Here is a 61,357-nt window from a genome sequence, read left to right as displayed (position 1 = left end):
TGAACTGTGTAATAAAAATGAAAAACTATTACAATAATAAAATATTAGTAAATTTCAAATGACAAGAAATAAAAATTAGATTAAGACATTTATCTTCTACAAAGTACAGACGATAATAATTTTAATCCAAATTTTATTTATTGTTTTCTTATATTTCCACCACCCCCAACACAAACACAGAAACAATCAAAGAAATACAGCAATTCAACATCATATTATACATTCATGTTATAACAATTGTAGAATAATCCTTAGTTTAACCATCATCAGTTCGTACATTAAATGTCACAGCTCCTTAGCATGAGCAATCACAATAACTAGAAACGGGGTAGGAGCATGTCATCCTGCCATGGAACCCTTCCAGCCGGTGAGTTGCACCACTCCATGATGAGGTTCCTCTGAGCCTTGGCTCTCCTGAAATCTCTATTGTTTCCTGGTACTCGGTCAGGTCTCGTGTCGTCAAGGTTCCTGCCTGCACGCCAGGCACCAGGCACCAGGGCTCCATTTGGACGCTCGAAATCCACCAGTCTGTTCTGCATCACCGGGTAACGTGTTCTCATCAGGTTGTGGAGGAGTACACACGCCTTGACCAGGAGCCTCACAGTGTCAGCTTCATGCATCATGGTAGTCAGGAGAATTTGAAATCGGTTGGCAAGGATGCCAAACGAATTCTCAACTACCCTTCTGGCTCGCGACAGTCTATAGCTGAATATCCTCTGCTTCCTGGTCATGTCCTTGTTACCATACGGCTTCATCATGTAGGTCCGGAGTGCGAAAGCATCATCTCCCACCAGAAAGTAAGGTATATCCTCAGTGTCACCTGGGAGAGGATCAGGCTGTGGGAACCCAATAATGTCATTGTTCTGGAGACCCTCTCTGAAATCACTTGCATTGTAGATGTGGGCATCAGACGAAGACCCCTTGTCGCTGACGTCTATCCAGAGGAACTTGTAGTCAGATGTGACGACTGCCAGGAGGATGACACTGAAGAAGCCCTTGTAGTTGAAGTAGTCGGACCCAGTGTTGGCAGGAGATTTACAGGCAATGTGCTTGCCGTCTATTGCACCAATGACATGCGGAAAGTTCCAACTGTTCATCCAATTGTCACTAATCTGACGCCACTCTGCAGCAGTCTGTGGTGGCGCGAGCAGCTCATCACGGAACTCCTCGACGATGGCCGCACACACTTCGCGCAACAACTGATGGTGTTGTGAGGGACCCTCCAGGCATACTGCATCTCACGGTACTTGGCGCCAGAAGCAAGGTGCCTCAGGGTGAGGGCAACCTTCAGGCCTGGATCAAGGGGTGCTCGCCACTTTGTGGTCTTCTTGGTAAGGGCTGGTGTCAGTCTCTGCACAATTTCATCAAACATGGCAGGTGGCATTCTCATGAAATTATGGAAGGCCCTTGGATCTTCATTACGGAGCTCCACCATGAGACGATCGTACAGCCCCAGCTCAGGTCTCCTGCCAATCCAGTCGCCGTCTGACGTCTGGAGCACAACTGACGAATGCTCGGCAAATCGCGGAGAAAGGCGTTTGTCCGTGCTTACACGCGGTACACACGCTAATGCACGTGATAACAACGTGGTACAGACGCGGAACAAACGTGTTATGACTGTGCTCCAACCGCGATTACCCGCTGATCCTACCGCGTGTAACCACGTCTTAACCGCGGCCGTAGCACGTCCCATCACGTCCCAGCACATTCGTTCCGCGTCTGTACCGCGTCTTTACCGCATGTGTACAACGTGTACCGCCCGTGATTACCCGCGGTCTAAAGTTTTGGGCAGCCCAAAACTTTTTCGCGCGGCCAACCGCGTGTGAATTTCTTACCGCGTGTAACGACGGGTGAAGTACGGCTGTATCGCGTCTCAATCGCGACCTCAAAGCGTCCAACAGCGTCTGCTTCACGGGCAGACAGTTTTGGCCGTGATTCGGCCGCGATATGCCCGTGGAGGACATGTGTGACCGGGCCTTTAGAAGGCCGGAGTTATTTTGTTACAATTGGCAGCTATGAATCTGAGCGAGTGGCCATGAGTTGTGGAGTCCCCCAGGGGTCAATTCTTGGACCTCTTCTGTTTAACTTGTATATGCTCCCTTTGGGTCAGATATTGCAGAACTTTAAAGGTCCCATGGCATGAAATTTTCACTTTTTAAGGTTCTTTAACATTAATATGAGTTCCTCTAGCCTGCATGCGGTCCCACAGTGGCTAAAAATGACGATAGACCTAAACCATGCACTGGAAATTATTCTCTGCCTTTGGAAATGTGACCATGCAGATGGCCTGATCGGGAAAGCCGCCTCTTATGACGTGGGCGCCGCTCATGACGTGGAGGTTGTTTCCACCCAGAGCCAATAAACTGCCTTTCCCCGCCCACAGCTCTTTGGCCAGCTCATTGCGCTGTATATCGATGTAAAAAATCTGTTTAGAGCTCCTGCATCAGAACCTCTAAAGAGCCAGTGGACAGATTTTGTTTTTTTCTGGGAAAGTGATGACAGAACTGAAGAGATTTGTGTGTGTGCCAAATATTTCACAGACGAATGTTTCCAGAACTTGGGCTAATACCGAGCCCAAGGGAGAGCCCAGACACCCTGCGGAGGAAACTCATTTCAGCCGCTTTTATTCGCGATCTCATTCTCTCGGTCACTACCCACAGCTCGTGACCATAGGTGAGGGTAGGAACATAGATTGACCGGTAAATCGAGAGCTTCGCCTTCTGGCTCAGCTGATTTTTCACTATGACGGGCCGGTGCAGAGACCACTGCAGACACCGCACCGATCCGCCTGTCAATCTCCTGCTCCATTCGTCTCTCACTTGGGGAAGGATCTCATTCATGAGTAAGTAATGTAACGCTCTATTATTGTGTTGCTTTCCTGTATGTACAGTATAGTTACATAGCTTGTTACCACAGGAAAGGGTTTGTATCGTTAGCAGCTAACGTTAGCTAACGGTTAGCTATGCAGCTAATAGCATCTGCAAGCTCTTATCTCTGCCAACTGGGCTGTTGGAGGTGTTTGCATGCCCATGAGATGGTTAGCTCGCTCATTTTAGACCAAAACCCCCTACTTCAAGCTTCCTGAAGAAGAATGAATCCGCAAATTCAGTGCATTTCATCAGGATAATGATTCATTCATCGTTCCAGAGTCAAAACGGTCAGTCTGTCTGTGTCGTTAGCTCTTCAGCTAATAGCTCGGTCACTGTAGCTAATGTAACAGTAAATAGCATGAGGTATGCAAGTGGACACCTCATTTACTGTAACGCGAGTGTTGTGTACTTATTTGTTATTTTGATAGCCGTCCTGCTGTTGGTGTTGACAGGAAATGACGGTATGCCGGGTTGCCGCCGTCCTGCAGTGCTTCTGTCTCGGCTTGTTTGGTGTCGCGGGGCAACAGATTTGTCACTCACAAAACAAGTTAAATTGTCGCTAGATTCAGCCAGATTGAGCCCGAAAGTCGCTAAGTCGCTAGATTATTTTTTTTTGTCGCCAGAGATGGCTAAAAGTCGCTAAATCTAGCGACAAAGTCGCTAAATTGGCAACACTGGTTTTACGGCATAGGGCTGCCGTGCCATCTACGTGCCATTGCGATTCCCAAAACATTTGCGCAAGGTACCACGGGCGTAAGTAAGGCCACACTAAACAGCTCATTCTGAGGATCCTAAGGAAAGCTCATTTTTGGGACTGGCTGTAATTCTGCACCAAAGCAGAATTTTGAGGATAAAAACTCAGATACAGTATTAAGGGACCACTAAAGCCTATAAAAATACATAAAAGCCTCCATTTATTTTCATGCCATAGGATCTTTAACATCAATTATCACAGTTGTGCAGATGATACACAACTTTATGTGTCTCTGTCACCGGACGACTGCAGCCTAGCAGATATACTGTGTCAGTAAACACCTGGATGAGAGAGAATTTTCTACAATTAAATGAAGACAAAACTGAGATCATTCTGTTTGGTAGCAAAGAGAAGAGGGTCAGCGTTGGTATATATCTGGAGGCTCGGGCCCTTACAATCACTGACCAAGTTCGTAACTTCGGAGTGTTGATAGAATCGGATCTGACTTTCAGCAGCCACATCAAAGCTGTCACCAAGGCAACTTTTTACCACCTCAGAAACATCAACAGAAGGCCTACAGAAAGGTGATTTTTTTGCACAAAACTGAAATAGCAGATCGATTCCTTATATACCATGGAATTTTTTTTATGATTTTAAAATAATTTTAGGCCCCTGGATAGTCCTGATTAGGCCCAATAAACTATCACCACATTTGACTCGAATTTGGCAAACCGGAAGTAGCAGACGACAGGTGCGTGACGTCGCGAGTGCCAGCTGCTGGAACAACCCCCAGTAGTTCTAGTAGTGAAGCCAGCAGTTTGCCAGACCTGGACAGCTTCTTCACGGCAAATTTCGATCTGAATATTGTTGATGACAATGAAGAAGACAATGAAGAGCCTGAAGAAGAAATCGAGGAGGGATTGGGGCTAGAACCATACAGGTTCGAGCCAGCTATTGCCAGTGACAGTGGGTCGGAGTCCAAGTCCGAGAGCAGTGGGGACGATGATGGTGATCATGGTGAATTGTGCAGCTATTTCCACCGCTGTATACACAGCTGGACTGTTTGGCACCAAAGCAGAAGGAACGAAAAAAGGTCACCGGTAATAAAACATAACAGTCCATTAGGCTGCAACAAAGAGACAGAATCCCATAACGCCCTCCTCTCCATAGATAACACCACTGTTGCTACATTTGCGGCACTGATACCGTCCGAACACAAGTATACTCCCACTCACTTTCGTGCTTGGAAGTTCCCCATGTGTGCCGCGGGATGCCGCTTGGAAATATAAAACGTTGGGTTCAGTGCAGTTTTTATTGCGAGTTTTATTGCGAGTTTTATTGTGGGTGCGTGTGTTTCCCTCAGCACCAGCAGCTCACACCACCAGGGACAAAGGAAGCAGAGAGACCTGCGGTCGGAACTTGTGTCTGTGTCTCCCTGTTCGCCTGCCTCCTCTCTGGTGAAATCAGCCGGAGCGCATCCCGCCGTGTTCAGCTCCCTGCGGTGCGGACACTCAGGGGGACACTCAGTCCGCTCTCCGCTAGGTGGATTCAGCAAAACCTTTCTGATCCCAGCGAGGAGTAAAGTTTTGTTTGCTCCTTGTCCTCCTGCCTCATCCTGTGAGCTGCATTTCGGTCCTCAGCTCCTCCCTATTACACAAAACCCTAACAACTCGAGTTGTATTTACTTCATTTGAAAGTAGTTAGGACCACATGATTGTTTTTTAAATTATGTCCTGAGTCATGAAATACTTAAGAGACTTTTTCCAGCAATGCGTGATCGGATTTCCATATCTTGCTCAACTCTGGGTATTGTGACATCAGTCGGTGAGTGCATCCTGTTTCCGCCTGTCGCTTATGGAATCTTTTTCAAATCTAGGCCGTTTGCCACTGCCAGCAAAATAAAGATTGTAGAAAACTGGTGCTTGCAAGGCTAAAATCAGTTTGTGATTGCTCTTTTTTCCTAAATATCTTTCATTTGTGAGAAGCAGTTGATCAACCAAAGATTTTGACAACAAAGTATATGCTATATTCTACATGTTTTTTTATGAATTTTTATGTTGTAGAGTTGTGAATTTATTTTATCAATGGAGAAATTGAGCAGCCTTGCTTTGTTGTCTACAGTAGTAGATCAACCCTCATCTTACTTTGAAGCTCCCAGCTCCCTGAAGTGACGTCGACGCAGCTTTAGCAGCAGAGAAGCTATCAGGCTTGTGTTGATAATAATAAACTCCTGGACTATTTTCAAACTTCCAAAAGCATCGTTTGGTGAGTACAGACCATATTTGTACTACTGTAGAAGTTTGGTGTCATGGCATGTGATTTTAGTGTGGTAATTTTGGAGATACGGACCAGGATCCATTAACCCTTGTACGAAGCTATTCGGGATAACTCAGTAACTCAGCTGATGTTCAGCCAATATCGAAAAAACTGCGGGTGGGCTACTTGGCTGGATATCACAGTTCAAATGACCCCAGGTTGAATCTACTCCGGAGTATCACTTTAAGGCACACGTTTTTCGAGATGCGATAACTTCCATTTGTCTCTTTGTGTGAGTTATACGTAGATACCACAAAGTTTGAAGTCTATTCATATACTTCCAATTGCACAATTTTGCAAAAACTCAATTTACATAATTTCCCTCTCTACCTGATAAAACGTTGGTTGGAAAATATAATGATGTCACTGTATTTACCAAGTACTGGTGCACTGCAAGAGCCCTGTAGCACCTGGCACTTACTCCTGGTTGGAGGAAGCAATGCAGTAACAAAACATACAGCTAAAGGATCCCTGAGAAAATTCAACAAAACCTGGGACCCTCTCCTTTCTTACACAATTTACCTCTAACCAACATTCAGCATTGGTAAAATAACCCTCTCTTAGGATTTGTGGGTTAAGTTATGTTCATGGCAATTTAGTTCATGGGTACTCTAGTTAATTATTTGGCCTTTGTTTCCCATGATAAGTTTATTGAAGTTCCATGATTATCATCACAGCGCTAGTTTTTGTTCTGTGATCTGGTTTAGTTATTCCTAATGTCTTAGTCTCTGCTCTGAGTTTTAGTGCTGTTTCTGTTTAATTCTGGTGTTTTCTTTGAGTTGATTCTGTTTTAGTCCTCCTTCCTGTTTGTTAGATTGTGTTTGTGTCCTGTTTAGTTTGTAGTCTTTGTTTACCACATCCTTAGTGTCGTAATGTGTTTAACCGTGGTTTTGCTGTTTGGTTACATTCTTGTGCTCAACCTTCAGTTTTTTGTTTAGACTTTCTTGAGTTTCTGAATTTCCTGCTTGGCAGCACCCTTGGTTTAGTTGTTTGATAAAATCTTTTTCATTCGTCATTTACTCCAGGCAGCCTGTCCACATTTTGGTCCACCGTGTCTTCAACCACGGATCCCAACACCCACTGCCAAACACAGGACACGCCGCGTCGTTAGTCCTGAGTAAAGCACTCTGCCATTGATGTGTTCTCCAAAAGTTGGGACACAAGCCCAAAGCATGATGAATCCACCACCATGTTCAATAGGTGGTGATTTGTTTGTGAACATACCTTTGCTCATTTCAGTCGTGTGTACAGGTGTGGATCAGTAAAACTCAACAACACCACCTGAAGGTCTTTTTGCTCTGGCGGGTGAGGATGAGAGTGTATGCCCGAGGAGGGGTGCTTAAGTGTGGGTACACAGGACCGGCTGGGGGGCCTGGAGCCTGGTTCTTTTTCAAAGTATAACAGGAATTGTGATTAGCTTTATGGCAAACATTTGAACAGTTCTCAGAGAAAGGATTTGTCAGTCCTTTGGCCCACGACTTCACCTCACCCTTCCTGTTGTCAGTTTCTCCATTATTGCATCACAGAGGAAATGTCTCCCAGACCCTCCTCCGACCGTCTTTCAGGAACCAAAAAAGTCATCCACGCCAAGAGGAGTAACTAAGGGACGGCTATGAAAAGATGGCAGTAAATATTGCTCCGTGTCAGGTGGACGGTGAAGTCAACACCAATGATAGCAACAGTGGCAAATGAGATGGATGAGATGGTTGAGATAACGTCTTTAGGGCTTTGTTGACCAATGAATAAAGAATAATGATACAGCAGTAATCATGTTTTTAATCTTTCAATGCCTTGTTTGCTGCATCTGACTACCTTATTTTAGATGAACTGATGGTGCAGAAACTTTTACTAGAATCAGGTTTTCAGGTGTTCGTTGACATTTAGACTGAGCAGCTGTTCAGCATAGCAGGAGAATCCATGATTTCACCATCGTACTGCAGTTTCTTATTATTTTCTTGCACAAAAAAACAATATATATGATAATAAGCACACGATGCTTTTGACAGTTTTTATCTTCACTGTCCTTTAGTTTCTGTGCCAGAAAGATGTCTTTTGGCATAGCTATATGTTCAGGTGGCCTTTTACTCACAGCGGTTTCTTTACTTTTGACATATGAGAGCCCTCAAATCTTCGACAAACTGTCACGTCTGTGGGTTTTTTGTCATGTTTTTAGTTCCTGTTTAGTTTTTAGTTTTGTCATGTTTTAATTTGATCTCATGCCTTAGTTTTTAGTTCAGGTCTAGTATTTAGTTTTGCCATGTTTCCCCATAGTTTCTGTTGCCCAGCCATCACCTTCACTCACTACACCTCAAGTCAAGTCAAGTCAAGTCAAGTCTGTACTTTTGTTTTCATACTAAAAGTCATGTTTTGTTTCTTCATAGTTATTAGTTTAGTAATCTCAGCTGCGCCTTGTGTTGACCTTTTTGGAATAAATCAAGTTTTATTTTTTGGATATCTGCATCTGTGCCCTTCTGCACGCCAGGCCACACCACCCACCGTGACACAAACATGATATTAAAACCTTAAACTAACACAAAATGAATGCCATATTACATTTGTAAAACTGCCAAGTTGTCTTTGGCTAAATAAATGAATAATTAAACATTTATGTTTTCCATTTATCTATCAATTAATTTTTTACTTACTTGATATATATATATATATATATATATTTTTACATATTTATTCTTTTATTTCCACACTTGGTTGATTATTTCTACATGTATTCATTAATTATGAATTAATTATTTGGGCTTATTTGGACACCTAATCTACACATATCTATTTTCCCACTTTTCGTCACCCTTTTTTCCCCTCTATTGTGTGGTAATAAGGTGGGTGTTATTGACCTTGATCTACAGAGTGATTCTCATCAACGAGAAACAGTGTCAACCGATCAGCTCTCAATAAATCCACAGGAAACCAGCTGGCTTTGACTTATTTTCTTGTGAGAGACAATGACTTCCTGTCAGAAGATTGCTGGTGAATTAAAATGTAAAAACACATATTTAATTATTTATTTCCTTATTTAATTATTTATTTTTTGATTATGGTAGTTTTGGTCCTTGATATATTTAGTGTGTTCTTTACTGATGAAAATGGCCATGAACTGATGCTGACTTAAACAGAAGCATGAATAAAGTTTCACCTCTAAAGCAAAGAGGATGGATTAGCTTTAATTATCTATTGCAATTTACCTTTGTTACCAAAGTGTTTAAATTGGTCCGAATAGTTTGGCTTTTTTGTCATTGGGTATAAATTACCATGCCTTATGTGGCTGTGAGTTTCTCTTTATTGTCCTATGGAGGTAAGTTGCTGATATAAAATGTCAGAGACCTGAACTAAACGATGAGACTTCTGTGCTCATTTTGAGCTCATACTCATATTGGCTTTGATCTAATTCAAATAGACTTTTCTGTGCTTGTTGTAGCCTGGTCATTTCTGTCTAATAGATTATATTGGTTCGTACACAGCCCTGCTGACAGAACTGCCTCTTTACTGTTTGTGTTTCTGCCCGTGTGATTGGATGTCTGAAAGGTAGTGACTAGGGGTGGGCGATATGGAAAAAATGTTGGATCACGATTTTTTTGCATAAAATCACAATTTCGAATTTTTATCACGATCTTCCATCCAAAAAAAAAGACCAATTGCAGTAAAGTCGACATGCTGAACCACAGAAGAGCTAAGGAGTAAAAGAAAGAATTTGGCAATCAACACATTGTAATTCAACTGTAACCCAATTCAAGATGAAAAATAATGATCTAATTGATGACATCTGACACAATGAGAGTGAAGCAACCGGAAATAGAAAAACGAACCACTGATGACGACTTGACTCCACCTCATGATGCCATTTAGCAACAGATGAGCAACGCTGCATGTTCATTTACTGCAGCCACAGTCACGCACTGCCATCACCAGAGCGACCTGAAGGAATACTTTTCAACTGTGTAATGTTTGTCACGGTCGCGGTGCATCCCTTTTCTCTTGCACCGTAGTTAGCTTACGAGCTAGCGGTTTCCTCATCCGACCCGAGAGTGCTGCTGTGGCCGTGAGTTTCTCCCGTGCGCCGCTATGGATGTGCTGTTGATGGTGCCACTGCTGCTGTTCCCATTCCTGATGTGGACCAGCAGCAGTGGGTTAGGGTAGAAGAAACCCCGAACCAATTCCAAATTACAGAGGTGGATTTCCTCTTCTTCACCAGCTCGTCGGCTTGGCTTTCAGTCATGGCTGTCCATGCGTTTTCTAAGTTTTTACAAACACAACATGCAGGCGTGTAAGAAAGTGTCACAACGCACAGTTCGCTATGATTGGTCGGTTAGGTGAAGGACGCCCTACGTCTGCCGCATCGGCGGGAACCAGCATAAAAAAAAAAAACATCATTGCGCTGATTGGCAAAGGCGATCTATACGGTTTCTCTAATTTGGTAGATCGCCTGCGATTCTCCACTCTTCCTTACCAGTCAAGATTTTATATCGTCAGATCGCGCACCCCTAGTAGCGACCGTGATAAGAGCAGGTTTTTTCTTTAAAGTTCTGAAATTTCCACAGCTCAGTCTTAATAGAAACTATAAATGTGGAACATTTGTCCACACATTCAATACCTAGTTACATAATTCAAGTTTAAAGACTGCTAGATTACTCAGTTTTGGGCAGTAGTTTTGTGTCGGGTGGTGTTGTGTCATGTGATGGGAGCTGCAACCAATAAGTCTGTGAAAATCTAAAGTTTTGGAAAAAGAAAGAATGAAGCAGAGATGAAAAATAAGGATAAACTGCATTTAATGGATGGTGTCCTATTCCCCTGAACACTCAGTCAGAATACTTGTTACTGACCCACGCATTGGCGTCGCACCTGTGGGGGATGGGGGTGTTTCGACACCCCCACTTTTACAGCAAGGTGATTTCACCCCCCCCATATTTTCCAATGGTAAACCCGTTTGCCCACCCTCGTAGTGCACCAACATACAAAATGGAGCGCACCACAGCCCCCTTACGCTGCAAGAAAAGGCATTGGTCAAACTGAACGGATATTCACCCAATCAGACTGTTGTCTGCGACCCAGCCGCCGGCCCGGGAAATTTGGTATTACGTCAGAGATTAACTTATTGTGAGACTTACGTGCCAGTCGGAGCCAGTGATGGGAAGTTTGGCTCTTTTCAGAAAGTCGGCTCTTTCGACTCCCGAACGGCCACCTCTGGAGGCCTCTGGAACCATTATTTGACACCTCAGGTGTCACTCCAGTTGATTGACAGACAAGTCTCTTTGAAAGATGCGCGACCCGAATGCGTCTTTCAACTGAGTGGCAGGGGTAGAGAGTGTCCTGTTGAACCTACTGTCGGAGTGAACCGCCTTTCGTGGAATACATAATTTTGAGTTAAGTTTTAATGTGATTTCCAAATGAGTCATTGTGCACATTTAGAGAAGAGATTTTGTTGCCAATTGTTACACTGTGCAGGTAGGCTAAAGTTATGAAAGGCTAACGTCATGTTAGCATGAAGCTATGTAGCACTATGAAGTGGTACCTTGAGTTACGAGTGTCCCGACATACAAGTTTTTTTTTAGTTAAGAGCTGCTGGTTATACGACACTGAAGCTGGCATCCGATTCACCAGCCTCCGATTTGCGAATTAAAGGGATGGGCATAAAGGGCCATTTCACTGCATTTTAATCGGCCAAAACAAGGTCCCGTATGGAAACCACAGTAGTTACACTGCTCAAATCTGGATAAAATTATTTAAAAAAAGGCTGTAGATTCATTAAAACCTCGTCTGGGATTTCTGAAACCTTATTTTGATTTGTGAAAATGCAGAACAGGGCCATCGTCATTTCCATTCATTTCAATGGTGAATATTGATTTGACGTATAAGCTTGTTTGTTATTATTAAGGTCTAAAAGCATAACTTTAGCCAAGCTACTTAAACTGACTAACCTACATGATCTAGTTTAATTCTATAGTAGCTAGGCTGGTAATTTTTTTTAAGGTAAGTTCAAGCACAAGAATGGAGACAAATAGTTTAACACAATATTGAGGTTTAACCAGGCTGTCTTATTTTGTGTAGGGACAGATAACAATGAAAAGAATGGGAAATATTGCAGAGTTCTTTGTAAAGAAGCACCAGTCAGACCCAGATCAGGCCCAGTCAGACCCCAGCCATGAAACCAGCAGCCCTGGCAGCTCCCAACCTGAAGCAAGTCAGTGTGGGCAGACACAGGAGCCAGGCTACCACCACCAGGTCAGAGTATTCAAAGGCAGCTAAATGCATCTCCACTTTATAGAAGTGTAGCCTCACTTTGCCCAGAGTGTTAATGTAAAGAGGGGGACGCGTATGTCCTGCTGGAGAGATATGCATGCATACCCCTCCACACACACCCCCGCAAGCCACGCATCGGAACTTAATGGGGAAACAAAGTGATCAGAAGCTTACTCTTTTGGCGATCTATGGTGGGATCAGGGCAATTATATCTTTTCGAGAGTTTTCAATCAAGCCATGAAGTGCAAAGTTTTTTTCAGGAACTTCGTAGCCTACAGTAAATCCATGGTGATAACTCTGTGATTAAATGTTACATTTTGTGATTAAAAAGGTGTAAATTATGATATCGTACCTCTATTGTGAGGCTTGACCTTTTTATATACAGTCTATGGGCTTGATGTGGTACTCATGTACCATATGTCTTTTTTAAGCCTATTCATACAAATATTTATTTGCCTTTTGTCTTTTTTTTCTTTTGTCCCAACACATTCTGATGGTGCCGCTCAAAAAGATAATTATCTGTAAATGCAAAAATCTATGCGCGGTCTGATAACCATCTCCGATGAATATTTATTTCTCTGCGCAATAATGCTGCACCTTCATCCACGGATCGTTGTCAAAAGGACATGTTCGTGAAAAAAGTTGCCTCCTACTTGTCAATGAGGGTTTTTAAGGGAGGACACGGATGCGGATTTTCCAAAAGTAAAATAGATTTATTTAACAAAAACAAAGTATCAAAAGGAAAGCGCGGCTGAGCCGGATAAAAAAAAACCTGAACTGTGGAAAAATTACAACAAAACAAAACACTTGGCATACTATGGAAAAAAACTTAACTTAACTTAGCTGTGGCGTGGCGTGCTGTGACGTGGCGTGGCATGGGTGACGAAAAAAGGTGCAAGGATCTCATAAGAACTGAAAGGAAACCTGGAAACTAAATACTGTGGAGGGTGATTAAAGATGGAGTGCAGCTGAAGGAAATGAGTGCAGGTGACGTGAATGAAACTAATCAAGACCTGAACCAAAAACATGATCTAAACTAAGAACTAAAGACCTTATCTAAAAACCAAACATGATCTAAAAAACACATGTCATGAGTCCATGGCATGACACTACTGTGCCTAATGGACTTCTAGAAGTAGAAGAACTCGCTCTGCTGACTGAATGAATGAGGAAATCAAATGGCGTGTGTGTCTGAAAGAGGGCGGAGACAGAGAGAAACTCAAGGTTTCTTGAATAAAACCTGGTCCCGACCAGGTTAGGTTCAGAGAGTCTGTTACTCCGGTAACTGACCGTGAGGTTAAGTTACCTCTCTTTGTGAAACAGGCTAGAGTTACCCCTCTTTCTCGGGGTTGAGTTACCTCCTTTTGTGAAACGGAAAACTCAGAGTTTCCCTCATTTCAGGGTTAACCTAGAGTTTTCACTAAACCTGCTACGTGAAACGGACCTCAGGATGCACAACTCGGTGTCAGACCGATCTGTTCTCATTTGTCAGGAAGGTAAACCTTTCACTTTCCAAACTCATCTCCTGTTTGCTAAGTGTTGATGAAAAAAGGTTTGGGCAGGGTCCCGTTTACCAATGGGAATCAAAATTAGTTTTACCAAAAAAAGCTCTCAGTTTCAACATTTGATTTAAGTTACAGCAAATAATTTGAAATTCCAAAGGAGGTTTCATTTGATACCAGATCAGTAAACACACTGGAACATAAGAATGATCCAGGAACTGACAAACTCTACTAAATATCTGAACATCAGATTTGATTTCAGGGCAACTTTTATGTATTTTATGCCAGGATTGATAGCGGTCTCTAATGACACCCTAAGTCGGAACATTGAACATTGCTGCAGGTTGCATCCTGAAACATGATTTTCTGATCTTACTGGTGGAGAAACAAATGTTTCCACCCAAATATTTACTTAAAATGAGTCAACTTTTCTTTGTTTGGAGGGCGGCAGGCCATGTTTCGCCCTGCTGTTTGAAGACAAACAAAGGATTTATGCATTTAGAGAGTCTGATAGGTCTGAAATGTGTGACATTAATGCATCTTAGAGTTGTGTGTGATTCCAGCTCTTTTCCTAGGATCATGAGAAACCCTCCTTTGAATTATGGAAAAACTCAAGCGTGAGAAAGGAAGAGTACAAGCAGGTGTAGATAAGCAGTTAATGTGGTCATTTTTCTCCCTAATTTGAACTGCTGGCTCTTGTAGGAGGGTACTTTAACTCTACAGCTGTTTGCCCACCCCTGTCACCAGTTCTGCATGAAACCCTCTTGTGGTATGTGTCTTTTTTTTGTGCAGAGTGATAATGAGTGGGGCCTGAAAGGGTGGTTTCCTGGGTTTGTTTTTCTTCTCCACCAGCTCAGCTTAAAGGTCACCGTCCTGCTTTTGAGTTCGGTTAATTATTTTCTCACCACACTTTTAAACATAGCCTCGTCCAAAATATTAAAGTATCACAGATAAATCTACTGGGCATAAGACCCCGCTCTTTGGAGAGCATCTCTTGGCCTGTACTTCCCTACCCCCTCCAGTGCACTGTCTCTTTCTGTACTTCCTGCTGTGCCTGCACTCTATCTCTACACAGTCACAGAGTCTGACCAGTGGTTTCTTTCTATGTAGCTTATTGTTAGCTTTGCTGTTAGCTGTAATGTTATCCTCATACGTAAGTCGCTTTGGATGAAAGTGTCTGCCAAATGCATAAACTTATACAAAAAAAACAAGAGGAAAGGGAACACCATAACTGCCTGAGTTAAAGGTTTAATTCATGAAAAAAAGTCATAGTCTGCTGAAAAGCAACCGTAATCATCCTGAGGACTCAACATCAGGGATAATTTTCCATTTTCCACTCTAACAAAATGTGGAAATCTAAGATTTACAAAAAATACTGAGTCCTCCACAGAGGATTGAATCTTACAAGATAGATACTTAACAAGCCATTATAAACTCTGCCGGTTCACAGATGATCGACACTTCCCGTGACTAGATAAGCAAGTGCATTATGTGTTTTTGGTAGGGCTGGGCGAGTTCACTCGTTATTATCGCGTTAACTCGTTAATTATTTAACGCCGATAAATATTTTGGGCAAGTCTACTCCTGTGTTATTTCAAAACATAAATTAAAATGTAGCAGCCAGAGATTATCAGCCTTTTAGTCAGCTGCTCTGTTTCCACACCTGTTCTCCACTTCTGCTCTCACTTCTGAATTTCTCTACAAACCCATTAAATTGGAATCTCCAGAGTCAGAATGCTCTGCTTCATGAAGCACAAATGAAATTTTGGAAAAAAATTCAACGTCTGCAAACCATTAGTCTCTTAATTAACAACCCAGACAATAATTGTTAAACTATTTGTCTTTTAATTATCAACGAGACCACATCCTGCATCCTGCTCCAACGTGGGGGACACACCCCACCCCACCCTCCTCAGGTATAAAGGATTTAGATTCCCTTTGTCCTGGCTCTTTTCTCACCATGACCGCTGAGTGGTGTGGACTGACCTCTTTTGCAGAAGAAAATGAACATGTGGCCGGCCGGCAGAAAAAGAAAGGTTTCCATTTCATTTCTCATCAGATGTAACAGGAAGTTAAGAAAAACTTCCACCACAGGTCTCACTGTGCTTTGTTAACAGAAAGTTCCACCACAGTATGTACACTTCCTGTTTTTTTTTTGTTTTTTTTTGCAGTGATGTGAGTTATGTTTTCTGTTTGCTCCAAAGAAAATACTTCCTTTGTGAAACTAGTATTACTATTAATGACTGAAGGCCAAAGGAATGCAGGAAGAGATATTGCCTTTAACGGCACAGCTGCAGGGTTGGCACCACCAGCTGTTTAAATGGACAAACCTTCTCTTGATATTCATCTCATGATAGTGGATGCTGACTCTTGGAAAATGCACATCATTCATGCTTCCACTACCTAGTTTGGAGTAAAAATGTACTTAAATTGCCTGCATCCTGAACAACATTAGCAGAAAAGCCCTCTTGCAATGTGTAGAGACTAAAGTGTATTTTGAAGTGCAAAAAGTTAGTTATGGAGCAAGGGCTTGGAACCACACTGCCCTAATCATTATTGGCAACAAGTTTTACGGCTGGTTCACTCCTCTTCAATCTGTGCGAGGCACGGCCTTCTACAGTGTAAAGTTGTACACAAAGTTCACAAAGTTGTTATATTGTATTGTTAGCTTTGCTGTTAGCTGTAATGTTATCCTCATACGTAAGTCGCTTTGGATGAAAGTGTCTGCTAAATGCATAAACTTATACAAAAAAAAAACAAGAGGAAAGGGAACACCATAACTGCCTGAGTTAAAGGTTTAATTCATGAAAAAAAAGTCATAGTCTGCTGAAAAGCAACCGTAATCATCCTGAGGACTCAACATCAGGGATAATTTTCCATTTTCTACTCTAACAAAATGTGGAAATCTAAGATTGTTACAAAAAATACTGAGTCCTCCACAGAGGATTGAATCTTACAAGATAAATACTTAACAAGCCATTATAAACTCTGCCGGTTCACAGATGATCGACACTTCCAGTGACTAGATAAGCAAGTGCATTATGTGTTTTTGGTAGGGCTGGGCGAGTTCACTCGTTATTATCGCGTTAACTCGTTAATTATTTAACGCCGATAAATATTTTATCACGCATTAACGCAGGTTTTATTATTTTTATTTATTTAAAAAATGAAAAAAGAAAAAAAAAACTGATTGTTTTTTTGGCAGGCAAAAACAGTGATTTCATGCAGCCAATTTTTAGATTTTGGGCAAGTCTACTCCTGTGTTATTTCAAAACATAAATTAAAATGTTTATTTCATCACATTTTGTTTAATCGCGGCAGTACGTTTCGCCCAAATTTACCGAAATGAATTCCCCTATCTAAATCTTTAAATGCGGTTTTCTTAAAATCATTTTTTTTGTATTATTCCAGTATCGATATCTCAGACTATGGAGCACCTAACACCAAACTTTCACTCATACACTTAGCAGTATTCTGAAGATATTTACAGAAGGATTTGTTGATAAATCATTCCTGGCCTGATTTATGTAAAATTATAATAAAAAAATATGGCAAGATTTTATGTTTTTTAGGCTATGGACAGTATATTTTTGATTTCCTAGAAAATGAAAGCAGATATCCTGAAATCCCTCTGTAATTATCTTTTCATTTTGTGTGTAAACAAAATGAAAAAAGAATTTTGCACCTGGCTTTATCCTATGTTCAGATCTATCTTCCGGAAATATATGTGGGCATATTTAATGAGAGAATGCCTAATTTCCATAATTAAACATACAAATTTCTAAAACTTGTAATACATTTTTTTTCATACTTGTATAAGTAATCAACTGAGGAAGCTTCATGGTGATATCTATTATTTAAAAATAGGGTAAGGCTATTTGCACCCCTGGTACAATTAGCACTGTATGCTGATTGTACCCTGGTGCAAATAGAAGTGAATGCTATTCGTACCCCGGTGCACTCAGCAATGTGTTCTATTGATACCCCGTCTGGTGCAATTAGAAGTGTATGCTATTTGTACCCCAGTGCAATTAGAAGTGTATGCTATTTATGCTAAAATAAACTGAAATGGCAGTTAAAGTTTTGTTTCATGGTTGCTTTGGTTATATAGCTAATAATGATAACGAAAAATGGGAGAGGTGATTTAGCATGAAATGATAGCTAGTTGAACCCCTGTCTCCCGTAAGGAGGATTATGTCGCTATCCATTAGGCCAGAGATGTCCTCAGCTAACAGTTAAGAAAGACATCTATATTTCAATTTAAAAAGATATTAGTGCATCAGAAAGTGAATTCTTCGCTTTCTGATGAAGAAAAAACGAATGCCCGCAATGGCCTTTGTGCTCACGAGCAAGGGGTTTTTGGTGGTAATTCACGGGGTGTGAAGAATCACAGATCTATAAAGAACCTTCTTTATAGATCAGTGGTGTGAATAGTGTAAGGCTATTGTACCAGGGGTGCTAATAGACATTCAGAATAATGTATACTATTTATAGCAAAGTGTGCTATTTACACCGTGGTGCACTAGCTAATTGTTGCAATCAAAACTTCCGTTTGAGAACTGAATTGTTTTTCAAATTGCGCGCCTTCTCTGCAGAGACGTTGGTATGCGCACTATCACTTCTCACTGCCAAAACGCATCGGGCAAGAATCGAACCAGGGACTCCTGCATCTTTACCCAAATCACTTACCACTACGCTAGTTGATCCTATAACATATCTGTGGTGTGCAGGTAACTTTATAGTTAATATGGCTGAACGTCATGATCGCGAAATTTCTAAAAACTAACAAACTGGCGGTTGTAATGTGTTCACTGAACATCGATTATGAAAATAAAACACAATGTTTCCATCTAGTTTTTAATTGGAACAGATATTAGTGCCGAAACCTAGCAGTATTCTTCACTTTCTGATGACGAAAAAACGGATGTCCGCCATGTTTTTTTGTGCAAGCCAGCAGCTTTTATTTTGGTGTTACGTCACGGGGTGTGAATAGCTCAGCTGTGTGGCCAAGGCTATTTGTACCAGGGGTGCAAATAGACACTCCGTTAAACCGTTAAAAATATTACCCTATTCACCTGTAGTGTCTCGCCTTAATGGATAGGAAAGTTCAGAGAGAGGCGGAACAACATGCAGCACAGGGCCGTCTGATACAGGATTCGAACCGGGCCAGCTGAACCCACTACGCCTCGGACCACCCCTGTTCTATTATTTATTCTATTATTGTAAAATTCTGTTGCTCACAGGCTTTTATTCTGTTAAAGTCTGTTGCAAGTAATCGGCGGATCCACCAAACATGGAGAAGGGTACGGAACTTTTACTCAGCCATTTTCATTTTAAAGTTCTTGCAGACGGCGGAGTCGACAGAACCAAAGGCATCTGTAAACACTGCCAAGTTGAATTGTCTTCTCAGCGTAGTAGTTCCAGTCTAAAATATCACTTAAAGGCAAAACACACAACTGATAGCAGCAAGTCATTCAAGGAAACAGACAGTGGAGCGAGGCTTCTACATAAAAACTACAGAAAGATGCTGATGCTAAAAGTGTGTTTGCACAAATAATGTTATGGCACTTTCATTCATATAGAATAGAATAGAATAGAAAAAAACTTTATTTATCCCCCAATGGGGGAAATTCAAATTCGTCAAGTAGCTCAACATTTTTTTTTAAATATTTACAATGATTGAATTAACAGCAATAAAACAACAATAATAATACTACTACTAACTAAATAATAATAAATGACTAAATGGCAAAATAAACAAATAAATAAAAATCAATCAATCAATTTGAGAAGAACTCAGCAGTCACTGTTGAAAGCATTATGGCGGTGGGAACAAAGGACCTTCTGAACCTCTCAGTCCTGCAGCGCAGAGAGATGAGCCTCTCACTGCAGCTGCTCCTCTGTCCTGTCAGGATGCTGTGGAGAGGATGTTTATTATTCTCCATCACTGAATCTAACTTCCTCCTCATCCATTTCTCCACCACAGCACTGAGAGGGTCCAGCCTTCTGCCTACAACAGAACCAGCCTTTTTCACAAGTTTGTCCAGGCGCCTACAGTTTCTGTCTGTAGTGCAGTGGCCCCTCCTGTACACTGTGTCTATGTTGGCAGACCACTCCAGTTTATTATCCAGCACCACCCCCAGGTAGTTGCAGGTCTGAACGGTCTCTATCTCCCCTCCATCAATGCAGACTGAAGTCCACCACCAGCTCTTTGGTTTTGGTGGTGTTCAGGAGCAAACATTCTTTTTGCTCCAGTCCGTAAAGGCCTCCACAAGGTCCCTGTACTCCTTCTCCTGTCCACCGCGCACACATGCCAGAACAGCCGTATCATGAGAATACTTCTGAATGTGGCAGGACTCTGAGTTGTACCTGAAATCTGATGTGTACTGGGTGAAAAGAAAAGGAGCCAAAACAGTACCCTGCGGAGCCCCAGTACTGCATTCCAGTGTTCCAGAAACACATTTCCCATCCTGACATACTGTGGTCTGGCAGACAAATAGTCTATAATACATGATGTCAGGGAGGGGGCCACACCCATACCGAGCAGCTTGTCTTTCAGTATGGGAGGCCGTATGATGTTGAAGGCACTGGAGAAGTCAAAGAACATGACTCTCACATATGAACCAGGCACATCCAGAAAAGCATATGCCCGATGCAACATCTACAGAATCGCGTCTTCCACTCCTATGTGTTTCTGGTAGGCAAACTGGAGGGGGTCAAGAGCCTCAGCAACCTGCAATCTCATGCGACGAACAATGAGTCTCTCCAAGGTCTTCATGATATGAGATGTCAAAGCCACCGGTCTGTAGTCATTCAGCTCCACCGGTTGCCCTAATTTGGGCACTGGTATGAGACAAGAAGTTTTCCACAGCACCGGGACCAGGCGAGGCCAGGCGGTGGGAGCAGCCACAGATGTGGAGATGCAGATGTGCTCAGGTTGCCTGGCAGTGGAAGCTGCCGCAGAGGTGGATGTGCAGCTGGGCTGATGAGGCCAGGCGGTGGGAGCTGCCGCACAGATGGAGGTGTGGCTTGGCTCAGGAGACCAGGCGGTGGAAGTTGGCAGCACATTTATAAAAAAAAACTAAATGCTAAAAGCTATACGCTACTTTTGAATTCATTTTTGGATTTTACGTACAAATGCGATTAATCGTGATTAATCAGGGAAATCATGTGCTTAATTAGATAAAAAATTTTAATCGTTGCCCAGCCCTAGTTTTTGGATTGCATAAACCTTTTTCATGGTTCTTAGAACTCTTACAAGCACCACCCCCCACTTCAGAGTAATAGGTTTTCCAACATGATGGAAGTAGTGTGTAATGTTAATGATCCACAACCCAAAATAACCTGTGTAAAAAAAACAGTTCAAACACAGAGGAAAGGATCAACAGGGCCCAGGGTTCATCAAGCCTTTAATGGGTATGCACCTACATCTTTGCTCTATTTAGACACACCCAATGAGCAGGAAAACATCCAACATGGCTGGCACTGCTATTCGTAGGATTGGGAGAAGTGAAATGTCTAAACTGCAGTCTGTGGGGTTCAACAGGCATTGCTGAAACTTCCCAAAGAACTTAGCAACCATGGATATTAAAATCTTGTTAGAAATCATGTTTCCCTATGGTTTGAGAGAGAAGTCAAAGGTCCTATGTTGTGGATTTTTTTTTTTTATCAAAGTGGGTAAGAAGATTACTCAAATAATTAATAAAAGAAAATCCAGATTTTGTCTTTCTTTATATTTTATTCAAAGGCACATAGCGTTTGAATAGTCTCCTGTCTGCACAAGTCAGGACAGAGAGCGAAGAGGAGAAATACACACTTCCCTTTTATACTCCAATCAGGTAGGGTGATCTTCAAAGAACAAAAAAGGCCCCCTTGGTCTGTTCTAAGTCGGAGATAACCCAGATTGCGAGGCGCCTCTTTATGACCTCCCCCCCCGATGGAGTAAAAATCTGCTTTCCCTCAATGACCATACAGAAAGGGTCACAGGTTGAATAGGTCAGAGGGAAAGCAACAGACTTTGGATCAAATGAGACAACTAAGAATTTTTCCATCTCAGCTATCTACTGTAGTTAGCACCCTACATTCAGTAGGCAGTGGCCAGAGCACTTACTGTTTGGAGACCTGTAGGAGTTCAAAAATAGATATCTCATTAGACACAGTGTGCACTCACTCTGAAGTAAGTCACTATATTCATTTTATCCTTATTACAAACACTACACTGAAATAGCAGGTACTATGAAAATGTCCAACAATGATTTATTATTATAAAAATGATGAATTAATACAAAATAGATAAAGTTTACAAAATTCCAGCCTGATCCGGCCCAAAGACAACGGTGAAAAATAAAGACTTAAAATAAAGACTTATTATCTCAGTGAAGCCAGAAGCAGCTCAGAACTTCCTGCAATGGGCTGAGATGGGATGGCTCCGGCTTTCACAAGAGAAGCAGGGAGGAATTCTCATGGGTGAGCCAGGTTAACAGCGACTGAGAGCAGGGACAGAAGAGGTAAAACAACTCAAACTTCAAAATGTCATAGCTGCAGTGTGGATATCTTTACGGCGTGTCACTATGGCATCAGACTGCTTTCCCACTTGAACGTTCTGCTCTGCATGACTGCAGAAGTTTTATCAGACTTGTTGAAATTCTTCATCTGATGATTTACAAGATGGTGCATGTTTGTGCATTTGTTCCAATAGAGCAACGACCTTTTCATCACTAATTATTTCTGAACTATGAGTTGGTGCTGATCAGTAAAGGTCACGTTGGGCAGCGGCAGTGCACGCAGAGGTGTGTCACACCAAAAAAAGCTCAACTATAGTTGTTCTTAACTTGTTCTATCATGTCCATGTTTTGTCTACAAGTTTTACAAGGCCCCAAAGTCAACAGAAAAATGGAGGGTGTGTTGGTGGATCTTCCCTTTTGTTCTCATAGATTTAAGGCAAAGGCACATATGCCACTCACTAACAGTTTTGAAGGTCATGCAGCAGCCGGCTTGTCTGAGTATGTTTTGTACTTATTCAAGTGATTCAAAGCGTTGAAAAGCACCTGATGTCTGTTAGATAAAAGCCCTGCAATTGTAAAACACCCCTTCCTGCTTCCTCTGAATGCAGCTCTGGCTAACGGTGAAAAGTAGCAGTTAAACTCTTCCCTTTCACTTTTCTTTTCAAAGACTGCTACGTGTGTAGGGCACTGACACTGCCTTAACCTGAAATAAATATAACAAACATAATATACATGACTTGATAATTAATATGCCAGTAGATATAGCTCAAATAATTGAATTAAATCATTTGTACATTAATTAATATATTTAATGTGAAATAAATCCATATTCCTGCTTCAATTTACAACTGTATGGTTGCTAAGAAACACCATGGAGCAAGAAGTACATATATGTTAATAAAATTATTAAATAAATGAATTAATTAAATTGAAAATGAAATGGAACAAGGCCCAGGCGGGACACTGTCGGAGTGAGTGAGTGCTAGCAAATGTCAGGAACGCTTCACGACTTCTTTTAATGGAAGCAACCTTTACCCAGTGTACCGGGTGATGTCTCCTCCCTCCTCGGAACATGTTGACACGAAACAGACGTTCCGCTCAAATTTTACTTTTGAGGCTTCGTGTCCAAACAAAAAAGGACGATTTGTGTCTAGCTACACATATAGGAAGATTTTTGTTTGGTGATATATTTCATCATCAGATTTAAACAAATAGCATTTCAGAGACATTGGTTACAAAACTAGATTTTTCTGAGATTATTTCCCAATTCCCATCATGCACCTGGTGGAAATTCTTAACAACAATGACGCTGACGGCAAGAAAGAAAAAGCATGCAATGTGGACGCATATGGAGGGCACCATTCTGCCACCATAATGCCACCAGTTGCTCCTTCTTTGGTATGAACCGCCCATAACAAGGTCACTCTCTCCAAGGCCACAGTTGTCGGGATGTGAGAAAGGCTTCCTTGAAACAGCCTGGATTGAGTTTGATGACCACCGTGTCACCGAGATCACGCAAGCGTGCCACAACGATTTCACTGTGACACCGGAAAACCTGCCAACAAGTTTGGAATCGAAAGACTGTGTTGTCGGCTGAGGAATTAGTTTTTGTTCAACTTGAGTGCACAGTTGTAACACTTTTTGTCGTGTACCGGCTGAGTGGCGTTTGTCGGTTAAATTGACTAAAAGAGGTGCCTGGCGTTACATTCTCCTCTGAAGCATCTGCAGCATTATCACATTTTTTTTTTTTTTACAGCTAAGTTCAGCTTAACCATCATATATTGAGGTCATTTCCTCTGCCGATCACATCAGTGGTGACTGACATTGTGTTGATGTGACATGTCGACATGAGTGCAGGCTTCTTAAGGACTGGTGGGCTGTGCAGTAACATCTGTATTTACTAGGAGACACTTTTACTGTCCACAGACATCTCCCCTGTCCTACCTACATATTTTCTTTACACCCAATGAGAGTTTGGGATTTCCAGTGTTCTGCTGTAAAAGAAGGGTTAAAGTGGGCCCTGAAAAAGGGCATGTTGGATCCTGAATGCTCCTATTTCACGGCTGCAACTTCCCTGAGCTGTCGTGGGGGTACAAGCAGCTCATTATTACTTTTTTTTCTTCTTCTTCTTGTTCTCTGACCTCCACATGTTTTCCTTGAAAGATTTTACAGGCGTCACTCCCACACAAAGCGGGGGGTGGGGTCTCCTTCAGATGCAGACACTATAGATCTGAAGCAGCTAGACAAGGTCCACTGGTGTGAGGTTTCCTTTCTAACCGCTGCAAAGCTCATTAACTTTAATGCATGTTTTGACATCTCCCTGTTAACTTTTTATTAGATATTATTTGTATCTTATTATGACTTGTGCTTTTTGTGGTTGACCGGCCTGCCTTGTGTGATCATCATCAGGTTGCACCATTTGGCTGCAGATCTGCTCTGTGTGGCATAGCTCTGCCTTCCCATCATTGGCATACTCTGCTGTTTATTACAGCACACACATTACCTTACTTTACTGTACCCGTGCACACGGCTTCTCTTCCTGAGTCAATCGGTAAAAAAAAGTGAAGATGGGGAAAATTAATGGATGCCTCAAATGCCTTTTTATCTTCTTCAATGTTTTATTTGCGGTAAGTGGAAATTCTTTCATTCTTTTATTTTTTTTCTAACTTTAGTGTAATTTTGTGATTTTGTTTGGTTCTCCGTTCTTTTTTCCCCCCCTAATTAATCACAGCAAAAGAGCAGAAAACTAAAGTAGATTCGTTTCTGAACATCACAGTTGAGATGATATGTTCAGAAAAATGAACTAAAACAAGATTAGAGTGAGAAAAAATTTAAAAGTGGCTAATTTGGGGATTTTAAACCTTTTTTCCTCCCAAAGGAAAGGGAAAAAGATTTAATTCAAAAGAAGTAAAGAATATATTATCAAACAATTAGGGGTGAATTATATTAAAACACTGATATTAAATACCCAAGATTTGACAACATGTACACCAGTTTAAAATGAAAAAAAGCGCTAAAATCTTAAACACAAAGGAATTTTTCGAAAACTTTAATCAGTCGTATTTAATTTTTGTTCGGTCAACAGTCATTTCCAGTAAAAGACCAAAAACAAAACTCCGCCTATCCACACCGCCCCCTCCCTCACTTGAACATCTCAGATTGAGTTGTATAACGGTGGTGCACATGGAAGCTGCACATGCACTTATCAACTTTGTGTTTATGGGAGAAAGTTGGCTCAGAGTTTTAGCTCTCTGGCTCCCTCCTGTGTCTCTGTTCTGTAACGACAAACATTGCAACATGAGCACATTTTATAGTCTCTAAAAAGAAAGATTAAAAAAGCTCTTTTAAATGATAAATGTATTGATTGATACTGTGTGTGTGTGTGTGTATTATCACTTTTAAATGAATGAATTAATGATTTTTTAAATGTTTTTTTTATTTATTATTATTTTTTTATTTATTTTATTATTATTTATTTTATTATTTCTTTTTAATGATTTTATTGCCTTCTTGTGATTTTATGTAGCTGTGAAGCACATTGAGTTACCTGTGGTATGAAATGCGCTATAAAAATAAAGATGCCTTGCCTTGCCTTTAAGTGTCTTTAAATGGGTGACAAGTCTATAAATTCATATAGTTTCCTGTAAAGCAGAATGTTAAAAACAGTTGCGTCAGATTCTCTTCTCAATGAACATTTTTTTTATTTATACAAATATAAACTGTGATTTAATGAGTGAATCATGTCAGTAAACTAATTGACTTTGAGAGAAAGTGTGTGAAGGGAAAATACACTTTCTTTAAAAATTGATTTGACAGTTCTTTGATGATTTCAGGTGGTTTTCCTCAGTTAAACACTAACTAAGCTCTGCGACACTCTGTCCCCAGGTCATCGGATGTGTGCTGATGTATTTGGCAGTGAAAGCTACCGCCATCAGCATCCAGGTAAATGATAACATTATGTTTGAACCCATTTCATGTGTGTAGTCCAGCTAATAATAATTAATTCTATCAATAACAATGCAAATTTTAACTTTTTTTTTTTTTTTGGTCTATGAAAAGGATCCCCTCCATGGCCTAAAATGGCTGATATGTAACTACACCTTTGCCTGATTTTGGAGTATGGGAGATTTATCCCTGCCCCTCCCTTACTCCAACCTCCTCACTTCCCATCCACATTTGCCAGATGCCTTAAAACCGGTGTCAACAATGTCAAGCAAACTTCTTTTAGTGTAAAAGTATTGCCTGACTCCTCATTTTGTACTCTGCAGAGAGTGCTCAGTGTAAAAAAGGCCAGTTTTATATCCACAAGAACTCCAGCCATTAAAAAAAAAACAGCCATTTGAAGCTCTACAGCAGCTTGTGTGCTGCACTTTTTGCTCCAAGCCCAAAAGCCTTTCATATTACTTTGAATTGGGATGTTCTTCTGAGAACGTTTGTGCAGTGATCAGTCTAGTAAATTCCAAACCGAGATTTCTATATTAAGACCATATCTAAAGAACTCTGATGGCCAGAAGTAGAGTACTACGCTCGTATTCGTGAGAATGGAGCTTGATTGTGTTCATTATGACATCATTTGTACAATGCACGCAGAGCACATCTGCATTACATTATATGCGCCTGGAGATGATTAAGATAAATCGAGCTAAAGCGTGTTTACACAGAGCTGGGCAGTGGTCCAAATGTGTTGGAGGCTCTGATTCCTTTTCTTAATGGAGATGCAGATCGGGTAGAAGTTTCCCCTGTCTTTTGACTTTCGGCGACAGAAAAACAGGATATCTCCGGGTGCAGCTTATGCTTCGATTAGATGTGCCTTCCGTCTTTGTTGAACATTTTCAACGAGTAATTGTTTTCCATCCTGGATTCAGTTGTCAGGATTTACAGTATGAGTTGAAACTTGGCTGACCTTTTAGTCCAACAGTTAGTACTGACCTTTACAAAGACATGTCAAAATGTTTACGTCTGAATTTCATCTAACTTTCCAATTCATGAGAATCTGTTTAGTTGCACATAAACCCTAAAGTCACGTGTGTTATGGAACCAACCAGATGTGAAACTGACTCCTGCTGTAACTTCCCGGCATCCTAGTGAGTCTTAATGCCTGGGGCCCCATAATTGCCCAAATCCAGGAAGCCAGAGGAAATAATTAGACCAAGTACAGTATTGAATTTCTCCCCCAAGTGGTTATACATCTTTCTCATTTGTACAGTGACCACACATGAGCTGTTGGCTCTGATGCTAATTCTCACTCAAAGCTGGTCCAAGTCCACAATCACTGCTGGATCAGGACAGGTTTATCAAACAGAATGTAGAAACAAACCAAAAACAGTCCTGGAAGTCAATAGTTCTTCCAGTTGAGAAGTGGGATAGCGTAGAGCCTATGGCAAGGCTCTGGATCCTCATCTGTGCCACGACTTGTTTGCGTTCACGAGCAATACTTCTGGATTACTAACCAGGCAACATGGTCCTCCACAAGTCATTTCCACAAATGACTGAACTGTCCTGTTCAGTGTGGTTTTAGTTTCTGTTGTTGCTCATGACTATCGCATTCCAGGATAATGTTTAGCAGATTCAATCAGCTCAGACTAACACATACACTTAGGTTCCACGAGGAACCCAGTGTGACAGCACCACAGGCACTGGGGTCAAAAGGCACTGCTCAGTGCACAGTACTCTCCTAAAGTCAAAGAACTTTGGGTGTTGGACTTTAGGCACCAGGGGCGTGGCTACGGAGGGGGCTGTGGGGGGGGGGGGGCACTGCCCCTGCCCCCCTGAGAAATGCCCTGTCCATTAGAGATGCGCGGATGACGTATTTTCCCATCCGCAACCGCTGCAAAAAATATATATCCGCCCGCTATCCATTTGCACAAACATTTTTTCACCGATTTTCAAAACCGAACCCGCCCGCCATCCGCCGATAGGTGTAGGCCTATTGAAGGTGCCTTGGCTATTTGTATCGGCTTTTTCAAACAGCGTAGTTCATTATATCTGGTCAATAAGTCCGCCTACTACTATGTAGTGGATAATAGTGCTGTCAAAATCACTCCCAAGTGCTAAATTGAACACCTTTAAGACACACAGCCGTCACAAGTGATTGAATTCCTTCCAAGGCATTCACACTATCACTAGTTACAGGTTAGCATACCCTACGTCTCCCCACTTGTATGTGAAACATTAATACAGAATATAACTATATAGTTCTACATTTTGGATTAACCGATCTATTTCCAAGCATCACACGACCCTTCCATCACCTTGAAAATGTGCATTCCACTGTCGTTTTGACATGTCTGCATTGAAATACTATTTGCAGCTATATTTCACACTCCATCAAGAAAAAAGTAAAACATGATGAGCACGGGCACACCGTTTTGAGTGTACGAATTTTTTTAAAGAATCTAGACAACAAAGTCCGTCTACATAGCACGATAAATCCATCCTTTAGCGCAAATGTTCCCAACCTACTTCAGAGAATGTAAAACAACTTCAAAGCACATAGTCTAAGCCCAAATCAACATGCCACGGCGGGCAAGATGAATAACCAGATGGCCTACCTTAAAACGCTGTCTTGATCACAGGATTCTTGCAATCATTCCACTTTAATCCACACGGTTTAACGCACCCAACACTGCTAGCAAGCAACGTAGAACTAGGGTCCTATGTGCTAACTGTATGGCCTTAGTAACGGACACAAACAAACGAGAAGACCTTGGCAACGAGAAGACCTACGCAGGAAATCTAAAACGTGGTTTTGTTTTATACTGTTTGTAATGTATGTTTTCGTTCGTTACCTTTGGAAAATTATTATAATTTTTTTTTTTTAGTGCTTCAACCGCAACCCGCCCGAATTTAATTAAAATACGATTTTTCGGCGTGTCATCCGCCCGATCCGCGGTTCATCCGCGGGCTCCGCGGATTCAACCGCCAACCGCGCATCTCTATTGTCCATACAAAGAAAACTGGCCAGAAAAAAGGCCACGTTTTATTATCTCTGTTTGTGTCTTGTATTGATAGAATAAATGCAGGTGGTGATTTTAAAAAAGCATATATCTGCAAAGTTTATAGCTTTATTTATTTTTTTAATAATGATTTTTATATAATGATCTGAAATGTAGACTAATGAAGGTAATAAAAAGCTGGAGTTGGCTGGATGTCTTGCCCCAAGTATTTACTTGAATTTAAACCCTCAATGGAGAATGTGGAGCATGTTAAACAAAAGCTAATGTAAGCGTTGTAATGGTGCGTTTGCATGCATCATACAAGTTCTACATTTCTTTACAAAAAAAACCAAAAAAACTTCATAAAAAAATTTCATACTGTTAACAAAATTGACAGTCATGATTGATGCTAGTGTGACCATATTTTCATTACCGAATTGAATTATTACTATTATTATTATTATTATTATTATTATTATTATTATTATGCTTGAAGTTGTAGTAGTGGTTTTCCACCGATTTTTTTTTTTTTTTTTTTTTTTTTTTTTTTTTCAGCTATTGTTTTCTGCCCCCCCACACATGCCATTCTGGTCACACCTCTGTTAGGCACATCAAATTTCTAATTCTTCCAATATTAACAGCATTTAATTTCAGTCAATCCATCTCATCTCATGGTTAATCTACACAAAATAGCTCGTAGATTGCTTGCTTTAACTCTTGCAATTCAGCTGTGCAGTGCTTAATAAGCAGACATCCATCATAGATCGTACATGAGAGATGGACGCAGCCACCATGGCATTATTCATCCTCTCAGGTGCTGTTTGGAACCTCATCCAGTTCACACTCAGCCCCTGCTGTCTTGCTAGCCAGAAGTGACATTATTTGAACAAGAGTGTGTGGCTGAAGAGTGACATTTCAAACCTGACTGGACAAAATGATTTAATTATGGAATTATTTCAGAACTACCAACAGTACAGTGATCACAAGAATCCAAGTCTGTTTTGGAGGCGCCATCTTATGATCATCAGTGGTATTGCATTTTAAGACTCACTCTGGCTTCACGTCTGCAACCAGTTGACGGTGTTCCTCTTTTGTTTACAGTCCACGAGAAACGATCATTAAAAGATTCTCTACAGTGCCTCTAAATAGTTAATCTGAAACATCTGAAAATGTTTTCTGAAGCCATCTTTTTATTACTCAACTCACACAACGATATTCCTTTTGTAACCAAACCTTTGATGCTAAATATGTAGCATGGCCCTAACCACTTGTTGACCTTGTAGCTCAGTGTTTGTGTTGTCCTGTCTTGGCTGAGCAGATGAGCGCGTTTGGAGGCCCTGGTGTGGGCTGGCTCTGGGTGCTTGCCATCGGTGTCTTGGGCATCTCCATCTTCGGAATCGTTGCTGCCTGCTCTGAGAAAGAACTGGTCCTCAAAATAGTACGTACAAGAGTCCTTGTTATTTATGAAAAAGAACTCAAAGGTGAAATGAACTAAATGGAACTTTTTATCTTTATTTTAATTGTGGTCTATCAGCAATAAGCGCAGGAAGATTGAATAGTTCCATGATTGTTGCTCATGTTGGTTGATGTACAGTTTGCAGGTTTCATGGCGAGTGGAATGCTCATCATGCTAATATTTGGGATCATCGTGGTTGTCATCAGAAACAAGGTAAGATATAATATCTGTCTCATCTATCTCTATGTTGTACCCTTCATCTACTATCAAGCTGAAGTTTTTCCTCTTTCAGCTTGACACTTTATTTCCATTATGTCCATTTGTCCATTTGCATTCTGCACACTTTTGATCTGGATTTGAATCATTCTTACCAGTTGGATTGCTAAATAAGATTACACAGCATTTGTCCAAAAACCAAAGTGTTCGGGGGTAATTATGGGTAAGATTTCAAGTGAATATTGGTTTTTTTTTCCCTGATGGAAATTCAGACACAAAACAAATATAAGATCCCACTTTTCCTGACCGCCTGAGTTCTGACAGCAGGGACTAAAGGATTCACCAGGGACAATTAATAACCCCGTAAAACAGCTGTGGCCGGCACTTAGTACTTTTTTGAGAGTGTCTGAAGGGATGACTGAAAGTGTTGAAAATGAAGCAATAACTTATGATGCTGTGATAGGGGACACAATTGTTAAGGTGTCATCACAGGGGATATCCTTGTAAAAGCCACCTCCTGATGTGACGAATGATCAGTTGATAAGTCTCACGTGACCTATTTATTTTACCCAGAAGTCCCACTGTCTTTTGCAAGAGACACTTAATAGTAATTAATTTCAAGATTATGGTAGCACCCGTATACTACACCGAAGGCCAAGTGCACAGTTGTTAGCAGAAGTGTATTTCACATGACTAAGCAGAAAGAAGACGGGGGTGTCAGTTGGCAGCCATGAAATGCTAATGGCTAACCACACCATGCTAATGGCCAACAAGTAAAATAGAATAACCAATAGGCTGCTGCTTGAGACACAAAGGTTAATGAGGACCAACTTTCTCTTTCGTTCAACTCAGTAATCTGAATTTAGTCTTTCTTTCTGTGCCTTAGTGAGTAGGATAAATCAATATCAAAATCATGTAATTATTCCCCTCAAGACTGAGACTGACAAAAGGCTATTTGTTGTTCTCAGTTCTGAGGTGAGGAATTGAATGATTTTTTTAGCACACATCCCACTTCCAGGATTGATTGAATGCAGCATTACTGGGCAGCAAAGAGAAAGATGGGCCAGTTTGGAAAGGCTGCGTATACAAATAGTAAGGAGGTGCAGGTGATTTGGTTGGAATTCTGCCAAAGTGCCTTCAATGCATCGTAGTTTTTTAGGTGACCTCACCGTCATCAGGGTCTTAGGGGTCTAGGACCATTGTCTCATTATCCAACCATTACCTCACACTCCTTTGATCTCTCATGTAAAATTAAACAATTATTTCCATAAATCTCAACAGCAAGGCTGAGTTGAGTTTTTAGTGAACATTTCAACGGACAGCAGGTCTGTTTTTTCTTTCTTTGTCTGTTTTCACTTTGCGTTTCAGTATCTGTCTACCTCGATACTAATGTCTTGATTCTAATATCTCATTCCTCTTTAGTTTTCCATTACGTTAATGATGTTCTCTCTCACCTTGTAGGTAGCAGAGGGCTTTAAGGGTACCTCCAAGGAATTTGTCGAGCCCTTCATGGACAACAAAGAGCTTAGAGATGTACTTGAAGGACTGCAACAAAGTGTAATGCTCTTTGCACTATTCATCTTCACCTAGCTAAGCTAAGCTAAGCTAAGCTAAGTGTTGATCCTGTGGATGTTTAATGATGAATACATTTATGTTCACATTTTCTGCATTCAAGAGTTTTTGTTCAAATGTTCACATTACAATCACAATAACAGTTATAATGAGGATATTTTAAGAAATCTTTGTGGAAGCGTAAAAACAAAAAGGTTTATGGGCTCCCTGAATATAAACCCCAACAATGCAGATTCCCGTTGATGACAATTTCCACCTGTTAAAAAGTTCTGCTCTATGTGGCTGCAGGCCCACTGCTGTGGAGTGGTGGATGCCAAGGACTGGGGTCAAACCATCCCCAGCTCCTGTGAATGCAGGTCTTCAAGTGGGCCGTTTGGCTCATCTCCGTGTAAAACCAAACCTCAGGTACGTTTTAGAAAAAATTAACGTTTTCATGACTACATTAACATACAGAACTACTCAGTGGCAAAAGACTTATTCAAAAGCAATTTGAGGTCACATTTTACCACAGCAAGTGCTTGAGATCCAAAGAATTTTCTCTTCTGACTTTTTTGGCCCGTATGTTATGTTTGTATATATACATCTTAATTCTTAGTTTCTTAAATGTGCACCCTCAAACATCCACAGATTCCTCCACTCCTCTTCTACATGCCTTCTGGTGATAATGGTGATCACAGGGGTCTAAGTGATAACCTGGATTTTAAGAATATCATCATTTTCTTCTCATAGATCTGTAATTTAGATCTTAACATCAGAAAATGGTTCATCCAATGATTCCACGAGCACACTCAGGCATCTACTTTGCATCTTTTTTCTTCTTTTCTTTAGATATTTTATTGTTGTGTGCTGTCCTGTGGTTTAAGGTCACCTGTGTATTATATGAGATTGCTGCTGCTTGTGCTTTTTTGTTTGTTTGTTTGTGTGTTTGTTCTCTGCTTGAAAAAAAAAAAAAGATATTTTATTGTTGAAGATACCTTTAACCTGTGGTTCTTACCAGTGTTGTATAGTAATGAAGTAAAAATACTTCACTACTATACTTAAGTAGATTTATGAATACTTTGTACTTTCCTCGAGTTAAAAATTTTTTGACAACTTTCACTTTTATTTCTGAACCTAATTGCATACTTTTACTCCGATACATTTTCATTGTTCGGTTTAGTTACTCGTTACAAAAAAAAGAGAGGTAGAGAGACAGGAAAAAAACGCAACAGTGTTTTGACCCCACCTACTGACTGAATGCAAAGAATTCAGGACATGCCTGGGCTTGTTCATCACCGCCAATAGGATACACCAGTTTGGCTTCTCCCATTAAGATAAAAGCCAGCTCGCAATCAGCAGCCACATAGAAGAGGAGACAGCGACTACGTCTACATCGGACTCGGCTACAGGGGAACCACCAGCTGGTGATGAGAACCCGTGGCCTTATTTAAACACAATGGGCCTCATGCAAGAACATTTTCGTATTTTTATTCTAAATTTCTCTCACTTTTTTCGTACAAAGGTCTCGTACAAACACGCCACGTCAGATTCATCTCTTAACTTCGGAAAAAGTGTGTAAACGACCTGCGTAAATGATGAATCACACCTGTGCGTATTTATGTGCACGCGCACGAGGATAGTAAATTTGCATACTCCACGCCCAAAATGATACCATATAAGGCTGTGCTTCCTCGCTCCTGTGCCAGGAAGTGTTGAGTGTTGAGTCATGAGAATGGCATCAAGGCGCAAATAGAACAACTTTACGGGCTCTGATACTGAAGTTCTGCTTTCAGAGATCCAAAAAGGAAAATCTGTCTTTTTTAGCAGTGTCAGCAGTGGAATTACGGGACCTGCTAAAGCGGAGAAATGGGAAGCAATTAGGTGTGCTGTTAATTCAATGTCACCTGTAGTTCGTAATGTCACCGAAATAATAAAAAAAAGAAATGGTTTGATATGAAAATGGCTTAAAAAAAACCCGTCTCCCCCTGACCAGGCACTCGATGACTGCAACTAAAGCCGTGCAATTAATTGTTGCCTCATCATGATGGCACTCTGATGGGGCGGTCCATGAGGGGGGTCTTCTGGCACCACACCTTCTGGTCTGCCTGGGCTGGTTCAGGTTGTAGGAGACCCTCGTTCATGGCAATATTGTGCAAATATCTGGCATGCCTTCCCTGGGCTATAGAGCAGTTTGCCCCCCGCTGTAGTGAGACACACCCACCTGGCCTTCAGCTCAGTGCGCTCCACGACAGCACCGGTGCTTTGATGCGTATATCTGTCCCGTGCTCCAATTATGATTGGCAGTCCAGCCACGGCATGAAAGTCCCTCTTAATTTGTACTCACTGAACAGCGGTGTATGGGAATTTGATGTACCATGGGTGATAAACTGATGAGTTTTGATGACCATGGGGAGCGCACGACTCACAGAGAACTGGGACACCCCCGATCTGTCGCCAATCTCCCTCTGAAAGGTTCTGGTGGCCAAAAATCCAAGGGTGGTGAGGACCTGGGCGTGTGGTGGAATTGGGTTTGATCGGCGTGTTTCTCTCTGGAGTTGTGTCTCTAGCAAGCTGCATATTTGCAGCAGCACAGTCCTTGGCAATCTAAATTGCGATGTCAGCCATTCGTCTGTCTACACGGTCTCGGAGCACACATGCGCTAAGGCATCCAAAAGTAGCAAGTCAGCCGCTGGTTACGCTTCCCATTGACCTTGTTATGTACAGAGTCAAATTAACCTTCTATTAGTGCATAATTTAGGTCAAACAGAATAATGTCAGCATCATTATGGGGTATAATGTATATATTTATTTATGTTTACGTCAAAGTAATTAAATGTACAATCCATTAGTCAAGCAAACGTGATTTGAATAACAGCGGACTATTTTACGAAACTCCTACGACAGGTCTGGATCACTCGTAAATTCTGTTCGTACCTGAAAGAAAACGTAAAATACGAAAAGATTGGTGAATGCGCAAATTCTCTTACATCACTCATATGGACGATTTAAGAACAAATCTGTGCGTAGGAACGGTTGTTGCGTGAGCCCCAATGTTTGATTTCGTGGGTGTTAAAAATTCGTCGTACCGCATGAAGTGCATGTTATGCCTGCCCAAAGACGTGGAAATTCTATCTTACAGAAACTTCCCTTTTTTAGGTTTTAAGGTAGTTTTACAAAAAAGGTCTTCCTCTTCAGATGCCAGATAAGCTGCAGTTCCCTCCCAATTCTTTTTTTCTTTTGTATACTGACCGGTTCTTTTGTATACTGACTATAGGAGGTACTGTGTGCACCTCCTATAGCTTGTGAAGTACAGTGATCGTAACAGCTTTTTTTCTTGGTGATGTTGGCCGCATTTTCTGTACTGAGTTATTTTATTTATTTTTTTAGAAAGGTTTACAAAAGGGGTTTCAAACTGGACTGCCTCTTCAGATGCCAGATAAGCTTCAGTTTTCTCCTATTTTTTCTTTAAATTTTGTTTATAATGATGGCAATAACAGTAGCAGCCTCTTTTGTTTAATTTTTTTCTTAATGGTGTAATGTACGCCTCATTTTCAGCACTGACCTTACTTGAAGAAGAAAAACCTAAAGGTTCACAAAGTTTGTATTTTATACAACACTGGTTCTTACCACATTTTGCTCTTGTTTTTCTTTTTTTTTTTACAGGGAACCTCAGGACCGACCCAGATCTATGCACAGGTATGCTATCAACCAGCCAACCAGTCGATATAAACACTTTGCCACCATGTCATGTTTCCAACTTATGACCCCTGTTTTTATTTGACCTGCACTCTCTCTTCTGCAGCCCTGCAGTGACACCATCTTTTCAGTGATAGACATAGTCTTCAAGATCACCATGGGCATCCTCTTTGGATTTGCCGTCACTGCTGTAAGCCCCACTGTCCTTTCTTCTTTGTTTCCATTTAGCTTCAACACACATTTTCTTCAATTTGCTCTGGTAAGCTCTGAGATCGAGCCAATCTTGGTCCCATTCAAACTTCTCTAATTTTCTAGAATAAACATTTAGATGATTGTTGTGGGAATTTTAGTAAGGCACAGAGTCAGTTATTTTCTGAGGAGATAAGATGCTTTTAATAATTTCTTGCAAGAGAGAACAACACAGTACAGAGTTGCTCTGAGAATCTTGGGGAAAAACAAGTCAGTTAATATACAGGTTATTACGTAATCACTCCTTTGATATGTTCAAGCATTTGTTATCTATCTTTCCTCCCTTTCTACAGCCAAGGCCCCTCGGTACCGTGCCATCTTCCCTGTCATACTCCTTAAAGTTGTTAATTCATGAGAGCACAATACCCTCATTGAAATAGGGAGAAAAGAGAAAAACAGGTGTCTTAAATGAGTTATTACCGGTTATACAGAGTAACACTCAATACAATGTATATAGGAATTAATTTTTCCCTTACATGACCTCTGAGGTACCTCTGGTAACTTATCTCAAAAACATTTAATCAATTCTAAAGATTAAAAAAAGAAGTCATACAAATCAAATAACCGCCTTAGTGGAGGCCATAAAGTTAGATATTTAATGTTCTTTAGATGGATCATGATCGTGAGTACGTTTGACCACAATGGGGATATTTTGACAAAGCAGTTGAACATTTGACTTTTGACTGAATATGATGATGAAAATGTTGACAAACATTTGATATCTGATTTGCTATCAAGGAAACAATTGCAGAGATGATAAGGAACTCAAGTAACTAACATATGAAAGTATTTAGTTTATTATATAGTTACAATACTGTTCAGATAGATAAAAGTGAAAAAGTCACCATTATTATTATGGGGAATGGTTATCGGATCAGAGTTGATCGGGAGTGAAAGTCGGGTTGTTTCTCAGTTGGTCATACCAAGGACCAGGACTTTCCATCCATAGAGTTTTTTTATTGACGGTAGGGATATTTTCCAAGATGACTTTGTTACGATTCATTGGGCTCAAACTATGATGGTTCAGAGTGGTTCAGGAAGCATGAAACATCATTTTTACAAACAGACCAGCCACCACAGAGTCAGACGTTAAGCAAATGGTGACTGTTTCAGATAAATACATCTAAGCTTTTCAAGTAGAAAGATCAAAGATTTTGTGCAAGTGCATTTTATTGACACTCAATACTGTCAGGAAATTCAAGCAACCAGGAGAAAATGGTTCCTAGGAAAGTTACCATGAAGCTCAACATTACTAACAGTAGATCTGGACTCCTCAGAATTGCCACTTTTGGCCCTGATCACAGTTCTGCATCCTCTGACCAGCCTTGCAAAGAATGCAGTTTGAAGACATTTCCAGAGCAGCTAGGCCTTTGTTGACTGCATGGTCAAACTTTAAGTTCAAAATCACAAACCAGTTGTGAGCAACTGAACCGGCCATATGTTATAGAGGTATGCTGAGATTTTTGTCTTGCTGCCTGACAAAGTTGGAAAAGTTACCGAAGGTAAGATAACTTTGTTGGTTTACCTTGGATTTGGTAAAGCTTACCAGCTTTGTTAGTGGCGCGTACGCGTGGCGAGTATCAGTCCCCGTGCATCCCAGCTGAGGTTACGGACTGTGGAACCCTGCATTCCTCTAATGCATGATGAACATAGATATGAAAGTTTGAACCAAAGTTCTCAAACCTTGAGTTTGTTGTTCTTTAACCCTCATACCTGATTTAAAACACTTAATTTCTGAAAAGGGACATTTTTGTCCCCTTTTAAAACTACCTAAAAACATCATATGTTAATATTTTTTTCCGCTTTTTTTTTCGTAGATCTTTTATTCCACTTCAGTTCTGATCATAACTACCAAGTTTTCAATTATTTTAAAAAATTTAACCCTTTAAATACTGGTATATATGATGTAAACGCCAATTTCTGTAAAAAAAAAAATCACAAAAACTGCTATATTTTCAATATATAGAATGCAAAGTGGAATTGTTGAGCGGGGATAATTATGGTCTGGGATAAGTCAATGATCAGCAACAACATTGATTTTTAGGAATTTTTAATTTTTTTGCTATGTCTGATTTACAAAAAAAAAACCTCCTTAATTTCTGAAAAGGGACATTTTTGACCCCTTTTAAAATGACCTAAAAACATCATTTATTAATATTTTTTTCCACTTTTTTTTTCATAAAAATTTTATTCCACTTCAGTTCTGATCATAACTACCAAGTTTTCAATTATTTAAATTTTTTTTTAACCCATTAGATGCCAATTTGAACTTCTTAGCCCAAATTTTTAGCCTTTAGGTGCCAGTATTTTCAAAATATGGAATGCAAAGTGGAATTATTGAGGGATAATTATGGTCTGGGATATGTCAATGATTAGCAACAACACTGATTTTTAGGGATTTTTAATTTTTTTGTTATGCCTGATTTAAAAAAACAAAAACAAAAAAAACTCCTTAATTTCTGAAAAGGGCCATTTTTGTCCCCTTCTAATATGATCCCCAAAATACCATATGTTAATATTTTTCAGAAATCTTTTCTTCAACTTCAGTTCTGATCATAACCACCAAGTTTTCAATTATTTTCATAAAATGAACCCTTTAAATACTAGTGTATATGAGGTAAAAGGGGACAAAAATGTCCCTTTTCAGAAATTAAGGAGTTTTTTTTTCTACACAATGAAAAATTGCATTGTATATGATGTGTGTTTGAAATTCGAAAAAATAGTCAAAAAATGCACAACTGGACCAAATATGATGAGTATCACTATTTCCAGTGTGAAATTAGAGGAGAAAGTACACCACAAGTGGACAAAAATGTCCGCTATCAGGGATTAGGGTTAAGACTGTGTTTCAGTCATCCTCAGCCCAATGTTGTTGGTAAGTGGTCCACTTTAGTTTCTTCTTGAAACCTCGTCATTTTGCAATGTTAAGAATGGGTGTTTTAATATTCCTCGACACCACTGTATTCTGTGTTTATACATATCATTGACATTGACATTAGCCTACTATGTGAAGAGGACTTCAGCCGCTGAGAGGTTACACCAACTTCCTTTGTCCATGATGATACACTTTGCTCTTGGGATGAGCTTTGTTATTCAACCACTCCAGAGGAGATAAACGATAATCTTGAATTTCCTTCAATTTCTTGGTCTGTCAGGTTAGATATTTTCAGGCCCATGCAGACCGAGAGCAGAAATTAAATAATATTAACAGAACGGTACATGCATGCCTGGACTTAATGTTACAGATCCTCCACAGCTGTCATAACAGCGATAATGAATGAGGAAATTAGGTGTCAACACAGGACCACTCTTTTTTTCTTTTACGTTACCCTAATCATCTTGTGATCTGGAGAAATTAAAGCTCTTCTTTCTCTGAAAACATGTTATTATATGTTGTGATCTGAAGAAAACTAGATAAATTAACTTGCTAAAACAAGCGTTGTTGTCTCGAGATAACAGAATGATTAAAAAAAAGAAAAACTCCTAATGTCAAGGAAACTAAATAAATAATTGGTGGCAAGACAGCTCTGTGCTTCTATAATGTCAAAAATGAGGATTTAATTAAAAGGAGCTTAAACCTAAAAGTGGGAAAAACAGTCACAAAACCAGCAGACTATCTATCTGTCCTTTAGCTCCCACACAAGAGATAAGATGTGGTTTAGTAGGTTTGAAGCGATGCTTACCATTTTATTTGTTTCATGTGTCACCTGTCTCATTTTCTTACTGACCACCTGTTTGTCCTTACAGCTGCTGGGCCTGCTCATCAGCATCCTTATGATCTATCAGGTCAAACGTCATGACAACATGGGAGGCGCCTCCATCGCCATGAAGGGCTACTGAAGTTAACATTTCCCTCTTGGCCCTTCATCTTTTCCCTCTGCCCTGTAACAAGAGGACTCAGTGGCTAAGACACAACTTCTTATTATTTTCTTTTTTGATTATGTAATTTCTACCCTTTAAGAGAGTGAAGAGAAAACAGGAGATGAGAATATTATGTGGCATGTTGCAGGAAGGTGTCTTTAAGGAGGAGAAGTTCTGCCTCAAGGATATTTCTTTTTTGGCTTTGTAATATTGAACATAGGCACATCTACTTTTCTGAAATTGTTATTCCTTTTGTATTATCTGATGGAATGCAGTATCTGTGGCATTGTAGAGAAGATGTGAAAGATCCTTTTCTGATTTAAGCTCTTTTAACCAGAGGACACCACAAGTGAAGGATGCTATTTTTGGTTTAGGAAGTTCAGTTGGGAAATATGTCTTTGATTAAAAGTCAATAATAGAACCTAAAGCCTGTACTAAATACTGCCATTCCCAAAGTTCATGAGGGCATATACATTCTCAGTAAGCTACTATATATGTTAAACAACCAAAAAACTATATCTTCAAAGTATTTTCAGTAAATTTTTGTGTCATCAGGGTTGTGATATCCATCAGTATGAATGTAGAATTTTTTTCTTTACCTCTGCCAAACTAAATGCTGACTGATTACAAATCAGCTTTCAAAAGTGGCTGAAAACCACAGTAAAAATATCTCAAAAAGGTATAGCTATGCTACATGCTAATATCCCCTCCTTTTCCAAAAAGGGAGTTTTAGTTGGTTTTTTAAATTACAAGTGAAACGTGTACTGCAACAAATCCGCTAATCTCTGTAAGCATTGTTTTTTTTCCTTTGTGTAACTTCAAAATCATCATGTGACTAAGTTCAGAGTTTAAGGACTTTAAGCTACTTGGCTAACTGTCAGCAAGCTAGCAAGCTTCCTTGTTGACTAAAAAGGCCATGTTTTTTACCTGAATGACATTTGTTGCCTGAATGACAATGTCTGCACATTACCCATCTGTTGTTGAGCAAAAGATTGCCAAAAGGCTAACATTGTAATAGATTTTTTTATTGGTCAAAGATAAAAGTTTGTACACTAAAAAGCCATTTTATGTTTTTTACGTTAATCAAGATTTGGCAGTGTTGTGGAGCTATAGAATTGTCAATGCTACTTTATTGTAATGTTCTTTTAATCCACATTAAATATGCACTGATGATTTGAATAATAAATGTTTATTGAATTATTTCTGTTCATGTACAAAAACATGTTTTAAGATGAAAGTTCCTTTTTAGTAAAACAATTTGACTAAAACTGACATCAAGAAAGACCGAATCTTTTTGTTTCTAGGCTGTGGTCAGTAATTCTGACAACATTTCTGGAGAAATTTTTCTCAGTTTGTTACTTATACAAGTATGAAAAAAAAATGTATTACAAGTTTTAGAAATTTGTATGTTTAATTATGCAAATTAGGCATTCTCTCATTAAATATGCCCACATTTGCATATATTTCCGGAAGATAGATCTGAACATATGATAAAGCCAGGTGCAAAATTCTTTTTTCATTTTGTTTACACACAAAATGAAAAGGAAATTACAGAGGGATTTCAGGATATCTGTTTTCATTTCCCAGGAAATCGAAATATACTGCCCATAGCCTAAAAAACATATATTTTTGCCATATTTTCTGATTATAATGTCACATAAATCAGGCCAGGAATGATTTATCAACAAATCCTTCGGTAAATATCTTCAGAATACTGCTAAGTGTATAACTGGAAAGTTTGGTGTTAGTAGGTGCTCCATAGGCTGAGATATTGATACTGGAAAATTAAAAAAAACTGATTTTGAGAAAACGGCATTTAAAAGATTTAAATAGGCGAATTCATTTTGGTAAATTTGGGCGAAACGTACTGCCGCGATTAAACAAAATGTGATGAAATAAACATTTTAATTTACGTTTTGAAATAACACACATTGAAGGAGTAGACTGGCCCAAAATCTAAAAATTGACCACTGCATGAAAAATCACTGTTTTTGCCTGCCGTGTCTCGCCTTAAACTTTTCACAATATTCTTTATATTTTCTAAAACTTTGTATTTCTATGTAAAAACCTAAGACAGAAAAATTCAGCTGTCGCTATAAAGTCAATCATAATGGGTTTCATTGAGGATAAAGCTAAGACAAGCCAATGCCAGTAATCACTCAGGATTACCAGCATTCACATCTTTTACAGACCATAATGTTTTTTGACAACCCTTGATGTCTGCCCATGGATTTTCAGGGATGTTTGATTCAGGCTACTTTGATGGCCTTGGCAAAACCACATAGGATGATTGATCCACCCCGTCTTTGACAGTTGGAGAGTTGTTCTATTCATGAAATGCTGCACCATTTTTCTCCAAGTATACCTTTGCTCACAAGCCAAAGGATTTCATTTTACTCTAATTCTGCCAGTCCACAGATGTTTTATGCTTGCTAGAATTGTTCTGTATAAACTTCTGATGCTTAGTTAATGCTCAAAATTCTTCTTTAATATTGTCTGATCATTATAACTTATACTTTAATAATTTTTTTGATATCAAGCTAACTTTATAATTGCAAGAACACATAAAAGGACTTTCTGTATATGCTTATCAGATAACAGGAGAGTTGCAGCAGCACAAATAGAAAGAAGCTGATTTAAGATGAAAGTACCAGCTGTTATATTGCCTCGCCTAATCTCTGTACACAATGAGTAGTTCTATTCTTGACTGAACATGAGAGTTATAAGGAAAATAAAAAAAGAAATACAATGTGCAATCAGCAGTGGAGGTAGGCATGTGTAAGTATAAGTGTGTAAAGTATAAGTGTCGAGTGTGAAAGAGATGAGAGTGCATTATAGTCCATTTAGGAGCCTGATGGCCTTAGGAAAAAAACTGTTCTGCATTCTGCGGGTGCGAGACCGGATGCTTCTGTACTGCCTACCAGAAGGCAGCATGGTGAACAGTCTGAAGGATGGGTGATGGCAGTCTTTTAGGATTCTGCCAGCTCTACGGAGACATCGTGTGTGGTAGATGTCCTAAAGGGTTGGGAGTTTCCTACCGATGATGCACTCAGCAGATCGGACCACACTGCGTAGGGCCTTACGGTCCATGGCTGTGCAGCTCCCGAACCACACTGAGATGCTGCCAGTCAGGATGCTTTCTACAGTGCACCTATAGAAATTGGTGAGGATGACTGGGTTCATGCCAAACTTCTTGAGTCTCCTCAGGAAGAAGAGGCGTTTCCGGGCAGCTTTGACCACCTTGTCTGTGTGGGCAGACCAGGTGAGATCATGGCTGATATTAATCCCAAGGAACTTGAAGCAGCTGACCTTTTCTACCTCAGATCCGTTAATGTGGAGAGGTGCATGCTCCACCCCCTGCCGCCTAAAGTCCACGATCATCTCCTTCGTTTTGCTGATGTTGAGAGAGAGGTGGTTCTCCTGACACCATGTTGTCAGGGTGTCCACCTCCTCTCTGTAGGCTGACTCGTCACTGTTAGTGATGAGGCCCATGATGGTTGTGTCATCAGCAAACTTCACGATGAGGTTGGAACTGTGCGTTGACACAGTCAGTCACATTTGCAACAGCAGTTGTAGAAATAATCATATTTGGCAGACAAAGTGTAGAGTAACACCTGAAACCCGTTCTGTATGTCTTTGTTTCATTATGCCTCTGAGGAGTGTCCTTTTTAATCTCAAATACTGGACACCCCACAGAGAGGAAAGTGATAATTGTGTGTCTGCACAGTCTGTCGTCTCAGTGTTGCTCTTTCCCATCAGAGTTCTTTGAGAAAAGAAAAAGGGGACAATAGTGGGAAGCTGGCTGCAAAATTTGCAAACCTCTGAAGCTCTGAATGAACTTCATCAACTCAGGAAATTGTCTGCAATAAACGACACAGAATCAGTTTGTGCGAACGTGCAGAAGAAAAGGAAGTATAAACAGAAGAAACAATTATACTTGAGTCAGTGTTAGAAAAAGCCAGTCATAAAAAAGCGAGATGGACCAAACTCATCTGAAATGTATCACTTGGGAAATACTTACCTGGGGACAGGATCACGGTGTTTGGGTAGTTTTCTGTGCTTGCGTTGGAACATTTCTGCAGCTCTTCCCTCACTTTTGGCCTCACGGTGGCTCATCGCTGAAAGCCAGCAGATGGCAGCGCACACCAGGAAACGGACTAAACACATACCTGCGTGTGCTGAGCTGCAACTCACTCATTCTCTCTGTCATCCTTTTGTCTTTACTCATTGGTAGTTTACTATGAAGTCATTCCAGTGTCGGTTATCACTTACATTTCCACATATAATGTGAAACGGATTGTCAGAGGCCACAGTTGATGCTTTTAGTAAATCTGATGGCACCCTTGTGTCATGTGTTGACCCAAAGCTCCGCCAGTGATTTGATGGAGGATGTCGTGTTCTGTCTAATCCTTTTCACCCCCCCCCCCGTCAACGCTCTCCAGTTCAGTTAAGTTACTGCTGCTTCATTTGTGGCTCAATACAGGGGTGGAGCAGTGATGTTCCGGGGGGGCACATGAGCGTCACATCAAGCCCATAGAGACGCTGAAGTTGGCATCCGATTTGCGAATTAAATGGATGGGCATAAAGGGCCATTTCACCGCATTTTGATCGCCCTAAACTAGATCCTGCATGGAAACTACAATAGTTACACTGCTCAAATCTGGATAGAATTATGCTAAAGAGGCAGTAGAGTCATTAAAACCTTGTTTGGGATTTGTGAAACCTTTTTCTGATTTGTGAAAATGCAGAACAGGGCCATTTTACTGCTTTTTTTGTATTCTCATTACCCTAAACTAGGTCCTGTATGGAAACTACAATAGTTACACTGCTCAAATCTGGATGGAATTATTCTAAAGAGGGTACAGGGTCTTTAAAACACATTGTATGTTGGTGCACTACGAGGGTGGGCAAACCGTTAATATAATACATCCATGGGGCAAACGGGTTTACCTTTGGAAAATGTGTGTGTGTGGGGGGGGGGTGAAATCATCTTGCTGTAAAAGTGGGGGTGTTGACGCCCATGGCTCATGATCTCACATGAATGAGATGTGGTCTCCCAAACTGACCTGCTCTTTTATAGCATCTGAGAATACCAGAGAGAGACATAACACAAGCTGTGCAGGGGACAGAACTTCTTATGACCTTTGCCATGATTGATGCTTTCTTCAGACAGTGTGTTCCTCTTCTGTTTTCCTGACGTAAACTTTAGGGATTAACAGCATCGATTTGAATATACGTAAAACTGACCACAAAGTGTGTGCTCTTAAATTCAGCGCCAAGATCCAACAAATCGCAGAAAACTGTACATGTGTCAAATAATTGCTTATGTTCATTGATGAATCTTAATAACAACTGTAACTTAAGATTAGTGGAAAAGATGTAGAGTAAACAATTATTATTTGGGAATCCCTCTGTCACAGTCTGGCGTCTGCTGTGAGGGTTGCAGCAGCAGAAAAATCAGAATCTAACAGATCACCTGCCGTGGTTCATATCAGTTTTTCCCCATTCCAAAGCCGTCTTCCACACAGGAATTTTTAATGTGGGAACCACAATGAAAGCTACAGTACTGTAAACTATTAAATCAAATGAAAGAGGCCAAAACCAGGTTGCTATCTGAGCGTCCAGTACTGGTTGATTTCAGTGAGATGACACTTGATGGAGCCTCCTGCCACTTGCTTTGGTAAGAACAGGTCTCAATGAGACCAAAGCATGCTGGCTCTCAGTGACACCACTGCTGGAAATCCTCTCTCAACTAAAAAATAAAGTTGATACAAAAATCAAAAATACAACAATACAACAATAGGCTTAAAAGAATATTATTCAGATTCTGGGAACAACCAACATCTGGAAAAAAAAAAAGGCCGGTTCCTTATGCGCAAAAGTCTCATAAAGAAGATGATTTTGGCACAGAGACGTGAGTAACAGCATCACATATGCAAAACTGGGATATTTCCTATTAAAGTGCTACTTTTGTGACATTCAGCAAAAATAAAAAATACTGTGCGTCCACGGAAGCCACCACAGTCACCAAATTCGAGATGTGACTTGAAACTTTTGATGTCTAGTATAAAAAAATACCTATTGGAAAAAAATTATGAAATTTATGAAGACAGAAATCAATTAAAAATATTTTTGTGAATACAGAGGGATGGCACTTATTTTTAATGAGTCAAATATTTCTGGCAAATTGATGGATGCACTGAAAAAAATTCAGCTTTCAGGGTGGCACAGCTGATCTGTCAGATTTCTCATTTAAAGGTGAAACATGTTAAACTTTAGACTTTGTAAGAAGATTGTAGAAAACAGAATTATCTGTAGAACCCATGCAGCCAATTACAAGATAACTTTCCACATTTGTGGAGTTGAAGTGCAACTTGTTTTAGTACAATACATACGCTCAGTCAACGCTCCTGTTTTTTTCTTCTTTTTTCAACATTTTAACAAGATGAAGATCTTCAAATTCCATAAATTGAGGCTCAAACCTGAGCATTTCTTATCTTTGTTTGTGATTCATGGCAAAAATAAGGGAATTATGGAAGATGTAAATAAATTCAGAGACTATAATGATAAAAAAAAGAATTTCTACTTTCGTCCAAACCGTTAGTGTGAGAATTGAGACAATGCAGACTTATTACAGGTGCAGTTCCTCAAGTTTTTGCCTCTTAGTAGCCACAATTATTTGGGACCATATTATAAACTGCAATATTTTTAAGTTTTATAGCTTTTACTGCACATACAGTTCTCGGGTATAAATAAAATAGAGACAGGGGAATCACAGAAAACCAATGAGGGCTCATGCTTGGACTACTAATGTGAGCCGTGAGAGCACATTCAGGTTTATAGTGTAATTAATGTTAATAAATCCACCTGCGCTTCAAGCCAAAATGTCTGCCAAGAAGCAAATGTCGAAATGCCAAGTATCAAGAAGGCAACAGCTATCATTGCCAGCCCAGGTCTGACCCCCATTAATTCCCTGGCTTGCTGCTAGCAAATGTTGATCTGACTCTACTTCCCAGTGTGGGAGGTGGGAGGGCTTCAGGAAGCAGTTGGTGCTTTGGTGAGTGAACTCCCGTTGACCCAACTACAAACAGCCTGAACACTCAAAGGGGTAAAACTCACCAACTTTAACACAACAAGGTTTGGAAAACATGTTTTTAAAATTAAAATTGGCTTTCAAGCTGCTGGTGAAAGAGTGGAGAAGATCTGAAAAGATAAACATCATGAGGACCAAGCCTCATCAGAAATGGGCTCCATGGAAAGGTGGCTGTCACCTTTCCAATCGACAGCCAACGGTCTACAAATTCTGGCATGCGGGGAAGATGCATGACAAAACCATTTTATTTTGCTGTTGAAAATTGTCTTTGTACAAGCTTTAAAAAAAAAAAAAAAGAAATTCTGGGAATTTATTTTCATCTGATGCCAGAAATGATGTGAAAATGTAAAGCTGTGGGCTAATTTGAAAAAGAAACCTTTCCTGTAATTGCAATCTGTTGGGAAGTTGACAAGATAATTACAATGGTTATGGCCAAATGAAAGCTTCGATAATGTTCCAAGTAAAGATTACAAAGCAGTCTTTCAAGTACCTGTGAGTCCTTGAATCAAAGAATAAAGCTGAACTCTTAACTCAGTGAGGAGGAAAAGATCCCCCTTTTCTTCCTTAATGCTGTCTGAGTCATCCAGGCATGGTTTGTGTCTATTTGTCTGCATTGACAGGCAGGTTAACATCAAACATACCACTGATACCTTTCAGAATGATTCGTCTCATTTCCATGAAGCAATGAATCGTATGAGGAGATCAAAAGAACAGTTCCCCATGTTCAGACTGTGTCTTTATGGGTGAAACACCCCTGGAAGGCTTTAGAAATACGTGTTAAACAGCTACCATCACCATCAAAACAATTTAATCCCTCAAGTACAAATCCACAGACTTCTATAAAATAGCAATGAGAATGTTGGCTTTTACTTGAATTGTCAGTCGTCTTTATGTGATTTTGGCTCGGGATGAACAATGTTCCAGATACTTCAGCTGACTGTAGGTTTGGAACTTGCAAGTTGTCATCGTGATCTGCTTGACCTACACGACAACTTTGAGTTTTACATGCAGTCTCAGAACATTTAGAAAGACGTGCCATACTGGATGCTCTATAACGGCGCCCACTAGTGGCAGCCTGCTGCAGTAGCTCTGGACATATTGCATCTTTCTGGCACTTTTTCACATCTGTTATGATGCATTAACATGGAAAGTCTTTTGCATGTGGGAGCAGGTGATTGAGCTTTCCAAAGCCCACGTAATGCCTACAATAAGATTGCAAATATAGATGAGTTGGAGATGTTGTGTCCTGGATGCAGAGGAGTAACATAAAAGAGAAAAAGGAGGAAAATTAAACAAATATTTCAGCTGATTTTGAGTTAATCTGTTTTATTTTATATCATTAGAAACAGCACATCTTTAATAATAATTAATACTCAACTTTGAGGAGATTTCAACATTATTATTAATATGACCTCGGCCCACCCTTTGCAGCTATAACAGCTTGAACTCTTCTTTCCACAAGGTTTAGGAGTGTTTATGGGAGTTTTTGACCATTCTTCCAGAAGCACATCTGTGAGGTCAGACACTGATGTTGGACAGAAGGCCTGGCTCACAGTCTCTGCTCTAATTCATCCCAAAGGTGTTCTATCGGGTTGAGGTCAGGACTCTGTGCTGGCCAGTCAAGTTCTTCCACACCAAACTCACTCATCCACGTCTTTATGGACCTTGCTTTGTGCACTGGTGCGCAGTCATGTTGGAACAGGAAGGGGCCGTCCCCAAACTGTTTCCCAAAGCTGGGAGCATGAAATTGTCCAGCTAATCAGCTAATCTGAAGGCCACATGAAGCTTGGAGGTCTGTAGCGACTGACGCTGCAGAAAGTTCAGGCACGCTCAGGACGGGAGATTGGACTGAAGACAAAGTTTAGGAGCAATCTGTTGGTTTCCTTAGCTAGGAAATTGTTTTTGAATTGGCTCTATATGAACGAATTGGATTATTTTATGAATAATTATGATTACAATTAATTGAATTCCAATTGGCTTGAATTGGACTTTATTGTCTAAGTGCCTTGAGATGACATTTGTTGTATTTGGCGCTATATAAATAAAAATGAATTGAATGAAAGGTTGGCGACCTCTATGCGCCTCAGCATCCGCTGACCCCGCTCTGTCGTTTTACCTGGCCGACCACTTCCTGGCTGAGCTGCTGTCGTTCCCAATCACTTCCACTTTGTTATAACACCACTGACAGCTGACTGTGGAATATTTACTAAATTTCACGCCTGGACTTGTTGCACAGGTGGCATCCTATCATGGTTTCACGCTGGAATTCACTGAGCTCCTGAGAGCGAGCCATTCTTTCACAGATGTTTGTAGAAGCAGTCTGCATGCCGAGGTGCTTGGATTTAAACACCTTTGGCCATGGAAGTGACTGGAACACCTGAATTTAATTATTTGGATAGGTGAGTAAATGCTTTTGGCAATATAGTTTAGCTCAAAGGATTGTCATGTTGAGGGCTGGTGTGTTGGTTAGCGCCGTCGCCTCACAGCAAGCGGGCTCCAGGTTTGATTCCTGGCTGGGGCCTCTCTGTGTGGAGTCTGCATGTTCTCCCCGTGTATGCGTGGTGAGGTGGAAAATTGCAAAACTGCCTAGATGGTTTTAAAGTCTGTTGACTTCCTGATGACCCCAAGTGATTCTGTTGTTGGTTATTAAGGGAGGCAAGTTTTAAATTCATCAGGAGGAGGTTTTATGGTTGACATATCCTGAGAAGTTTAGCTCAAGGAAGTCATAAAGGGGCACCTCGTAAACTGTGTTATCTCAGATCCAGAACAGACAGGGGTCCATTTGTTCTTTGAAGATAACCGCCCGTTTGGAGTATAAAAATGAATGTGAGATTCTCCTCTTCTCTCACTGTACTGACACCGTGCAGACAGGGGACTGTTCAAATGCTATGTGCCTTTGAATAAAATATAAAGAAAGACAAAATCTGGATTTTCTCTTATTATTATTTGAGTAGTCTTCTTACCCACTTTGATAAAAAAAATCCACAACAGTGGCTTCTCTCTGGGTACTCTGGCTTCCTCCCATCATCCAAAAGCATGCATATCTTTGGTTAATCGGTGCCTCTAAATGGTCCCGAGGAGTGAGTGTGTGCATGGTTGTGTGTGTCTGTGTGTAGCCTTGTGATGGACCGGCGACCTGTCCAGGATGTACCCTGCCTCTGGGAGCAGCTGGGATAGGCTCCAGCCCCCCGTGACCCTAAATCGGATAGAAAATGGATGGATGGACTGTCGTGTCAAATGGTGTCACAAAGAATAAAAAAACTGAGCTGAAACAACTTTGGTGAACAATCCCCACAGTTAGCATGAAATATGAATGGATAGCTGACCTGGTGTTGGTGTGGAAAAGACTGCAGCGACCCACACACACGCTGAAAGATGTAACATTTAAACTTTCCTTTTAAAATGGGAAACAAATAAAAAAAGAACCCTGATTGCAACAGTCTGAGTGGGTGGTTCTTCATGCAGCAGACTTCATCCATCACACACACACAGACCTGACTTCAGTCATTCTGGACTGCCAGCCTCACTCATGAAGGAATTTAATAACCTCTCTGCGTGCATGTGCTGACCCAGATATCTTAATGACTTCTCTGATATGTTGTGAATTTATAACAACACTGACACCTTTAATATATTAATGACTTTCTTTGTAATGCATTTTGTGTGTGTAATAGGTTTTGAATGGATGATGGCCTGGTAGAAAAGCCTGGTAGCTACTCAACTGTCATACGAGTTGACGCACATCAGTTGTAATGACAGACAGTCTGAAACCCCTATTTCTTGTAGCTGTTTGGATTTATTTATTATTCTCTTACTTTCTCATTTGCATTTAGCTGTTACTGTTGGCTGCAGTCGGAGTTTCCAGCTTCCAGAAATGAAAATGAGAGGTGGGGGGGGGTTCAGATAAAATGTGCTTGTGACATATTTTGTCCTCATTATTTGTAATATCATCATGGAAAATGCAGTGATGTCAATCATTCACCACACATGCATATGCGTGCCCATCTATTAAGAATAAAAAAACAAACAATGTTCAATAGAGGTTATTATCCAAGAATTTTATTTTGCGTTTCCAAAAGAAAGTTTACACATTTATTCTCCTTCTTTAAAATAATATGGAGTAGTATTTATTTACCCTGGTAATATAACTGTGTGAAACAGTAATATTTTCTAGAGAAAATGCTCTCATGTCCAGTCGACGATGGGATGCTAAGGACAAAGGACGCTACAGTCGGGATCTTTGGGAGGTCAGCTGCATAGAGAACTTTCCTCCACTTCCCAGTTGTTCCTTTGGAAACCAAATCCTGATGCTGTTAGATGGCTAAAGTAGACTTAACATAGGGAGCAGGGGGAAATGCACCAGAGATAATGTGTCATGTGTAGAAATGCACATGGCAAAAGCACTCTGGGCCCGCCGAGCCTGAGCCCAGAGCCCCATTCACTCTACATTCAACCACTTGTGCCTTTTGGCTTCTCATTTGTAATACAACCATCACATTTCCTGCTTTTGCCAGGGTCCGCTGCTCTGGACTCCTGTTTTTAACTTCTACATGTCACAACATGACGCCTGGTCAGGACCCTGCTGCCTCATTTTTAACCGTAGGATGGGCCTCCAGTTTCTTGTTTCTTTTTCTTTAAGGATATGTGCCAAGTTTAATGAGCTGGTAACTTGACAGTTGGGGTACATGTCACCATGGCAACAGTGAAAATGTCTGGGAAGTGTTGAGCAAAAAGCATACATTTCATTGTGTAAACTAATTAAAGGAGGACTCCCTGCATCCTACTGCAGAAAGCAGCTGAACAGAAGGCTTCTCAGCTGAAGGACAACAAACCTCGACTTTATTGTCTCATAATCTCGAGCTGAAGCCTTTCTTTACTCTCTGCTTTTTTATTCTATGTTGTATTTCCTAACCATGATATTATTCATCATCACAAGTACCAAAGTGTAACAAAAAAGTAACAAAAGTGAAAGATTGATTTCAATCAGGGCAGATTGCTCCAGTGTTCTGTGATTTCAGAACTGAGACAACTAAAAAACAGATTTTCCTCTCTGTAGTTCAGTGTCTCAATTTCACATTTGGTAAGGTTTGGTAAAACCGCACTTAAAACCTTTGGTTTCATTGTCATGCCTATGTAGCTGTGCAAGCAAGATTGTGATATGTAAATGACTTACTACGCAACTAATGGCATCTATTCATGACGAAAAGTGGGACTTTAAATCTGGCTCATGGACATGTATATGACTTCAATTATTTTAGATTTATAAAACAGAGCCATGAGTAAGTATTTCATTTTTAAATCTGGTAAAAAAAAAGAATGCACATTTCTACCGTTGTGTGTCGGTTTGTTTTACGCATCATGCAGTTAGAAAGTCTGAAACTAGTCGAAACACGGTGGATTAATGGCTGAATCATTGTGATCATGAAGGAGGAGGGAAAGCTCACTCAGTCCTAAATTCCAGCTGTCATCTTCACAAATGGATGATGTCATTATTATACACTGTAAACAATCCGAATCACTCGCCCTGTCGGGCTGTCTTGGGATAGAAGCTTACTTTGGCAGTTGTGCCTCTGGGACCACGGGGTAGAGCCAGAACACAATGAGGGGGATTACTTATTTCATGCGGCTCGGGAACACCTAAGGATCCCAAACAGGTAGCTTATAGTGATTAACTATGAAGAAGGGTGTTTTGATGGTGTCTCTTGGCCTTCTTCCACTTTGAGTCTGACCTGGATAAGTGGCTGATGGATAAATGGTGAACACTGCTGTGATTGGTTGTGTATGATGGATTGATTCTCTACCTTGAACATGGTTAAAATGACAGCTGGAGGGCTTCATCTCTGACATGTGACATGTTTGGATTATTTTTCTTGGGACTAGCTAAAAGCTTTAACGTTGGCTGAGATGTGACCGAGTTGCCAGCTGAATTAGTTGTATGTGCACTGTTTGGCAGTTTACTTTTCTGTGTAGAATTAGTCCTTGAATGTCAAACTGAGCTCTGGTTTGGACGCACTTTCTGTCCTTAGTGTGCTGCCTGAAGTATTCGGTTGTTCCCATTGTTTCAATTTGTTTTTCTCATGCACATCTATATTAAATATATAAAATATTTTTTGCAAAACCTCTTGAATGGTTTTCCACATGAATAAACTGTAGTCGCTGTACATGCTGAAACCATACCCACTCAGGATTGAACAGATTTCACGGTTGAGAGGAGGAAGGAATGAAAAAGAGAATGAAAGGTGAAAGAGAGGAGAGAGGGACCAAAGGAGGCTGTGTGTGTGTGTAATGAGGCCTGACTTGGTTAATACCTCAAGGCGAGGTTTTGCTTTCAGATACTAAACATACACACGCACACAATGTAGGAAAGGTAATTTTTTTAAGTCAGTGGAGAAATGCTCTTTGAGATGAATGCAGAATGTCAACCCACCAATCACAGGCCGTGTTTACAGTCTGAGGAGAACGTCACAGTGAGGAACATGGCAGGTTTTCTGCGACATAAAAAAAACTAGACATCAAGTTATACATAAATATAAATATTTTTACAGCAATCGTGGAGGTGATGATGAAAACTTTGAGTGACAGACGGATATCAGAGCTTACAGGTGACCAGTATAACGCAGCAGATGGAGTAACATCACAGAATTTCAGACTCCTCTGAGAGGTTTAGTTAGAACTTCAACTGCGGTTCTATTGAGAATGAGGAGTTGTCGTCATAGTACAGAGTCCCGCCCCTATCCGCCATGTTGGCAGAATCCTAGCGAGAAAACGCCGTTCTCTCCAGTCGTTTACATTGTACGCGTGTGTTTTTAAATCAGTAAGTGTATACAGTACGGAATTGCAAGAACATGCCTGGAAATCACTGCTGTGTGAAGAACTGTTCCAGTACCTCACACAATACGTTTGGGAAACATAGGAACAACGAAATACGTTATTTTAGGTTTCCTAAATGGATGCAGCATCAGGGAGAGCAGGTGTCTGACCTGCTGCAGGGAGCTCGTAAGGATCAATATTTTGGATGCTGGACAGTTTCTCCAAATACCGCTGCTTTGCGCTTGTAATAAGCTTGTCCCTGTAAGGTCCCTTTTCTTTCGCCTTATCTCTCTGCATTGCTTTGCTTTCTTTCTTTCTTTTGTATTAGTCTCTGCCCTGCCGAAATGACAAATGCGGGAAGATATCCGTTAAGATATCCGTTAAGTTAATGGCGTTGCCCCTGGCAACCAATAGATTCTTCTGCCAACATGGCCGACCGGCCGACCGGAGTCACGTGACTCCTCATTCTCAATATCAGCACTCAGGTGTTATGCTGCGGGTAACCATAGCAACAGAATGGATGCTTCACATTAGGTTATCAGCTCCGTTTTCACTGGTTTAAACGTTCCATCACAATTCAAACTACAGTATTTGCTCTACCTGAAGGTTAAATTTCACATATTAAAAATGCGTTGCTTGGCTCAGTCTTGATGGGAAGTAGATGCCACCTTTCAGCTGAGACCACGGATTGTTTTTTACTTCATAAGATGGATCACTCTGTCAGAGTATTTAGTTTTGTGTTGCATGCAGAGGAGCGTATCAAGGACAGTGCTGTGGTTAAGCACTGATTTCCTGTTTTATTTGGAAAATGTCACCTCCACTCTGTGTATTTGCTTGTTTTTGCTTCCACTGCTTTTCCACTCCTGCTATTGCTTTTTCCTGTTCCCCGTGTTCTCTGGCTGCACCCGTTTCATTCCCTTTTCATCTCGCTTTTTTTTTGCCCCCTAATTGTTCCCTTGTATTCCTGCAGTTTCAAAACTTCTTTGATGTGTACTTTTAGTTAGATGCATAATTGTCTACCAGCCCACCTTAACTTCTTTTCTATTGCAGTGATCACAGCATGGTGCAGACTGACTGCAGGCCAAAGGGGTGGGCATAGAATTCAATACAAAATGATTACTATGTCGCTAATTATATCACATATCAACGCAGCCATTAAGCCATTTCTCCAGTATAGTTCTAACTACATCTCACCTTGTGATTCAATTGAATTCAGTTCAACTTCAATAATATTTAAGATGGACATAAAAAAATGGATGGATGGATGGATATGTTATTGCTATAAATGGAGAACAAAATAAGATAAACTGACAAGCCCCCATGAGCTGTCACCTTACCGTGGTGGGGGGGTTTGCGTGCATCAATGAGTCTGGGAGCTATGTTGTCTGGGGCTTTAAGCCCCTGGTAGGGTCACCCATGGCAAACAGATCCTAGATGAGGGACCAGACAAAGAACAGCTCATAAAACCCCCATGATGAAGAAGATTTTTGGAAAACGTGTACCTTCGCCCGGACGTGGGTTACCAGGGCCTCCCCCTGGAGCCAGGCCCAGGGGTGGGGCCCGCCGGCGAGCGCCTGGTGGCCGGGTCTGTGCCCGTGGGGCTCGGTCGGGCACAGCCCGAAGAAACTACACGGGTACCCCTTCCTACGGGCTCACCACACGTGGGAGGGGCCATGGGGGTCGGGTGCAGTGTGAGCTGGGCGGCAGCCGAAGGCAGGGACCTTGGCGGTCTGATCCTCGGCTACTGAAGCTGGCTCTTTGGACATGGAACGTCACCTCTCTGCTGGGGAAGGAGCCTGCGCTGGTGCGCGAGGCTGAGCGGTTCCGACTAGATATAGTCGGACTCACCTCGACGCATGGCTTGGGCTCCGGAACCAGCCTCCTCGAGAGGGGTTGGACTCTCTTCCACTCTGGAGTTGCCCGCGGTGAGAGGCGTAGAGCAGGTGTGGGCATACTTATTGCCCCCCGGCTGTGCGCCTGTACATTGGGGTTCACCCCAGTAGACGAGAGGGTAGCCTCCCTCCGCCTTAGGGTGGGGGGACGGGTCCTGACTGTTGTTTGTGCTTATGCACCAAACAGCAGTTCAGAGTACCCACCCTTTATTGGAGTCCCTGGAGGAGGCACTGGAGAGTGCTCCTCCAGGAGACTCCCTCGTCCTGCTGGGGGACTTCAATGCTCACGTGGGCAATGACAGTGAGACCTGGAGGGGCGTGATTGGGAGGAACGGCCCCCCCGATCTGAATCAGAGTGGTGTTTTGCTATTGGACTTCTGTGCTCGTCACGGACTTTCCATAACGAACACCATGTTCAGGCATAAGGGTGTCCATATGTGCACTTGGCACCAGGACACCCTAGGCCGCAGCTCGATGATCGACTTTGTGGTCGTATCGTCGGACTTGCGGTCGTATGTCCTGGACACTCGGGTGAAGAGAGGGGCGGAGCTGTCAACTGATCACCACCTGGTGGTGAGTTGGCTCCGCTGGTGGGGGAGGAAGCCGGTCAGACCTGGCAGGCCCAAACGTATTGTGAGGCTCTGTTGGGAACGGCTGGCGGAATCCCCTGTAAGGAGGAGTTTCAACTCCCACCTCCGGCAGAGCTTCAGCCATGTCACGGGGGAGGTGGGGGACATTGAGCCCGAATGGGCCATGTTCCGTGCCTCCATTGTTGAGGCGGCCGACCGGAGCTGTGGCCGTAAGGTGGTCGGTGCCTGTCGTGGCGGCAACCGCCGAACCCGCTGGTGGACCCCAGTGGTGAGGGAAGCCGTCAAGCTGAAGAAGGAGTCCTATCGGGCCTTTTTGGTCAGTGGGACTCTGGAAGCAGCTGATGGGTACCGGCAGCCCAAGCGGAACGCGGCCTCGGCGGTTGCTGAGGCAAAAACTCGGACTTGGGAGGAGTTCGGGGAGGCCATGGAGAACGACTTCCGGACGGCCTCGAAGAGATTCTGGTCCACCATCCGGTGGCTCGGGGGGGGAAGCGGTGCACCGTCAACACCGTGTATGGTGAGGGCGGGGCTCTGCTGACCTCAACTGGGGACGTCGTGAGTCGGTGGGGGGAGTACTTCGAGGGCCTCCTCAATCCTACCGACACGCCTTACGATGAGGAAGCAGAGTTGGGGAGCTCGGACGTGGGGCCTCCCATTTCTGGGGCTGAGGTTGCCGAGATGGTTAAAAAACTCCTCGGTGGCAAGGCCCCGGGGGTGGATGAGGTCCGTCCTGAGTTCCTCAAGGCTCTGGATGTTGTAGGGCTGTCTTGGTTGACACGCCTCTGCAGCATCGCGTGGACATCGGGGGCAGTGCCTCTGGACTGGCAGATCGGGGTAGTGGTCCCCCTCTTTAAAAAGGGGGACCGGAGGGTGTGTTCCAACTGTAGGGGGATCACACTCCTCAGCCTTCCTGGCAAGGTCTATTCGGGGGTACTGGAGAGGAGGATCCGCCGGATAGTCGAATCTCGGATTCAGGAGGTGCAGTGTGGTTTTTTCCTTGCCGTGGAACAGTGGACCAGCTCTATACCCTCGGCAGGATCCTGGAGGGTGCATGGGAGTTCGCCCAACCGGTCTACATGTGTTTTGTGGATTTGGAGAAGGCGTTCGACCGTGTCCCTCGGGGACGAAAGAACGAGATCGCGAATACAAGCGGCCAAAATGAGTTTCCTCCGCAGGGTGTCTGGGCTCTCTCTTAGTGATAGGGTGAGAAGCTCAGTCATCCGGGAGGGGCTCGGAGTAGAACCGCTGCTCCTCCGCATCGAGAGGAGTCAGATGAGGTGGCTCGGGCATCTGGTGAGAATGCCTCCTGGATGCCTCCCCGGTGAGGTGTTCCGGGCCCGTCCCACTGGGAGGAGGCCCTGGGGAAGACCCAGGACACGTTGGAGAGACTATGTCTCTCGGCTGGCCTGGGAACGCCTCGGGGTCCCACCAGAAGAGCTGGAGGAAATGGCCGGGGATAGGGACGTCTGGGTTTTTCTGCTTAGGCTGCTGCCCCCGCGACCCGATTCCCGGACCAGCGGCAGATAATTGATGGATGGATGGATGACAAGCACGGTTGGGGTTTTGTTTTTGTAGCTTGTCAACTACTTAGCTAATGATGTCACACACAGCCTCGGCAAGTAACACAGGTGAACAACAGAAGATGACATGGACAGAAAACACCATCAGATTAGATCTGTTGTTAACAGATGGTGTAATCCAGAACTGTAATCTGTGTAGCTCCGTAATCCTCCTCTTTCACTGCTACTGCTCTGTCTGCAGTCTCTGTCTGTCTGTACAGTCACAAAGCTGAACAGAGAGCTGTTGGAGTGACTCCTGGAGGCTGAAGTCTAAAAAAGAAAAATATGATTGCTTTCCTGATATTCCTGCTGTGTCCACTTTCCATGATGATCAAGGGAGGAAATTGTTTAACCCTCTTGCACCTTCTTCTCTATTTTCTTCCTGCTCTGAATCCTAGACAACCCATCTGGATTTGACGTCTTATTCCAGGCATTACTTGGAATTTTGGAAAGCTCAGTTAGCTGCTCCAGCAAAACTTTTCCAGTTGCCACGGTTACGCATCATAACAGATGTCAAAAAAATTCCAGCAGCACAGAATTTTTTTTCAGAAATCTGTTTTGTTTTCACAGAAAAATTATCAATCGAAAGTCTCAAGAGTATGCGGAGAAAGACACTGAAATGTCCAGAACTATTACAGCAGGCTGCCTGCCTCTAGGCCGGCGCCATTCTGGAATTCAGTTAGTTCAATTAATTGATTTATTAATTTACTGTTTGACAATACATTGCTCCAGAGTGACCATTTCACCTCCTGACATAAAATGCCTCCTTTAGTTTTTTTAACTTTTTGTAAATTCAAGAGGTCTGCAAAGTTACGAAACTGAAATTACATCTCAAAGGGAGTTATTTATTCTCCATGGAAGACATGTCTGCCGAACTTTTGTATAAAAACACAACTATAAAACCAGGTTTGCATGATGCCTGTTCAGTGGGCAGTTTGTAACACTCTAAATGTATTTACTCTAATTATTAATTAGACATTCTTTTAAAAAATATATTACATAAGTTTACAAGGCAACTGCGGGCATGTCTGAGGTGTGTTTAAGTGAGCATGTCTGTAGATGGAATTTATGTGTGCAAACATTATTGTAAGCATGTGCATCCAGGAGACCAAACTGTGGTTAGCAGTCATTGGATTGACATGAAGTTTTGTAGTAAACATACATTTTTATTGTTTGTGAATTCTCGTTGACTCAATAAGATAATGTTCATGACAATTTAAACCTTACAGCCCGCCACAGTTAACAGGAACGCCACCTGCTGTACCAGACACCTCAAATCTTTAGTTATCAGGAACAGAGTTAGCATCTCATTTCTCAGCAGATTCGTTTCTTTATGGTCACTCTGCAAAGTAAAGATGAATATCAAAGCAGTCCATGATGATGGATGTATTGATATTATCAGTTCCAGCCACTGTCCCAGACCGAGCTGTCATATTTCTAAATGAGTGATTACATAGCCTGATACACATACCTGAGAATGTTATTAAGTCCTTTTACAAATAAATAAATGAATAAAATCTGCATGCAAGTGAATCCTTATACTATATTAATATTCTCTTTGTAGTTTGTTTGTTTTTTAAGAGGTTAGAGTTTTGCATTTTGAGACACTGAGTGAGTACAGTAGAGACTTTGCTGGTTTTGGGACTCATGAGACTGCAGCCTGCAGTTTTAATGGCCTGTATCCACAGTGTACTTTTGCTCTTGTTAAAGGGCTACGATCAGGGGTGTAGTCTACCTTTTTGAGGTGGGTATACTGTATAGTTGGCCAGTCATTGGCCCGTGGTACCAAACTAGGGGTCGGGACTCGGGACCCCTCGGGACCAATAGTAGCCCCTTAATGCACGCCGTACCTCCAGTGGCGCGCTGTAATAGTCATTGAAAAGTAATAAGTACCATAGTACTACAATACTATGACATAACACAGTTCAGATGAAAAGCCCTCTAAAAGCTATGACAAAAAATAGGCCAATGTAAAGTTTCATTTTTAAGCATTTTCATCTATGACAATCAAAAATGTTACTATCAAGTAGGCCTACAGTAAGTCAAGCCCAAACAAAATTAAATGAACTGATTTTTAAATGTAGGCCTATAGAAATATAGCCTGTATTGTAAACTCATCACATGCACTAAAGGTTTTTGCTTCTGACATTATATCGCAGTAACAGTGTAGTAGATAATGTAATTACCATTGCCTAAGTACAGATACATCTCCCCATCCATGCATACCATGGAGATAGCATGGTTCTGGCTAGTAAATAAAGTTTAGTTTGTGATAGATAAATTACTTAATCCAGACAGCCACTGTACATATCATCATGTAGACCATATACAGACAGGTATGGCGATTAGGAGTTATTCCCAAAGAAGAATCCCAGATAAACAAACGTCAAGAATTTTAAACTAAGTAAGCAAACGTGGATCAGAGTAGCTAGCTTGCTAGTATTGAGAGAAGAACGAAAGCTAGACTACAGCATGACTAGCCTGTGTTATTGCCGTGTTATGTCCACAAATTAAACAACCTAGAAGGGTAACTTGGTAGCAAAGTCTCAAAAAGCGTGAATTATGTTTTTGACTCAACTTAACTTACTTTCGGAAACGTCAGGTCGGGCAACCTTATTAAAAAAGTTCCTAAGGTCTTGCTGTCCCTTGCGCCTGGCCATGATCCTCGTCGTCCCCAACTAAAAACCTGGAACGCTGCTGCTTTGTTTAACCTGGCAGCTCGCGGTCGGCTACCTAGCGAAATTCACTGGCATGTTTTCATCACGCATTGAGGCTTTTCAAATAATAATGATCATCATCATAATAATAATATATTGTAACGACCCAGAATGAGGGTAAAAGCACACGGACTGGCTTGTTTCCTCCTCTCCCTGTCAATCACTGGACCGCAGGTCATGTCACTCAGGTGTGGGCTGGTGATTGGGGGAGAGGAGTGGGCGTGGGCCAGTCTGTGTGCAGGTTTGGTGTTCTCCTGGGGCTTTTTGCGGAGCAGGACTGAGAGTCACCCGTGTTCTGCGATTGTACTGCTTGTAATAACTTAATAAAGAGCCGTTCGGCAACCGCCGGTCTCAGAGCCTCCGTGAAGTCATTACAATATGTTCACGAAAGTTAGACAACGTGTTAATAAATCACTACCATACCTGTCAACAGCCATGGAAAAGTGTGCCCTGGAAATGCAAACTCTCGGGTTGAGATGATGAGATGATAATTCCATAATCCGATCAGAATGGTGAGAACATGGAGAACATATCGTATCAGCCCATTCCAGATGTACAATGACTTTTCGTAGAAGCCTCGACTTTACAAAGTCCTTT

General features: G+C 41.4%; 1 protein-coding gene across 1 annotated transcript; it reads left to right on the top strand.

Moving 5' to 3' along the window:
• Window positions 1–24,622: 24,622 nt before the first annotated feature.
• LOC142385594 (tetraspanin-8-like) lies at window positions 24,623–41,285 on the top strand. The gene is made up of 9 exons (XM_075472254.1): window positions 24,623–24,762; window positions 26,021–26,077; window positions 30,389–30,508; window positions 30,665–30,739; window positions 32,204–32,299; window positions 32,603–32,719; window positions 35,957–35,989; window positions 36,096–36,179; window positions 39,986–41,285. The coding sequence occupies exons 1-9, from the start codon at window positions 24,703–24,705 to the stop codon at window positions 40,076–40,078; spliced, it is 735 nt and encodes a 244-aa protein (XP_075328369.1). The 5' UTR covers window positions 24,623–24,702; the 3' UTR covers window positions 40,079–41,285.
• The last annotated feature ends 20,072 nt before the right edge of the window (window positions 41,286–61,357 follow it).

Source organism: Odontesthes bonariensis, chromosome 8 (assembly GCF_027942865.1).
Source record: "Odontesthes bonariensis isolate fOdoBon6 chromosome 8, fOdoBon6.hap1, whole genome shotgun sequence".
In the NCBI taxonomy this organism is placed as follows: domain Eukaryota; kingdom Metazoa; phylum Chordata; class Actinopteri; order Atheriniformes; family Atherinopsidae; genus Odontesthes; species Odontesthes bonariensis.
This window is presented reverse-complemented; position numbering and strand designations above follow the sequence as displayed.

Coding starts and splice junctions, on each gene's coding strand:
- LOC142385594 (XM_075472254.1), top strand. CDS start 24,703: ATGGGGAAAATTAATGGATGCCTCAAATGCCTTTTTATCTTCTTCAAT. Junction 24,763..26,020: donor TCTTCAATGTTTTATTTGCG/GTAAGTGGAAAT, acceptor CTCTGTCCCCAG/GTCATCGGATGTGTGCTGAT. Junction 32,720..35,956: donor CGTGTAAAACCAAACCTCAG/GTACGTTTTAGA, acceptor TTTTTTTTACAG/GGAACCTCAGGACCGACCCA.